The sequence below is a fragment of the Pseudochaenichthys georgianus genome, chromosome 3 (assembly GCF_902827115.2).
Source record: "Pseudochaenichthys georgianus chromosome 3, fPseGeo1.2, whole genome shotgun sequence".
In the NCBI taxonomy this organism is placed as follows: Eukaryota; Metazoa; Chordata; class Actinopteri; order Perciformes; family Channichthyidae; genus Pseudochaenichthys; species Pseudochaenichthys georgianus.
Window position 1 is genome coordinate 8,285,133 of NC_047505.1, and position 72,089 is coordinate 8,357,221.

The following is a 72,089-nucleotide window of genomic DNA, read 5'->3' on the forward strand; positions in this document are numbered from 1 at the left end:
GCAGGCAAGCAGCAGCGACGTAGAGTAGCTGCAGCAATAGCAGCAGCAAGCAATGCATGGAGAGAGATATGGCAGGTTAAATAGAGCGGCATATTAAGGAGACTGTTTGGTTGGTTGTAGAGTGGCAAGGGGCGTTATGTATGAATGCAGCATAAGTGCTTGAGTTGACTGCCTAAACTAGCTCGCAGGCTCCGCCCCATTCCTTTAGTATTACTATTTACCAACAAACTACGGTAGCAGACAGGGGCAAACGTGCTACAATAGCCATAAACACTTCCATTAGGAGAATCAAGTTGCACTTTTAAAAAACGATGTAAAAACACATATGTGCCAAAACACATGCCAATGAATAAACCAATCTTCACCAACTTGACAACAAATGCGCATCATTTAGAAAACATTCATCAACTTGACGAAACATGTGCAGCGATCACTAGAAGTGTTGCATAAATGAAACGCTGCAACAACAAAAAAGGTGGCAAGAAGCTCTAAACACAACAGAAATGGGGACACTAAAAAGTGACGCACACAGCTGAGATGTTTGATGCTCAGTGATTTTAAAGTTGGCCAGCTGTAACTGTTGGCATAGTTAGTCTGTTTCATAATTGTAAATAATTTTTTTATATATTTCTAATGACTAGATTAGCTATGTGAGCTAGCTAGAGCTGCAATAATATTGGAAGGAATCCTTACTGTATAAGCCAATACAACTTATATGTTAGTTAGATTTCCAACAACAGGGACAGTTGGCCAACTTCATAATTCCCGAACGTGAACAAGCTCTCCCTTCCCAGCTGTATGCATTTATTGTCCCTGTTTCCATTGTGTTTCTCAGCTGCAGCGGTTTTTTGTTCACAAAGTGTTGTGTTTGCAGCGTTTTGTTTATGCAGCTCTTTTAGTTAACACTGCACATGACTGCGTTGTCAAGTTGGTGAAGATAATTCTTCATTTGCATGTGTTTTGGCACATGTGTGCTTTTATATTTGCACTGTTTTTGAAAGTGTAGCACATTTCTCCGAATAGATGTGTTTTGGGCTGTAGCACGTTTGCACCTGTTGGCCACCGTAACAAACATTGTAAATAACGTCGGGTTACGTAGTGTAATCCTTGTAATATTAGCACAGGCGGAGCCTTCTACTGGACCCTATGGGTACTCTCTTACCCCGCAAGCATTCTCCCACTGAGACTTCTATAGACGTAGCCGGCCCTGGGCGGGCCTACCTGAATGCGCGTGCATCACACCGTATAAAAGGAGGCCCCGCCTCCTGACTATCATCCTACACCTCTCTTCAGCGAGCGGAATAGGACAGACAGTGCCCCAAGTAGAGGGCTCCGCCTGTGCTAATATGACAAGGGTTACACTACGTAACCCAACGTTATATCTCTCACAGGCTCCGCCCTCTACTGGACTCTATGGGTACAGTGGGTGGAGCCGCGATGTATACGCGCACTGTCGTCCAACAATATTCCACGCTACTGCCCCTAACCGGCTATTATGGTCAGCAGCTGCTGCCCCACCTTCTCCTTTAACCCGGTTGTAACCGAGGAGAAATCTGGGCTCTGGCTGACAGAGCACACCCTGCTGCGCTTACCTCGCACAAAGTGTGCTCAAAAAACAGTGCCGGGGGACCCCCCCACCCTGGATGGGGAGAGCCCCCTCGGCCCCGAAAGGGCTTACTACACGCCTGCCTCCCTGAATCCCTAAGGATAACAGGGAGAGCGCCAGAGCCCCTGCCCCACACTCAAACACTGACCCCGTGCCGAGTGTGTGGACTAAAGTGTGGAGGGCTCCCCCCCTCCTGCTCTCGGCAGGAGGAGAGCCCACTGGGCCCTCCTGTAAGGGCCCAGTGCGCCCCTCCCGGGACCATCAGGGGGCCCGAGAACAGCGAAGGCGCATTACGTCCGGGGAGGGGGTCAGATGCCAACTGACCCACAACCCCCCTCCCCCCTACCAGTCCTGTGTTGCCCCCGCAAGTACAGACGAGGAGAAAGAGTCTGACATGTCTAAGAGATAAAACCTTATGAAGGGGCCTGGCGTCGGCCTGGCGCCGCTGTGCATATATCCTCCACACTCACACCGTTGAATAAGGCTGTTGACACAACCACAGCCCATGTGGAGTGTGCACGAACCCCCGTGGGGCAGGCTCTCCCTGCCTGTCCGTAGGCATGTGCAATGCACTCGCAGAACCAGCCTGCCAGGCGTTTCTTGGACAGAGCTTTCCCGATCACCCCGCCCCCGAAGCACACAAACAGCTGTTCGGTGTGTATAAAGGCCCTGACACACCAACCCGATTTTGGGAGTCAGAGGCCGTCAGAGGCTGTCGGGCATTCGCGGCGCCGTAGTCAGGTTGGTGTGTCCCGCACCGTCGACCGTGACACGCCTTATTTGGACTGCCAGACCCGATGCATGGCCGATTCAACATGTTGAATCGGCCATGCATCGGGTCTGGCAGTCGGACCAAATAATCACTCTGATTGGCTGTTCAGCTAGCAAATCAGTGCATGAGAAGCGAAGCGGAAGTGAGGGACGTAAACAAACGATTTAAGAAGGCACACACAGACTGCTATTCATTTTCATCTCATCATGGCGATCTGGAATGATGCAAACGAAGACCTGCTCATCACCTTGATCCAGGAGAGGCCAGCTCTGTATGATATTACGGAGAAAAGATACTCTTCTTCTTCTCTGTCTTCCGGTTGTTGCCTCTTTTGAATGACGAATACACACTACCACCGCCTGCTGGTAAGGAGAGTTATTGCCACTCATGCACTGAAGTCGGTGCGGTGTGTTCCCGTGCGACACATGGCCAAAACGCAGGAGAACACGGCCAGGCAACAGCCGACTTCAGCGTCGGCTAGTCCTCTGGTGACTGCTTGGTGTGTCAGGGCCTTAAGGGCAGCCGTGCGCTCCACATAACATGCTAGCGGGGGCAAGGTAGAAGCCGAGAAGGGGGACTCGGGCGGACGGCCCGGGGGCAAGACAGAGTCCAAGGTGGGGGTTATGGAGGGGCGATGGCCACCGCGGCCGGGAAAGTCAGGGGGCCGGGCTCGAGGGCGAAGGCCGTGACTCTCAGGGGCCCGGGATCGAGGGTGAAGGCTGTGGCTCTCAGGGGGCCGGGATTGAGGGTGAAGACTCCGGCTCTCAGAGGGCCGGGCTCGAGGGCGAAGACCGGACAGCTCCGGAGGCCGGGCAGGAACCGGTGTCGACCGGACCGGATCCGGAGGCCGGGCAGGAAAGCGCTGATGGGACAGCTCCGGAGACCGGGCAGGACCCGGTGTCGGCCGGACAGAAACCGGAGCCGGTCGGACAGGCTTCGGCAGGATCCCCCACGGAAGTGGACCAGGAGTTGGCAGGAACCCCGGCGAGACAGGTGATGGACATGGGGCTGGCAGGGCCCCCGGTAGAACCTCCAACGGCACGGGATATAGGGTTGGCAGGACCCCCGGCAGAAGAGTATTCTGCGGGACCTCCAACGGCACAGGACACAGGGCTGGCAGGACCCCCGGCAGGGGAGCAGACGGCGGGACCTCCAACGAGACCGGACCTAGGGTTGGCAGGACCCCCGGAAGGGGAGCGGACGGCGGGACCTCCAACGAGAAAGGAGAAGGAGCTGGCAGGCCCCCCGGGGACATGGAGCTGGCAGGACCCCCGGCAGGAGAGTAGATGGCAGGACCCCCGGCAGGAGAGTAGACGGCGGGACCTCCAACGGGACAGGACAAAGGGTTGGCATGACCCCCGGCAGGAGAGTAGTCGGCGGGGCCTCCAACGGGACAGACATACGATTGGCAGGACCTCCGGCAGAGGAGTATTCGACGGAGCCCCCAACGGGACAGGACCCGGAGTAGGGACCCGAGAGGAGACTCGAGAGGGGAACCAAGGGGGAACTCGAGAGGGGACTCGAGAGGGGACTCGAGAGGGGACTCGAGAGGAGACTCGAGTGGGGGACCAAGGGGGAACTCGAGAGGGGACTCGAGAGGAGACTCGAGAGGGGAACTAGAGAGGGGACTAGAGGAGGGACTAGAGGAGGGACTAGAGAAGGGAACTTGAGAGGGGACTCGCGAGGGGAACTAGAGGAGGGACGAGAAGAGGGACGAGAGGAGGGACTAAAGGAGGGACTAGAGCAGGGACTAAAGGAGGGACTAGAGGAGGGACTAGAGGAGGGAACTCGAGAGGGGACTTGAGGGGGGACTCGAGAAGTGACTAGAGGAGGGACTAGAGATGGGACTAGAGAAGGGAACTCGAGAGGGGACTCGCGAGGGGACCAAGAGGAGGGACGAGAGCAGGGACTAGAGCAGGGACTAGAGGAGGGACTAAAGGAGGGACTAGAGGAGGGAACTCGAGAGGGGACTGGAGAGGGGACTCGAGAGGGGACTGGAGAGGGAACTCGAGAGGGGACTCCAGAGGGAACTCCAGAGGGGACTCCAGAGGGGACACCAGAGGGAACTGGAGAGGGGACTCGAGAGGAAACTTGAGATGGGACTGTGGCAGCTGGAACCGGAAACCTGGCTGTAAGGTCCGGAGCGGAAGCCCGGACCCTGGCTGTGTAAGCCAGGTAATCCAGTATGGACGCAAAGCTGCGTGGGCCGGTACTGGAGCATGGAGGCATGGCTGCTAGCTTGGCTTTGCGCCTCCTTCTCTTAGCAGCCGCCTGTGGCATCAAAAAAGCTGAATCCGCTGGGTCCATCTTTGGTCGGTTCGTAATGTTACGGTGTATGTTGGAAGCAGGACCCAAATGCAGATATAAACTGAAAAAACTCCTTTATTTCAAGGCTAGGGCTAGGGATATAAACAAAGACAAAACAGAACACTCACCGACGAACTAGTCATGACACAAGGAGTGACAGGTGAAAACAATCAGGAAATTAGACACACCAGGGAAACTAACGACAGGAGGAAAAACACAGGGAAAAGGACCAGACAATATACCAAGAGGAAAACATGACGGGGAGAACAGCAAAACACCCAAACCAAGACATAGAAAACGTGACATAACACAATAATCGTAACAGTAGTAACCCTAACGGGACCATCATGAGAGCAGCCGCCATGAGACTCAGCGTCTGCATGACAGTAAAAGCTGTCACTGTTGCCCCCTGTCGCAGTCTGCGTACCCCCTGAAGAAGGGACGCACGTCTGCTCTCTGACAGGGTGGCGCGCAACGTGCCTGCATCGAGCACCACACCCAAATACAACGCCCATTGGTGAGGTATGGGGGTGCTCTTTTTCCAATTGATCGCAAAGCCTAATCTGGTTAGGTGTGTGATCAATTGTGCTGTGCAAAACATTGCCTGTTCCCGTGACCCAGCCATGACTATGAGGTCGTCTATGTAAAAGAAAACTCTCATGCCGTGTGCGCGCAGCGGTTGAAGCGCTGTGGCCACACATTTGCTGAATGTGCGTGGGGATAGGGAATAGCCGAACGGCAGCCTGTTGTACTCGTAGGCTATTCCCTGGAAGGCAAAACGCAGATACTTTCTGTGCTTCGGAGCAATTTCTACATGAAAGTACGCGTCTTTCAGGTCGATGGTGGTGAACCAATCGCCTGGCTGCACCAGCCCCAGTAACTGTTTCATAGTTAGCATGCAGAATTTCCTGCGGGAAATGTGGCGATTCAGGCCGCGGAGATCTAGAATAGGTCTGAATTCCCCTGTCTTCTTGGGAACCAGGAAGTATATGGAATAAAGACCCTCTTCCCTGCGCTGAGGGTGCACAACAGACACATCCTGTTTCTGCACCAGAGCCTGAATCTCTGCTGAGAGGAAACTCATCCCCTCTCGAGAGGATAACTTCACCTCTCGCATGCCCATAAAAGGGGGTGGGACGCTGCAGAACTGGAGTGAATAGCCCCGTTTCAGCATCCTGTCCATCCACTTTGATAGTACACAGCTGAGTTTCCATTCCCCATAACACTGTGTTAAAGGGCATGCCCTCAGCTGTGGGGCCGCAGCTATAAAGCTGTGGTACTCTCTGGCGACCCGTCCCGCCGCAACACTCCCCGTGAAGGGAAGATTCGCCCATGGAGGGTCGACACAGAAAGGGCCGATTATTTACTGAGGACCCTGAACGCACCGCCGCACGCTCATGTGTGAGCGCTCGCTCCCTCAAAATGCCGTTTTCACCCTTACGGTGAACATCATTAATCGGAGTCCTCATAGGAGTAGTGCGGTCTACTAAGGTCCCTGAACGCACCGCCACGCGCTCACCTATGAGTGCGGGCGCTGCCATAATGCAACTCTGGTAACCTGCATTAATTGGAGTCTTAACCCCAGGCTTAGTGTGTTCCCCAACAGCAATATGCCGGCCATAATGCCTCTGTACCCGTATAACATTACGATAGCTTTGGTTACGTTTCATCACTCTCCTCTGGGCACTCCCACTAGCCCAGACCCGGCGTCATGGGCGGGCCCCATGGGGCCGGGCCCGCCCATCCAGGATTTGGGCCCGGCTATCCAGGATTTGGGCCCGCTGTTTTAATCAGGGCTGAATAAAACATTTTAATTGTTATGTTCAGTGGCGGCGCCAGGGTATCCAATAAATGGCTTAGCCCCACCATGAAAAATGATTTTAAAGTAAGCTAAATAAAGTCCGCCAACTCGCGCGGAGTAAATTGCACAGACAGCAGTTAGTAAGATTGATTTCAGCAGTCACTTGTCTGGAAATACCGAAGACTAGAAACGGTTTGAAAACTTTTGTCACGTAGTGATCATCTTCTCAATAGAACATATTTGATAATGTCTTCTGGCCAATCAGAATCAAGATAACGACGTGGTGTTGTTGCAGGAAGTCCCGACGGAGAATATTTTTGCTGTAGTTACAGTACATCTCTATATACATCGATACAACATTACGTGTTGATAGAAATCAACACGTAATGAAATAAGACCCCACGGTTTGATGATTGATAGGTGTGTGGGCTGTCTTTCATTTTGACACACAGAACAATGGGGGCAATCCACCCTTATCCACAATGTAAAGTAATTCACAGCCTCTTCCCTCTTCTCTCTGTGAGGAGCAGCAGGTTCAGCTTTCAGAACAAAGTAACAAAAAACTGAAATGGCATTCATTTTTTTTTAAATATGTTGTGTATTAATAGATTTATTTATTTTTCTTCTCAAGAGAGGACCAGAATGTGTATTTTATGTTAGTATTTCAAAAAATCTCCTGGGGGAGAATCTCCCCAGACCCCCTGCAGGCGTTGGGTTTTCAGCATGTCAGCTCTTTCACACTTCGGTTTTCCCGGGAAATGTAAGTTTCGGGGTGGGCCCGCCCTGGTACATCAAATGCCCGCCCAGAGACGTATGTCTGCCGCCGGGTCTGCACTAGCCTCCTCCCTTAAGGCCCTGACACACCAAGCAGTCACCAGAGGACTAGCCGACGCTGAAGTCGGCTGTTGCCTGGCCGTGTTCTCCTGCGTTTTGGCCATGTGTCGCACGGGAACACACCGCACCGACTTCAGTGCGTGAGTGGCAATAACTCTCCTTACCAGCAGGCGGCGGTAGTGTGTATTCGTCATTCAAAAGAGGCAACAACCGGAAGACAGAGAAGAAGAAGAGTATATTTTCTCCGTAATATCATACAGAGCTGGCCTCTCCTGGATCAAGGTGATGAGCAGGTCTTCGTTTGCATCATTCCAGATCGCCATGATGAGATGAAAATGAATAGCAGTCTGTGTGTGCCTTCTTAAATAGTTTGTTTACATCCCTCACTTCCGCTTCGCTTCTCATGCACTGATTTGCTAGCTGAACAGCCAATCAGAGTGATTATTTGGTCCGACTGCCAGACCCGATGCATGGCCGATTCAACATGTTGAATCGGCCATGCATCGGGTCTGGCAGTCCAAATAAGGCGTGTCACGGTCGACGGTGCGGGACACACCAACCTGACTACGGCGCCGCGAATGCCCGACAGCCTCTGACGGCCTCTGACTCCCAAAATCGGGTTGGTGTGTCAGGGCCTTTACAGGAGCTATAATGGCTGGGGCGGCGAGTGGGGAATCTGTACAGACATCATGTGTAAGTGTAGCATTGTGGAAACAAAGGACACTTAGACTTGGATACAGATCAACTTTTTCTTTATTTTTAAAATTTTTCAAAGGAATCTGTGCATCGAATAGGGAGGAGGCGGGATTCACCCTCGCGTCCCGGGCGAAGAGATTTCCTCCCCCCGCCGAGACAGTAGGCTTGTTTGAGACACATTGCGGCTCGCCTCGAAAGTAGACGAGAGTAGCCGATCGCAGCCGGGGGAGGTCTCAAAAAGCTCGCCTGAAGTCGGACAGCTCGGAGACGGCTTCTTCATCTTCTTCTTCTTCTCTCGGTTTTTTGGCGGATTGCAAACAACTTTAAGGTGCATACCGCCACCTCCGGAGTCGGCTTGACTCGGTTTGCATTTATAAAGAATGCACAAATGTGTTTAATCGTTAATGTCAGATATGTCCTTAGGGCAGCAGAGCGGAAATGGTGGAAATCCAAACACCGTGACGACCTCCTAATCAGGCTCTCCTCTCCTCTTTCTCTGCTTCCATCTCTCAGACAAAAAGCACTTTCTTTCAAGATAAGATCCAATCTTCCTATTCCAATCCTAAAAAACTATTTTCCATCTTCTCCACCCTCTTGGACCCCCCCAAAGCCCCTTCCCCCTCCTCCCTTCTGTCAAGCGACTTTGTTAACCACTTTGAAAAAAAGGTTTACGACATTCGCTCTTCTTTTTCTGACTCACCCCTACTCACCGCCGGATCACCTGAGCCACCTTCAACCAGCACACTAACCTCCTTTTCCCCTCTCTCTCCAAGTGAGGTTCTTACCCTCATTACCTCTGCCCGCCCTACCACCTGTCCTCTGGACCCTATCCCTTCAAACCTCCTTCAGACTATCGCTCCTGATATTCTACCGTTTCTCACCCATTTCATCAACACTTCTCTAACTTCTGGTCACTTTCCACACACTCTCAAGGAGGCGAGAGTAAACCCTCTCCTGAAGAAACCCACTCTCAACCCGTCTGATGTTATAAACTACAGGCCTGTCTCTCTGCTCCCGTTCCTGTCTAAAACACTTGAACGCGCTGTCTTTAAACAACTCTCCTGCTATCTCCATCAGAACAACCTTCTGGATCCGCACCAGTCTGGTTTCAAGGCAGGTCACTCCACAGAAACTGCTCTCATTGCTGTCACTGAGGAACTACACACTGCTAAAGCAGCCTCCCTCTCCTCTGTCCTCATCCTGTTGGACCTGTCTGCTGCATTCGACACGGTGAATCATCAGATCCTCCTTCGCACTCTCCAAGAACTTGGAGTTTCAGGCTCTGCACTTTCCCTCCTCACCTCATACCTCAAAGACCGCACCTACAGGGTTACTTGGAGAGGGTCTGAGTCCGACCCTTGTCAATTAACTACAGGGGTCCCTCAGGGCTCTGTTCTTGGTCCTCTCCTCTTCTCCCTGTACACAAACTCGCTCGGATCTGTCATTAGCCCGCATGGTTTTTCATACCACTGCTACGCTAACGACACCCAATTAATTCTGTCCTTTCCCCGCTCAGAGACCCAGGTCGTCGCACGCATCTCTACTTGTCTAGCTGACATCTCTCAGTGGATGTCCGCTCATCATCTCAAGCTCAACCTTGACAAAACTGAAGTGCTTTTCCTTCCGGGAAAAGATTGTCCCTCTCTTGACCTAACTATCAACATCGGCCCCTCTGTTGTTTCCCCGACTCAGACTGCAAGGAATCTGGGTGTTATCCTAGATAACAACCTGTCGTTTACTGCAAACATCGCTGCTACAACCCGCTGCTGCAGATACACGCTTTTCAACATCAGGAAGATACGCCCACAGCTGACCCAGTAATCGCCGCAGGTTCTGGTCCAGGCTCTCGTCACCTCACGCCTAGACTACTGCAACTCCCTCCTGGCTGGTCTACCTGCATGTGCCATCCGACCTCTGCAGCTCATCCAGAATGCAGCGGCTCGTCTGGTCTTCAACCTTCCAAAATGTTCCCACACCACGCCGCTCCTCCGCTCCCTCCACTGGCTTCCGGTAACTGCTAGAATCCACTTCAAGACACTGGTACTTGCGTACCATGCTGCGAATGGATCTGGCCCTTCCTACATCCAGGACATGGTTAAACCGTACACCCCAGCACGTGCACTTCGCTCTGCATCAGCCAAACGACTCGCTGCACCCTCGCTGCGAGGGGGACCCAAGTTCCCATCAGCAAAAACACGTGGGTTTGCTATCCTGGCTCCAAAATAGTGGAATGAGCTCCCCATTGAAATCAGGACCGCAGAAAGCTTACACACCTTCCGGCGCAGACTGAAAACTCATCTCTTTCGACTCCACTTCGAGCGATAGAATGACTAACAAAGAACTGCTAACAGAGCACTTATATACTAATAAAGGACTGGCTTATCTAAAGCCAGTTGAGCAGCACTTGAAACGATTGGCTCTTTGAAACCTGATGTTCTTATATGATTCTGTTTTCTTCAAGGTTGTGTCTTCCTGGTCGAATGTACTTATTGTAAGTCGCTTTGGATAAAAGCGTCAGCTAAATGCAATGTAATGTAATGTAATGTAATATGTACTAAGTAAATACATTTGTTCCTGCTCAAGATTAGATTAAACTTTATTGTTATTGCACATATTACAGGTACTGAGAGAACGAAATGCAGTTTAGCTTCTAACCAGGTGCAACAAGCAGTGAAGTGGAAAGTAATGTACACAATCTACAGAATAACATATAGAATGAATTGAATGATGAATAAACAGTGGGGTATGAATACACTAGATATCAGCCTGTGAGCAGTATGAACAGTGTGTATGAATACACTAGATATCAGCCTGTGAGCAGTATGAACAGTGTGTATGAATATGCTAAGATATATAAAGTATGAAAACGGTAAGCACTATAGTATAAAATATATAGATATTAATTTCATGATGATAAACATTGTGGAACAATGATGAAAAATGGGAATGGATGTGGCGACGTAAAACTGACACAAAACAACAACAAACTTTTGCCAGCCAATTGGAGAGTTTCATCAGCAGCACGTGGTAAACACCACCAATGAGCGCTCAGCTCGAGATACCAGCGAGCCGTTTCCCATCAAGCATTTCGCTTCCGCAGCTCGTGGAGAGCAACTGCGCCAACTCGCCTCGCCTCGCCTCGCCTCGCCTCGCTCTCAAGGCTGCGGCGTCTTTGTCCCGCGAGATTTCAAAGTCTCATGTGGGCGAGCCTCCAGAGCAAGTCGGACAAAATGACTAACCATCATGCAACGCACTAGCAAGACGTTGATCGCAACTGCGCAGGTCTGCGCAGGTCTGCGCAGGTCTTGCTTGTCTCAAACAAGTCTGCTACCTCCCCCCGCCAGTCAGCTTCAGGCAGACGGCGCACCCCACCCGGCCGCTCTCTGCTGCTGATGAGCCTGCCGAGGTCGGGCAGCTCTTCCCCGTGGCTGCCGATATGCCGGTACCACGTGATGGGCCGTAGAGGTGGAGGGCGCCGCAGCTACGGGACCCCCGTGCCGGCGCCTCTCCCTCCGCTTCACTGTCGCACTGCGCTCCCTCGCCTGCATGGAAACGCGTGGAGGAGCGCGTAGCGGGGCCGGAGGCGGAGCCAGCGGTAGCATCCTGCTAAGCTGGACCCCGCCCTCCTCCAGCCGGCTGAAGCGCTGAGTGACCGAGGAGATTGACCCAAAGAGCCCCTCCGTGGACACGGGGGCTCCGAGGAGATCTTCTCGGTCTTTTCTAGATAGGGCAGTGAGTCCCAACCACACGTGACGAGACGCCACTGTGGCCAAGGAAATCACCCGCCCTGCTGCAGCGGCCACGCCATGAATCAGATTATTCATCTGACCTATAGCGCGGTCCGGATAATCGCTCCCATCTTGTGACAGGAGGGCGGGGGCGGCTGCCTGAGGGGTGATCAGGGAGACGCCCAACACGCCAAGATTATTTGCTGCAGCTGCCATCTGCGTACCGAGCTTGAACATCTTGTCCAGATATTCCAGAGTGTCTCGGTCCCGGGGCAGCGGGGGCAGGGGTCGCTTACCCTCCGCCCAACCAGCCGCCCGCGGAAGCAGATGGGCCTCCAGGCTCTCATCAAGGGGGGGGCCCCCCCCGCTGTGTCCGAGCGGCCCTCCACCTTGATGATGCCTGCCATAGCGGCTACTGGGTAGACCCTCCAGAAAAACGCGGGCAAAAATCCTTGATAATGCGATCAAACATGCAGGGTTTTATGTGATTTTATGCGGTGAAATTGCGGGGAGTTGCGAAATGTGCGGAAAGTTGCGAAATATGCGGAAAAAATAAATATTGGGCTGTCTTATTTATTTATTCTCTCTCACACACAACCTGCCACTAACGTTAAACCCCTTTACTATTCAATTAAACACATTCAATGTGTATTTATTGTAAAAGCAATTGGGCTATTTTAATCACACTCTCTCTCTCACACACACACACACACACACACACACACACACACACACACACACACACACACACACACACACACACACACACACACACACTTCTCTGCCTCATTCTGTTTTCATTTACTCGTTCGTTATCTGACCAGCTTCAATCTTGTAGGCTTCTCACCTCGTTTCTTGTAGCCCTGGAAAGGGTTTTGGAGGGTGATGCCTCGGTGGACGTGAGTTGTTTGGCTTTCTTGTCCGCAGCAGCAGAAAGCATTTTCGAATGTTTGAATGAATCAAAGTGGTTCGTCACCGTGGATTTTCTCTTATGCTCCAACACAGTTGCACGGGGTGCAGAATAGTTTCCCCCCACTTTCGTGCAAGACATCGGGGTACTGCTTTGCCCGGTCTTTAGCAGAAATGTTCGTCGGTAAATGAGATGAATTCGATTTTTTCATCTTGGTGTTTTCTCTCTCGTGTGAGCTCCACACTTTCACTCTACAGTGTTATTTACCTTCTGTGATGCGCGAGCTGATGACGTCGCGTCAACATCATCATCACTTCACGTCAAGAGTTAACTTTTTTTTCCCTCAACTTTGTGTGGAAAAATGCGGGGATTATGCGGCCTTTTGATAAATATGCAGACTTTTAAAAATCTGCGCCATTTTGCTGATTATGCGGTAAATTCTGCGATCGCAGAATCGCGTTTTTCTGGAGGGTCTAACTGGGGCCTTCGTCTTGAATGGCTGCTGCCATGTTGCCTCCACACACCGCCATATATCAGGCAGTTGGGGCGAAACGAAGGTCGGTTGCGCTGGATGCACCGGGCCGTAAAACCCCTGTCTCAGGCGGCTTATAGGCCTCGGTGGCAGCGGTGGTGGGAGCGGTAGGCCTACGCGCTGCGCTGCCAGGGTCATCACCACTGGGAAATCCAAACGTGCAGACCTGAGAGTCGTACCTCCCGACACCGAGGCGTCCTCGTCCTCCTCCTCCGGAATCGGGGTTGTCTGGCCCCACGGAAGGGAGAATCAGAACGGCACGTCCTCCTCTCCTGACTCGCCCATCTCGACGACGTCGAGATCCGAATCCTCCACCTCCTCCTGCGGAGTCTCTGCTGACAGGAAATGCTGCCCACGATGCTCACGCGTGAGCCGAGGAAGCATCTGGCAGGCTGAGCATGCCGGCGTCGGGCCCATACCTCTCACAGCGTGGTTAGGCCCCATACACAAAAAACAGCAGGGGTGTGGATCTGCTCCCGCGATCAGGTTTGGACACTTCGGGCAGGTCCTGTGGTCAAGAACTGACTCCATTACTCTTAATTGTTCGTCTTTCTAAGCTCCGTGAAAACACTTCCGCTCGCTGAAGAGAAAAGGATGATAGTCAGGAGGCGAGGCCTCCTTTTATACGGTGTGATGCGCGCGCATTCAGGTAGGCCCACCCAGGGCCGGCTACGTCTATAGAAGTCTCAGTGGGAGAATGCTTGCGGGGTAAGAGAGTACCCATAGAGTCCAGTAGAGGGCAGAGCCTGTGAGAGATATAACATCAGTTAAAGAAAGAGTGCTTCCCTCAAAATGGCCATCTTCACAGCCAAAGTAAAAATGGTTCTTAAAATGTCTTGAAGCAACAAATCATCTACAAAATAATAGTCTTTATTGTTCACAGCTAGTCCATGGAAACCAGATTTTTCACATAATTGTTCACTACACATTAATCCCAAGGAAGTGAAACAGTCTTACACACACATGTTCAAAGATCACGTCCTTCCACAATGCAGGTGTTGAACACAGGACACCTTTTGCTAAGGTCTGTGCTTTTCCAAATACCAAGGGGATTAATTAAAAGTAAATTAGTTGGCGAAAGACAATTTAGTGAGATTATGGGTTTCTCTCTAAAATTCAAACCCAGCCACATCACATAATATCCCATGCCCTGTGGGGTGGTAAGTGGACCTCTGTTTTTGTACTCATATTTGTACCAGTTATATGTTGTCACTTATGCAAATGTAATGAGCATTTTAGTTGCATCTTTTTTTATGTGCACACCACACCCTTATGCATATTTAAAGATCGTACAAATAATGGAACATGTTTATTTCGATGGGTTTTACCAATATAGTCAAATTAAAGAGAAAATAAATAAAGCAGAGTAATTGATCAAATGGACAGAGGGGTGCTCAATACGCTATGCAAAATATGTTCATATAAAAAATACTGTATATCCAAAGCTAATCTTGATTGTATGACTATAATTTGGTGTCGGGTATTGTTTGATGATAACAAATCTTCTACACCCACGGGTGGAGAAAATGTAGTTTTTATCCCAAATGTTTGGTTTGGATCCCGCTTTGTTTTGTTGAGATGTTTCAAATTCCTTATTTTATGGCAGATGTGTCTATTATTATAGCTGAAGCTTGGGGTAGTAATACAAAAACTACAATTTCTCAAAACATTTAAAATTAGAATGGCATGATATCCAAAACATGTTTTTTGAGGAATAGCTGGAATATGAAATGATAAAAAAATGTAATTACAAAGATACTTCAAGAAAACCACCTCACCGGGTCAAAAAAGACCCACTTATGCATCTAAGGGTTGTCGTGATTGATGCATGAGAGTGAAGAAGTGGTGGGAGAGGTTAAAGAGGCCCTTTTATGCTTTTGGGGGTTTCCCTTTCCTGTAGTGTGTTATATAGGTTTTTGTGCATGTAAATGGTCTGCAAAGGCTAAAATGCCAAAGTTCACTCTGGCGGGAGTTTCTCTCCCACACTCTCCAAAAATACTTGGAGGAAGTGCATAGAAGTGCCATAAATCAGTATTCACTCTATCAGTGGTATATCTAGTATAGGCCAGCGTATACAAATATGGCAGGAGACACTCGGACTGCATCTGAAGTCCATGTATGTCCCGTGCATGTGTGTTTGTGTGTGACATTTTGAAGCAGTGCTGTAGCTAATCTCATCCTGATAGCTGTGTCGGCGTCAGCTGAGACGGACAGCTTATTGTCATCGTCCTCTGGCCCTGACACATGCCCTCCTCTCTCTCTCCCTCTCTGTGTGATTGTCTCATCACTCCTCGCTGCTGTGACTCCTACCTGACGCCCAGACAGGCCTCACCCCCCCGCAGGCTGGTTAATCAACATCCTGTCAGTATACTGTCAATATCAGCGGACATGGACCAACTAATGCACACATGACCACACACACACAGTCACACACAGTCACACACATTTCCACGACCCGGTTCTTCGTGTCAACCAGAGAAAACTGTTTACAGCATGTGATGCTAGCTGTTAAGTAGAATCTGTCCATTCCCACCATGTGTGTCCCCAAGGACTTTACAGACTCTGACAATGAGTTACAATGCTGTTAAATACAACAGCTGGGGTGGCTTGGTAGCCAAATGTTTAGCGTGACTCCTATTTATACAACCTCTGTCAAATTAAACTTAAAATGTGAGATGTTCATAAAGCTATTTCAAAAGTTCATTTTGATATAGAAAATTGTGTCTCAATTATTGGATATGGACCGGGACTCATGGTGTCAAATGAACCCACTGCACTAATTAAACTAATTAAATATACTCAAGTACACATTTGAGAGACTTGTGCTCTACTTCAGTATTCAATTTGGTTGCTTCTGTGTACTTCTACTTCACTACAAGTCAGAGGTAACTCGTGTACTTTACTCCTTTTACCATAAATTACTTTTACTTTGCAGATTTAGATGAATGATGTAAAATATAATCAAGTCTTAAAACAGACTTCAGTTCCACCTGGAGTAAATTCACAAGCTACCCTGCAGTCTACAAAGTCATTCAAACTAGCTGCACCTTTACCAGCTTTGAGAACACTTTGATGTTCAATAATTATAATCAAAACATGTGATACAGTATATATCATTCAGAAAAGGGCCAATCAGCACAATTAATACTTTTACTTGTACTTTAAGTATATTTTGATTGCATTACTTTTACTTGTAACAATATTCATACATTTTGGTACTTTACTTAAGTACAATACCTGAGTCAATCAATCAATCAATCAATCAATCAATCAATGTGTATTTATACAGCCCAATATCACAAATGTTACATTTGTCTCAGTGGTCTTCACAGTGTGTACAGAATATCAGTATGACAATACGACACCCTCTGTCCTTAGTCCTCTGTCCTTAGACCCTCACATCGTACAAGGAAAAACTTCCGGAGAAAACCCACAGTTTAAAGGGAACATGGGAGAAACCTTAGGGAGAGCAGCAGTGGAGGGATCCCTCTCCCAGGACGGACAGACGTGCAATAGATGCCGTGTGTAAATTGAAAAGATAATACATTTGCAACATAGGTAGTCCAAATGTTTGGAAATGCATGTGTGTATAATAGGAAGATTAATCCACGAGGATATCCATCCAGGACCTATGATCCAGGACCACAGCCACGACTCAAGATCCAGGGCTCGTGATCCAGGACACAGGACCGCAGGATCAACCATGACTCCGGATCCCGGCGTATATAGACACCAAAAAGAAAGACATTTGGGGAAGCTGGTTTAATCGGAACATGAGAGTACACAGGTACAGACAGAGAGAAGGAAGAAGTAAGATGTCCCCTGACAAACTAAGCCTATATCAGCAAAACTAGGGGCTGAATCTAATCAGCCCTAACTATAAGCTTTATCAAAAAGGAAGGTCTTAAGCGCACTCTTAAAAACGGATAGGGTGTCTGCCGCCCGAACACAAACTGGAAGCTGATTCCACAAATGTGGAGCTTGATAAGAAAAGGCTCTGGCTCCCATTGTACTTTTAGAGACTCTAGGAACAACCAACAACCCTGCATTCTTGGAACGCAATGCCCTAGTAGGACAGTAGGGTATAATGAGTTCTTTATGAGTACTTCTCCCACCTCTGCCCATGGGCGCGGGAAGGGGGGTGCTGAGGGCGCTGCAGCACCTCCTAGCGGCAGGCAGGGGGTGCAGAGCTCCCCTGTCTGAATTATTATTTGACTGTTATTGCTGCTCCCGCTGTGCATAATCTGTGTAATATGTAGCCAATACATTCCGCATTGTTGGTAAAATAATATTTTGGCCTGCCCCGAATGTTTTTTCTGTGGTACCGGAGACTTCTACCTCAATAATATAATACATTAACCGTGTTTTATGTGAACCTCATCAAGACACTCGAGAGGACGGCAGGACTGTAATTTCCCGTGTTCAGTGAATGCAACAGAGCCAAGACACCGTGTGTGTGTGTGTGTGTGTGTGTGTGTGTGTGTGTGTGTGTGTGTGTGTGTGTGTGTGTGTGTGTGTGTGTGTGTGTGTGTGTGTGTGTGTGTGTGTGTGTGTGTGTGTGTGTGTGTGTGTGTGTGTGCGGACATAGCGCATTTAGTGTGTGTGAGAGAGGGAGAGAGGGGGAGAGAGAGAGAGGGACCGGTGCCAGCAGCAGGGACCGTGTTGTTAGCATCTGGTTAGCTAGCTGCACTAACGGACATACGGAGCTGTTGTTGGTTCCACAACAAGCTGGAGGAGGGTCCTCTCCTGTCAGACTGAGAGACTCAGGTGAGCTAAAGGACTCTCTGAGTGTTTAAAATAGTTAACTTTAGTCTAAGTTATCTCAGTGGGTCTCAAACGGTTTGGTCACAAATTATTCAAAAGATTATTTCCCCGGCATACCTTCATATGATCATTATAGTTATAAAACAAATAAGAGAATAAAGGAAAAACAGTTATGAAATGCTATATGGCAGTAAAACAAGAATAGTTTGAAAGGGGAGTGATTTGTAAAATATCCATAAAGAAAAAGAACATCTGCTTACAGTTGTTTTTCATCTGGGTGTTGAGAGATGTATCCATAGATCTCTTAATGTTGCTCTCAAAGTGCACCAGATTGATGCTTTTAACTTCAATATTTAAAAAAAATATCTTCCCGGGGGAGCATGCCCCCGGACCCCCCTAGAGAAGGTGAGGTCCGCTCCCCACTCGTAAAAAATAGCACTCTACCCCTGCCTATATGCCGTGAGCTGATTATCGAGCCTTCATTGTAACAGTCGCAGGTGTACTGTGTGTTTGCGTGTGGGGATTGCTTTTGTGCATGCTCTATAGTGCCCGTAATAGGGTTCACTGGAGTCCAGCACCTCAGCACCCCCACTCAAAATACCTTCCCGCGCCTCTGCCTCTACATTTTTGTTGTTGTCCAGTTGATTGTTGACATAAATTGTTATGTCTTAACAATTATGTAAACTGAGGCTCATGATGTCTAAAGAATCCACTGCATACTTGTTAATTTCCAGTAAATGTACATAAGGTAGCGTGCCGATGTTCCCTAAGCCCTATGTTCCCTAAAATCAGTATCCACCCCCTGAACCCTGTGTTCGATCCTGGCTTTGGGACTTTTGTAGCATGTTGGGGAACGCCAGTTCGAAACCCGCTCCCGCCCCACTGCGTCAGGCCGTTGTGTCCTTGGGCAAGACACTTCACCCGAATTTGCTCCTGTGGGTATTGTCCACAGTAGATGACCATTACATGTATGATCTGTATATGTAATGTGTATTTGTAAAGCGCTTTGAGAGTCTTTGATAAAAGCGCTATAATAAATATAAGGATTATTATTATTATTATTATTATGTCATACTCCTCTTTCTCTCTCTCCCTTTTTTGACACTGTCCACTGTTTAAAAAAGTTATAATGCCACACCAAAAGTATATCATCCATATACGATAAGTTCAAATTTAAAATGCTCAAAAAGCTATCATACAGGTCCATGAATTTCATGTTCCAACAACTGTTGAATGTGGATATGTTCCCTAAGATCAGTAAACTGCAAATGGAGGAAATTAGCCTTCAGGGATTTCTGCCAAACAAGGGCATAATTTACCCAAATATTGATGTGTTTCTTAGCCTAACTATGATACAATACAGATACAGTAAGTCAATGCAATACTAGGTGTATCACTGTGTGTACATTACTTGCACACTTTAACAAACTTTGCCAGTCATAGAAAGTGAATGCAAGTGATTCTGGACATGGTGCCAAAAAGCCACACTTTTTTACAGTGAGTGTGGAGTTATAACTGATGGCAATCCAGCCATTCCATGAAGTAATAGCTTCCCTGGTGTGCAGTAAAGTTAGGGAGTGTGGAGGAGGGATCGTAAAATCGCATTGCCTCAGGAAGCACCCTGCACTAGAGCACCCAGCTGGGTGATGTGATGATCTCATCCAAACAAGAGCAAGCAATCACAGAAAGTTACAGACCTTCCTTTAAGAAATGGATGTGCAATACAGGGGCGAATTTACCACTCAGATGTACTCTGGCTAAGTCGTAAAAATTGACCAAGTAGTGAAGACGAAAAAAAAAAAGAAGAAAGAGCCTTGTTGAACTCAGCAATCCTGAGTGGTTGGCAGGCCTTACTTTTTTGGTTGATCTCATTTGATGTTGTGACACATTGAACAATAGCTTTTACGGGAAAGATGGACTAATTTGTTGTGAAGCTTTTTGTGAATTTAATCAGTGACGGCAACTAAAATCATCCGTACAACACAGAATATGTACTTGTTAAGACTCTCTTGAAGGAGCCCTATTCTGCAAATGTTCAGGTTCATATCAGTATTGTGTGTCTCTACTGGGACATGTCTCCATGCTTTAATGTTCAGAAAGCTCTTTATTGTTCTCATACCGCCTGTGCTGCAGCACCTCTTTTCACCCTCTGTCTGAAACCAGAGCCCAGCCTGATCTGATTGGTTAGCTGGCAGGCTCTGTTTTGATTGGTCAACTGCTTAATGATTTCCCTCTTAGCCGATCACGCACAATGTGTTGGAACGCTATCCGATTGAAGCAGTGTTACATAGTGATGTCAATATGTTACAAAAGGAAACAAAGGAGTCCAAAGGAGGCGTTTCAGGCAGAGGAGGTGTGAGGGAGAGGGACTCCCTCTGGAGGAAACCTTGTGATAGTAGCTTCTCAGAACATTGATATGCACCAAAACCTTTGTAACACTCTACAGGAAAGATACAACCACAACAATCATTAAAAAATCCTGCCTAGATGGCTGAAGTGATGAACAGGTATAATCCATGACCATAATAATCCACATGTACAGGTGCAACAGGAAGTGCATTTTAATCAGAGAGGACAACAACATGTGTTTTTTTTACCTTGGTATCAATGTTAGCTGCTAGATGTTCCTCTGGTTTCCCTAGCTAGCAGATCACTTTGCTGTCTGGTTCTGGGGAGGTTTGCTAGAGTTTATCTGCTAAAAGCAGCGTCCTGAAAAGCTGTACAACTGAACCACAACAGTACAGTTGTGGGACATGAGGCCAAATGTTGAGCAACAAGATGCTACAATGCTCTGTGGTGTTGGGAAAATGCTATTTAATGGTTTTTAATTATGGTTGTCGCTCACATAAGTCATTTGATCCATTTTCAGTATTGATAACAGTGAATTGAGATACCTTAGTGAGACACTGCACAGTACATCAAAGCCCCATCCTTTACACTATTTTAGTTTCTCTCTTATTCTCTAAAATAGTTGCAGTGTTTTTCCATAGCTGGCGGGAAGCAGAGCATATGGATGTTAATCTAATGGAAGATTACACCGAGCTCGTTGTTATTACTCTTACCTAGAAACAATCACACTTGATAGAAATCATGATGATGTGTGTGCAGATGGAATCCAAACAACATTCACAGGACGATTGAAGCTGACAGCTATATCAAATGAACTAATTGACAACATTTATATGGCTTTTTTTCACACATTAGCGCTGTGTTGATTGGTGATTTTCATCAAACCAGCTTTTCTCATTTTACAATCAAGGGAGAATTATAAATGTAATATATGACAACATAAACTGGATGACTGTAACACAGATACCCCCCAACAAATGCAGCACAAGCAAGACAAGCACACAGCAGGAGAGACATGGGCTGCAGGATCCCTGCAAGGGTCTACAACCATCAATATACAGTTAGTAGTTACGCTACTTTTCATGCTAAGCATACAACAACTCACCGGTGCCAGCGGAGAAAGCACGTAAGCGGAACCCGGAAGTGGCCTTCGTGCCAAAGAGAAAGAGAGAGCAAGAGCGAAACGGACCCCTCTTTATAAAGGTTACCCCGTGTGGCGATAGGGCTGAACAGTTTATCCTGCTACACATGGTAAGTGAAACACAAGTTGGGAAGGCATTCATAATATTAGACATGTACAACCATGTCAAATCAAAGATGGAACATGATTTCTACTTTATATTGTCATTGTAGGTTTAGCATCTTTTTACATATTCGATACACATATACGATATACATCATCTCCTGTCTGGCCTTGAGAATCCTATTAGCAAAGTTTGTCATCATAGTGGTGTTCTGACATTCCTCCTCCTGAAGGGGAACATGTATGTATACTTCCCGTAATCTGAGATGTAAACGTACGCCTGGTTAGCTTGATGCACTTTGTAACAAATGTGACTTAGTCAACGCTGTCCAATTCGCACATGCAGATACCTATCGACACACAATCTATCTTTGACACAACATCGACAAGGAAACTAGAAACTTTTGGCCGATACATACGGAAAGTTTTCATTAGCGTGGTTAAAGTTCTGACAGCAAACATGGTATACTGGGCAGTTTGTGGATCTAAACCTGACCCTGGTGCTCCCACTATTGAAAAATATGTCATTGCATGTTTTACAACGATTAATACTCTACTGTCACCCACAGCGGTTTTAAAGCCTTCTGGTTTTTGCAAACAGAAGGGGTGGAGAACAACCAAACGCTGGACAAGAGAACATGTGACCACGAGAAGTAACTTTGGATAAGTCTCATTACCGACAATTGCACAGCAAACTTTTCATCCGAGTTAAAAATGTAGAGCTGAATCCCTGCAATGTTTACCGGACAACATACACACCAACATGACGCACACAGCTCTCCCTATTGTGGGAAGCGCAATGCACAATGCAAGGTCTTTTCAGAGCATTTCATGTTTTATCTTGTTTTAATGGGGGTAAATGCATGTTAGCAAAATATAGCAGCATATTGTTGTTATACTTTACACATGGCCTGAGGCAAACGTGATATTCTGCACATGCTATGTCTGTGTGTGCCTACAGTATGTTTGTATGTGGATGTTTCTGTCTGAGCTGTAATGCAGAGGTTAGCAGCTCCAGCTTCTGTGCTCTCTTTGAATGGTCCCCTGAGTGTTGTGAACTGAACCGGAGTTCATGGTGTCCGCCTCTTCCACTGATCCAGCTATGACAGCATCCACCCCCACAGCCCTCCAAGTCTGAAGCCATCCTGGAGCTCCCCTGGCGCCTGGCCGCAGCCGTGCCCCAGGAGCAGCAGCCCCACACGGGTGGCCCCCTGGCGCACCATCCTCAACATCCAGCTGCCATCCTGGGGGCACAAGTGTTGCCACTTCTGGCAGTGATCTCCATATGTTTCTCCCATGTTGACACTCAAATTGTGTTTTGATGCTGCCCTTGTAAGACTGGCACTAACACACATGCCTTCACTACCACCATGGGAGGCAGAGACAGAATATGACAGCTCTATATCCAAAGTTTAAACAGCCAGCCACTGTCTGATTCCACAGAGAACCACCAAGTGACCTCAAGAAACTCCAGTCTAGACAAAATAGGTCAGTGCCATTGTTGGGTTACTTTGCAGTTCACAGTTTGAAAACTCTATGATTGATACTCACTTTTCTGTTTGGATGTATTCTGTCAGTGAGGTTAGAGTGCAACGACGGCTGAAAAGCATTCAAGCTATTAGGAGCTACGACAAGCTAACGTTTAAACTAGCAGCACGATCGATGGAAGCTAAAGCTGGTTTGAAAAAATGATAACCATGGTAGCAACAAAGGGAAGCTGTGTATTTACTTCAAGCGTATCCTAAACTAACTGCCATGGGTAGCAAGTATGCGCAGGGGTAACCAGGAATCCAGGAAATCTGTAAGGAATCGAAAATCCTGTTAGATTGATCAATTATCTTAAGCACATTTTATGTGATGCCTTTAAGGTAATATTAAAGGTTAATATTTAAGGTAACTTATCCAATCTATACAACACATCTGTAAATTCAAAAAAGTTATGGGTAGGATCTTTGCATAATTAATTTACTACAAAACTGTCATCATTGACCGTCAATATTGTGTGTGATTAATTTACACCTGAAGCTAACTATTATCGTTTCATTGCCCATTACTTCGATTAATTATATTGCTTTAAACTACGTAGCTGTAGTAAAACTGAAGGGATTACATGGTAAATGGACTGTTAGAACTTTTCAGCATTCCAGCATTCACAGACATTCATACAGAGCAGAGGTTGCCACCTGCTCAGGGAGATTCACATTCACACACATTCACACAGAGTCACCATTGGGAATAATGTGGGGTTAGGTATCTTTCCCAAGCGCACTTCAACTTCAGAACTGTGGAGCTGATGCAATTGGTGGACGACCAAGCCACAGCTGCCCCTAATTACGAACACCAGGAAATCCTTGTAAATGTGCTTTCTGGAGAGTAAACGAATGATTGATAGTTTATAATAGAGGTATACAGATTTGAAATGTGTGGAATACATTTAATTCAATAATACTTATAGAGCCATCTAGGATATTTTATAGCTACTATTTACTTTGTAATCATAACCCCATTGATGAAGTCCTCATCTCAACTCTATAATTAAACAAATATCTTAACAAACCTCACTGAAATTCTTAAATTACCATTTTCTTTACGTGAAATATGGCGACTTTGAATTGCGTTTGACATCAACAAAGGCAGACGTGTATAAATGTGCTACAGAGTTCTTTAGAAGAAGAGAAAAGCTAATTAGATTGTGCTTACATGGGGAGAAAATGAGAATAGATAAAATGGTGAAAGAGGAATAGCAGAAGGGAAGAAGAAGTACGGATGTGGACAGATGGACAGAGAGTGTTTCGTTTAAACATCATCAGCATCCTCATCATCCATGTCAAGTCTGTCCGCCGGGGACCCTCCGCTCACTGGGAAGATGATTTCTCCTCTCCGCAGAGAGATGGCCATCAGGGACTCAACTCTCTGCTGCACTTCTTTTCCCAACACAGACATAAACACCGTCCTTCCCTCCCTATGCATAGCATTACTCCAACGATCAACAGCACACTTTAAACGAAGCCCATCCCCGGCTTCTCTTTATCAAGCGATTTTAGTTCCTTGGGGCTTGGTGATGCATCCCAGCTCAATTATCTCAAAATATTATGTATATGCATGTTTATTCTCTGTGTTCAGAATGATAGACTGTTAGCGCAGTGTTTTTAATATGCAAACCACCCTTGTCAACCAAGCTGGGATTGAGAGGCTACCAATTATTCGGCATCAGACAGTGAGAGATGATTATCTAGGTGAGGGACTTGGTTCATCCTCAGCAGCAAAGGAAGTGGCATATTGATTGGCCATCAGGGAGCTAATAACACAAGGTTATCTACATGTAGCATGAGACAGTCTACCTACTTAATACAGCAGCACTATCTAGATTTAATGTGTCCTTATAGCAATGAGCCGGGGAGGAGCGAAGGGTCGTGCATCTTCTAGAACCTACCAAAGGTCACGCTGTTGTGAAACCATCTACGGAGGGAGGGTTCAATGCAGTGCCGTCACTGCACTTTTTAACAGATTATATGGACGCCTCCCACTGTTTGTATCGATCACTGAGGCGGTGGTTTTTGAACATTTACAGGATTTGTTCAAGTGACATATCAATAACAACAGTGTCAATGTCACCAGAGGTAAAGCAGAATACTTTACCATGAAATGTATAGCCTTAGATTGTCCTAGGAGGCTGACAGGTCTTTACGAGGTGGTACAGTATGTGTGAATGTATATGCTAACATGCTAACGTGGTTTCAGCTACTGCAAATTCTCTCTTGTCTTTCATCCAGCTTGGACTGTAGGGTCTTTTTAGAGAATGTGTAAACACAGTTTACCAGTAGCCTAACGGTCTGCAGGAACTGTTGGCAAACAGCGAGTTTCATGACGGACAAACACAGTATTGAGTCCGGTCAGGTACTGCAGCAGGTGAAATGCAGACTCACTATTGGTGAGCTTGATAACCCACTCCCACTCCACACTTGTTGGTTTATTACAGCACTTAATGTGGTGGACCCTCTGTGAATGCGCAAATAGAATGGTAGTGTGTAGGGGTAGGGTATAGGAGGTGGTTTGGAATTAGGCCATTGTTACTGGCCTACTGTGAAGGGATATGGTCCTTCTTACAACCAGGACATCACTCGACATTGACCTATCAACATGCTACTCCCTCACTGCGAGTAGGACCCAGGTACCCTTCAACTTCAACACACCTGTTAGCTATCCCAAAATGATGGAGCAAGCTCCCCATTGATATCATCTTGCAGAAAGTCTGAACAGCTTACATCGCAGATAGAAAATCCACCTTGTTTCATTGCACCTTAGCTACTAAACTTTTAAAAATCGAGTACGTACAAGATTAAGTTCAATTGAGACCAACAACGGTTTGGCCCATTTGAAGCAAATGTCCTTGCAAGGCTTCTTACTGTTTTCAGTTGCTTTCGATAAAAACGACCACTCAATGGAATGGATGGTTATATAATGTCATAAAATTCAATAATGAATGTCTTCTGTGATGATGTTTCAATTTGTCTTTGTCTTTAGTATCTGTAAAAATCACACAATGTCTTTGGTTGAATGTGTCGACCAATCAAAGGCTCTCTTCCTGTCAATTAGTCAGTGTGTTTTTACAACTTTGTGGCAGCTTGATACACATTGCACAATGACATATATCCCATGTTCTATCCCCGATCTATAGAGGGGCAGCATCTGAAATAATGAGTAGGATATCCTGACTGTAATATTGTGTAGATTCTCTTTTGCACATTTGTATAATATTGCAATGCAGACCACAGTGGCAGTCAGAGGTATAAGGTCTCATACATCGTGTGTGTTTTATTTTAGTGCCTTCCAGACATCAGAAATCATCAAAAATACATTTAGGAAAATATGTTCAAAGCTTTAGGCCCTATCGCATGTACGTGATTTTGTATTGTATTTAGGCTGGTCTGGACTTCCGATACACTGTGAATTTAGTGCACACGAAAAACAGCAGTTTTATGCGACAAAAGAAAATACAGTTTTTCTTGTTTAAGATAAGGCGCATATATATTTAAATTGTGTCACTCACTGTCACAGAAAGCCCCGGCCGTACATGTGCACAGTGTCATAATGTGTGAGACGCTGTGACACAGTGATCTGTTGTCTAAACATAAATCACAGTGGCAGCGGAGAGAGACCATGTTTCCCTGTTACTGTAAACCTTTAGAGAGCCGTTCTCCTGAGAAATCAACATGACCTCAAACGCGATGGTCCCCAGCCACTTTCCAGGTCATGGTGGAGACTCGTGCAATTCTCTCTTTTTTTCTTTTCTCTCTCTCTCTCTCTCTCTCTCTCTCTCTCTCTCTCTCTCTCTCTCTCTCTGGAAACAGTCAAGGGAAAGGCTTGTAATTACGAAGGCTGCTGGTGTGTTACATGTGTTAACATATTCCACCATAGACAACATTTGTTCCATTAACACACAGTACAAATACACACACGCATTGGAATACAGGTATCCATTTTTTACATAGCAAAGCATTGGGGGTTCGGTGCCTAGCTCAAGAAAATAAAATAAGTACACATCTATGGAACAAAAATAAGAAGCAGCATTATAAAATAGTGTGTAAAAAAAAAAGTAATAAAAGCATCTGAGGGTGCGTTCACACCTGCCTTGTATAGTCCGGTTGAATCGAACCCTGGTGCGGTTCATTTGGGTCGGTGTGAACACAATCCGAGACCTCTTAAGTGAACTAAACAACCGGACTCTGGTCCGCTAAAATAAGTGGTCTCGGAACGCTTGCTTGCGAACTCTGGAGCGGTTCATCGCTGGTGTGAACGCAGTCCGCACCAAAACATAGGAAGCGTAGTATTTACATGTCACAAGAACGCGGATATCTTCAAAATATTCAGCGAAAGAGTCTTTCAAGACATCCACGGTTGTTTGGTTAAAGAGTGAAGCAGAATGAAGTGAACAGTGTTGTGTAAAGTAAAAATTCTCCGTCAGCTAGGCTACATAAAAGTAAGAACACCTGCCGTCGGTGAAACGCCCCTCCTCTGCAGAACGTCTCTCATTATGTTATAATGTTTTTTAACAGACGTTGTCCGATTATATAATCATATGCGCGGGCCGCTAGTGTCTGTTGATCTCCAGACTAAAAGCATGTTGGGAGATGTGTTGGGTATGTTGGGAGAGCCAGACCGCAGTTATTTCCCATATGTCAAAAAATGGAGGAGAAAATGATCGTGGCGGTAGGGAATCACCCGGTACTCGATGACCAGTCCCTCTTTACCTACAGGGATACAAACCGGAGGAGCCAGGCATGGGGGGAGGTGGCAGAGACAGTGGGGGAAACTGGTAGGTTTTCGCCTGTTTGGGGAGTTTATATCCAGTTTACTTCGTTTGAATGGACAGCTAGCAAGCATAGACAGTATATTTAGCCAGCATGGATGTAGCATGAGCTTTGCTTTGTATGTCCGGGGCGGGACATTCATGTGATTGGTTGTTGGTCGCGTTGCTTGCGTTGACTCCCCAAGCTCAAGACACGGCCACCGCCAAGCGGCAACGCACGTCGCCGTGTGTAGGCTCCGTTAGGTGTGAATGCACCCTCATAGAGTAGTGAAAATGTGTAAGTTTGGAGTGACAGCCAGTCATAACAAAAAATAAAACAGTGTACTTACTGTGAATTATATATTTCACAGAAGTAATAACTTAGAATAAATATAATGTAAAACAGTATATAAAAATAGCATGAACCTTGCACATTCCCTGTATATGTTGTAAATCTCTGCCCAATGCTACCTCGTTAAAACTGCACAGCTTTTTTTACTTAAAGGGGACCTATCATGCAAAATGCACTTTTTGATGTCTTTTATACATACAAATGTGTCAGGGAACTGACGCAGCGTCAGAAAATAAAACCCTCTCTCTTTTCCTCCGTACCCAAATCTCTAAAAACGGGGGAACAACGGAGCTGATCCATAATTGCGTCCGATATGACTTAATATCGGAAATGTGGACCCATGGCACTGTCAGAAAGTTGCTATCAGAAACAATACCCGACTGTTTTGGACGTAATATGGTCGGTGTTTACATTAGCATCGCTAACACTCCGAGCTAACCTGTACTGGAGAGCAGGTGTATGAAGAAGCAGGAAATAAAAAGGAACTCACCTTGTGGTTTAACCGGCAAGAGAGAAAGCCAAAGTTTGAGCTCCATACTGTTTCAGAGATAATCCTTGATAATCCATGATATGGCATTTCATCACAGCAGTATTTAGTTTAGATTATGCTGCCGGGTCCCACATGAGCTCAGCCCCCTCCTTTTATTTATTTTGTATCCTTTTTATTTTATTTTTTTAAGTTTTATACCCAAAATCAGTGAAATAGAGGGATATGAGGCATGGCTAGAATGGGTGATCTGTTTGGTATTTTGAGCAAAACACTTCATAGACATGTTTTTTATATATCTGAGACCTATGCTATTGCCTAATAGTAATAGCATTACATTATGATGTACTGCACATATATTGTTTTTCAAAAAACAGAGGCCTGTACTACGAAGCAGGATTTTCGCTTAGCGAGCTAACTTCAGGGAAAACTCGGGGTTTCCGGTCCTACGACGCTGGTTCTCTTTTTAGCGGGCTAGATCTCCATGGTAACTTATGCTGAGCGGCTAACCTGCTCCGGAGCAGGTTGCAGGCTAACGGTACGTCCACACAGCAGCTTTTCAAAAATCTTGAAAATCTTGGAGCTGGGCGTGTCTGAAAGCTTGGGAATTTTTTGCGAGCAACGCGACCAACAACCAATCACATGAATCTCCCGCCCCCGACATACTAAGCAAAAAACCCTGGGGATTTTATGCGAGCAATATATATATATATATATATAAACTCCCCAAACAGGCAAAAACCTACCAGTTTCACCCACCACCTCCCTCCATGCCTGGTTCCTCCGGTTTGTATCCCATTAATAGTTCTGGTCGTAAAGAACCGGGTGATTTGCTACCGTAATTTCTCGTTTGGAATATGAGGAAATCTCCCTGCTTACACGCGGTTTGATTGGCTAGCACTTCTACTGTCAGATTTGCATAAACGTGTTTGATTGGCTGACGCTTCCAGCTCAGCTTCAAAAGTTGAACATTGCACAACTTTTGAATCCTGGAAATCCTGGAAATCTTCGCTTCGCTCCCCCACAATGCAGTTCGGCGAAAAGCGAGGCAAAGTGACGTCATCCCCATTCAAAGTCAATGGGCAGAGAAGCGGTGGAAGATTCGTCTAAAGCTGCTGTGTGGACGTACCGTTAGAGATCAACTCAGTGAAAGCACCGCCTGCTGACCAATCAGAGCTCTGTGTACGGAGTTTGAAGCTATCAAGTCATATTACAGGAGAAAGGAAATACAGAAAAACTGCTGTTGCAGGAAAGACGGCCGGCAAAAATCAACTGACTGTGTGAATGTGAAAATGAATAGAATATCACCTCCCATCTTCAGAGCAATCTGACTATTATAACATTATTCCTTATCTGAGTCAGCTGAGCCGTATCTGGCCGTGCAACACTCAGCGTCACATACTGTATGCAGAAGTATTATTTTAAGCAACACATTAAGTTGACGAAACACTCGTGTCTTAGACGGGGCAGCAGTGATATCATAAACCTGTTAATGTACGCATTCAAACACCTTTTCTTTTACCAACTGTATTCACCTTGCAGGTGCAGCTATGTGGCTTTGATCCTGGATAAAGTGTTTAAGTCATGGATGTTTAAAGTTTAACTTTTTCATATGTCTAGGAAGTATGACGCTGCGCTGTCAGTGCGCTTCTCCATGTTTGTGATTGGTCGAATGCTCCAGATACCACCCCTTTCATGTGAACGCGCACCTAACTAGATAGGACACGGCTGGTTTGAGCGATCCACTTGATAACCCGCGTCGTAGGACAGTTTAGCGAGAGCGCGTATGTTTTGGATTAGGCCAACCGGCTAACTCAAACATATCCAGGTTAGGTTGAACCGGCTTCGTAGTACAGGCCTCTGTATTTACTTGTTTTTATATTTATATATCTTGTAAACTTTTCTGTCGGTTTAATAAAAAAAAGTCTTTAACATTGTTTTACTCTATTATTATCTTCTATGTTATTGTTTTATGTTTATTTTGTTTTTGATTTAATTTATTTTTAATACATTTGCTATGTTTATATAATCCCTCTATGTTTTTGTATTTACCATTATATACCAAACCAAATTCCTTCCATGTGAAAACCTATACACTATACCAGATTCTGGTGTAATCTCATGGCCATGATATTAGTCAATTTGTTTTGGAGTGCTCAATTTTTTTCTCAGGGCTAAAAAACCCCGGGTCTTCAGAATAAAAGATTTCCTGAGCAGAGTTCAAGGTTTTGGTGGGGAAATACTCTGGGGAGGCAGAACGCACTGTGAGCCCCACAGATTACATTTCAGTCCTGGCTCGCAGTCAGAAGCTCGCCAGACGGAACAGGAAATTGTGTCGCTGTCAGTGAAAACGCGCAGAGAGAAATGTAAATGCCCCCTCCCAGTAACGGGCGCCTTATATGCAACCCTGGTTGTGTCCCCTGGGCTCTGCCTGTCCACAACGTCCATCTTGTGTCAAATAGCTGGTTTTAATACCAGATAGAGATGGGGGGGGTAGGATATTTGTGTGTATTGATGTGTGCAGGAAGATGGGAAACTATGCGCTGATGTCCATTATAGAATGCATGCCATGCTTATTTCTAAGAAATATCGTATTTGAAACAAAAACACCATTGAAATCTTTTATAATAAATGAAATTAGAGGAGAGAGACTCACAATCAACATTGCAGTCAAGTTAGAAAGCTCACATTGTTGAACATGCTGACAGTTCCATTTCAGCAATGCTGTCAGAGACAAAACAACCATCTAAAGGGAACACATTACAGCCACTGAGATTTCCTTCAGTCGCACTATGAACCAAAGCCTAGGAAAGCTATCAGTCATTAATGAGAATACATTGACACAAACATGACAAATGGGAGTGAGATCTGGAATTAACAGCATGGTTCAAGTACAACATCAAAAATAATTCAAGATTTGAAGACCAGTGCAAATCTACTGGAAATATCCAAAATACTCGGATCAGTCATTAAGCCCGCATCAGTCATTAGCCCGCATGGTTTTTCATACCACTGCTACGCTGATGACACCCAACTAATCCTGTCCTTTCCCCGCTCAGAGACCCAGGTCGTCGCACGCATCTCTGCTTGTCTAGCTGACATCTCTCAGTGGATGTCCGCTCATCACCTCAAGCTCAACCTTGACAAGACTGAACTGCTTTTCCTTCCGGGAAAAGATTGTCCCACTCTTGACCTGACTATCAACATCGGCACCTCTGTTGTTTCCCCGACTCAGACTTCAAGGAATCTGGGTGTGACCCTAGATAACAACCTGTCCTTCACTGCAAACATCGCTGCTACAACCCGTTGCTGCAGATACACGCTTTACAACATCAGGAGGATTCGTCCCCAGCTGACCCAGAAAGCGACGCAGGTTCTGGTCCAGGCTCTCGTCAGCTCACGCCTAGACTACTGCAACTCCCTCCTGGCTGGTCTACCTGCATGTGCCATCCAACCTCTGCAGCTCATCCAGAATGCAGCGGCTCGTCTGGTCTTCAACCTTCCTAAATGTTCCCACACCACTCCGCTCCTCCGCTCCCTTCACTGGCTTCCGGTAACTGCTAGAATCCACTTCAAGACACTGGTACTTGCGTACCATGCTGCGAATGGATCTGGCCCTTCCTACATCCAGGACATGGTTAAACTGTACACCCCAGCACAATATAATTACTAACAAAGAATTGCTAACAAAGCACTTATATACTGATAAAGGACTGGCTTATCTAAAGCCAGTTGAGTAGCACTTGAAATGCTTGGCTCTATGAAACCTGATGTACTTATATGATTCTGTTTTCTTCAAGGTTGTATCTTCCTGGTCGAATGTACTTATTGTAAGTCGCTTTGGATAAAAGCGTCAGCTAAATGTAATGTAATGTAAAATACACCTCCCATATGACGAAGATATCATCAATCACAGGTCCAAGGGCATTTTCTTGATTTGTATAGCTTGCTAAATTCACCTTTCAGAGTTACTTATATATACACATTCAAATGCTGTTTGTTTTCTGGTGCATTGCTGTCAGACAAATGATACAATATATCTCTGCTGTATTCTCCCTACTGCTTATTTAACCCTTCAGCTGTAAAATGGATCTGATATTCTGCCTTCACTCTGGTCTTCTTCTTTTGCTGATGTTGGCAGAAACACGAAATATGTTGCCTATAGTTATTTTGGGGTTAGGGATGCTTCTATTTCTCTGGAATTCAACACATTTTCCCTGAGCGTTTTAGTCCCAATATGTTTAGTTTTTAAGCTTTGGAATTCAAGTCAACTTTTAGGAGAGTAAGTGTTAAAGGTCTCCTATTATGCAATTTGTAGGCATATATTATGGGTCTCAGATATATACAAATTAGGGCTGTCAGTCGATTAAAATATTTAATCGCGATTAATAGCATGATTGCCCATAGTTAATTGCGATTAATCACACATTTTTTGTCTGTTCCAAATGTACCTTAGAGGGATATTTTTCAAGTTTGTATTACTCTTATTAACATATGAGTGGACAAATATGCTTTATGCAAATGTTTGTTTATTATAATTTGAACAATGACAAATATTCGTGTGTGTGTGTGTGTGTGTGTGTGTGTGTGTGTGTGTGTGTGTGTGTGTGTGTGTGTGTGTGTGTGTGTGTGTGTGTGTGTGTGTGTGTGTGTGTGTGTGTGGAGAGACACTGGGCCCTTCTCACTTTTCTTATTTTTCATTTCCTCGCTCCTCGGTCTCGGTATCACCGGAAGTTGATTTGTCTGCGCCATCTTGAGTAGCGTCCCAATGGCCTTATTTCTGCCAGAGGAGCGAGGAACGAGGAGCGATAATGGAGGAGCTATAATCGAGGAACCACCAGACCATCCTTCGATGAAATCCTCAGACACTCGCCCCGCCACCTTACTGTGTATCGCTCACTGATTGGACGATGCAGCGCATGCACTGATCTGATGCTTCTTGACATGAGAGCAGTTTCCCAGCGGAGTGAAGAAAACACATGAACCTCACGGGACTCACTCCTCAGTTTATACCGTGTTTTGTTTCAATTCATGTTTCATTTAGTTACACATATTTGATATATCTTAACAACAAAGTGGGCAACAATCATTTTATTCATTTTTGGGAAACATTTTCATGATCGCTTTTTTCGTTTTACATTTTCATTTATTGTCATTTCCATTCAGTCAATCATTAAGTGCTATTTAAAATGTTAATGTGCTACATATCCAAACAAACAAACAAAGTGTGCAATCCAATGAATGTTAATCTAAATGGGTTTTGATAGATATCTCTTTTTCTTCTCTCAATTATTTTATTTCTTTTGTGCACTCTAATCAATATTAATCAAACTATTGTTCGTTTATACATTTTAAGAATGGCGTTTATTTTTTTGGGAATGAGTTGTTTGAGAATGTTTGTGTCAGTAAATGTGTACTAACAGAGGCGGGGGTGTTTGTGAACACAACGGGGACAGCGCTGCTGTCAGACGATCAGCTGTGCGGCATCATCACAAACGGACATCACTTCACGTGCCGCTCCGGAGGAAAGGACGTCCCATTGCTCTTAAAACTCATTTCTCTGCCTCTCGTGGTTTCCTTGCATCCCTCCATGCTTCCCTGGTGGTTGGGACTAGTCGCAGGGAAACGACGTAAGTGAGGGACGCAAGGAATCCATTTAACCGAAGTGAGAAGGACCCACTGTGATGGATCGTTGGAGCTATGTGCTACTCAAGGCATATGCTCGAATGGGAGCTGCCTGGACGCTGCAATCATGGTGCGCACTATCCGTGCTGAGTGTGCTGACTTTTCGTACAATGTCCCACTGTCTGGCTTCCTGCATAAAGTCAAGTGCTCGGCGCAGTTGTCGGTGAAATGTCGCTCCTCTGTTTTCATTGAAACAGCTCCTTATATCCGTTAGCGCAGCTAGCTAGCTAGCACCAGATGCTAACAACAACAATACACGTAAGGTGTGCGCGTTCTCTCTCTCTCTCTCGCGCCACACATACACACACCCTCCCGGTCCTCCCGATGGCCAGTCCGGGCCTGCCGGTGAGCGTGGAAGCGTTATTAACGCGTTAACTTGACAGCCCTAATATAAATATATAAAAACATGTCTTAGATGTGTTTTGCTCAAAATACTAAACAGATTATGCATTTTAGACATCCCTCATAACCCTCTGTTCCAGCCCTGTTAGAGAAATGCTGATGTTGGGTCCTTAGCTTGAAAACAAACAAAAGAGGAGGGGGAGCTAATGCCTGTTCAGAATTACCCAGCAGATTCAGTTAAATTCTGCCGTGATTAAACGCCATCATGTTCCAAACCACATCAAGGATTATTATTTCTGAAACAGTATGGAGCTCAAATGCTTTTTCAATCGCCGGTTTACCACGAGGTGAGTTCCTTTTTTTATTTCCTGTTTTTTTAAACGTGCTCTCTGTCACGGATGAGTGAAGGAAGCAGGACCCAAATGCAGATAACTCTTGAGAAACCCTTTATTCCAAGGATAAATGACAAATACAGAACAGACCACTCTCCGGTGAACTCCGTCACCAACAAACAATGACCCAACACTGAACACAGACAGAGACAAGACTAAATACAAGAAGGGGTAATCATGACAACGAGAAACAGCCGGGCAGGGGAGGAGAAACACAAGGACAACAGGTGAACACAATCGGGTAATCAGGGAGGGAAACAGACAGAAAGCAGACAGGCAGGAAATGGGGGTGAACACTTAACACAATAAGACAGGAAACCCAAAGACAAGAAAAACACCAACACAGACAAAACTACAAACGTGATCTAACATGTGAATTGTGACAGAACCCCCCCCCTCAAGGGACGGATTCCAGACGTCCCTAAAAAAAAAAAAAAAAAAGTCCAAAACCCCAAGCAGGGTGGGCGGAGGGGGTCCGGAGGACGGGTCTTGGGCTGACAGCCCAGGAACACAGCGGAGGACCAGGAAGGGGTCTCGGGGGGACGGCCCGGGGGGCAAGGTACAGTCCAAAAAGGGGGATTCGGGCGGACTGCCCGGGGACAAGGCAGAGAACCAGGAAGGGGTCTCGGGCGGACGGCCCGGGGTCAAAACAGAGTCCAAGGTGGGGACCATGAGGACCAAAGGCAGCGGCAGGAAGAGTCAGGGACCCGGGTCCGAGGGCGAAGGCAACGGCAGGAAGAGTCAGGGGGTCGGGCCCGAGGGCGAAGACCGCAGCTCTCAGGGGGCCGGCCCCGAGGGCGAAGACCGCGGCTCTCAGGGGTCCGGGCTCTCAGGGGGCCGGGCTCGAGGGCGAAGACCGCGGCTCTCAGGGGGCCGGGCTCTCAGGGGGCCGGGCTCGAGGGCGAAGACCGCGGCTCTCAGGGGGCCGGGCTCGAGCCGGTGTCGACCGGACAGGATCAGGAGGCCGGGCAGGAAAGCGCTGATGGGCCAGTTACGGAGATCGGGCAGGACCCGGTGTCGGCCGGACAGAAACCGGAGCCGGTCGGACAGGCTTCGGCAGGATCCCCCACGGAAAAGGAGTTGGTAGGAACCCCGGCGAGACCGGTGATGGACATGGGGCTGGCAGGGCCCCCGGTAGAACCTCCAACGGCACGGGATATAGGGTTGGCAGGACCCCCGGCAGAAGAGTCTTCTGCGGGACCTCCAACGGGACAGGAGAAAAGGTTGACAGGACCCCCGGCAGGGGCGTAGACGGCGGGACCTCCAACGACACCGGACACAGGGTTGGCAGGACCCCCGGCAGGGGCGTAGACGGCGGGACCTCCAACGGCACAGGACACAGGGTTGGCAGGACCCCCGGCAGGGGAGTAGACGGCGGGACCTCAAACGGCACAGGACACAGAGCTGGCAGGACCCCCGGCAGGGGAGTATTCTGCGGGACCTCCAACGACACAGGGTTGGCAGGACCCCCGGCAGGGGAGTAGACGGCGGGACCTCCAACGGCACAGGACACAGGGTTGGCAGGACCCCCGGCAGGGGAGTATTCTGCGGGACCTCCAACGGCACAGGACACAGGGTTGGCAGGACCCCCGGCAGGGGAGTAGACGGCGGGACCTCCAACGGCACAGGACACAGAGCTGGCAGGACCCCCGGCAGGGGAGTAGACGGCGGGACCTCCAACAGGACAGGAGAAAGGGTTGGCAGGACCCCCGGCAGAAGAGTATTCTGCGGGACCTCCAACGGGACAGGAGAAAGGGTTGGCAGGACCCCCGGCAGGGGAGTAGACGGCGGGACCTCCAACGACACAGGACACAGGGCTGGCAGGACCCCCGGCAGGGGAGTAGACGGCGGGACCTCCAACGGCACAGGACACAGGGTTGGCAGGACCCCCGGCAGGGGAGTAGACGGCGGGACCTCCAACGGCACAGGACACAGGGTTGGCAGGACCCCCGGCAGGGGAGTAGACGGCGGGACCTCCAACGGCACAGGACACAGAGCTGGCAGGACCCCCGGCAGGGGAGCAGACGGCGGGACCTCCAACGACACAGGACACAGGGTTGGCAGGACCCCCGGCAGAAGAGTATTCTGCGGGACCTCCAACAGCACAGGACACAGGGTTGGCAGGACCCCCGGCAGGGGAGTAGACGGCGGGACCTCCAACGACACTTGCGTAGGGGCTTGAATAGGGAATGGAGAGGGAACTCGAGCGGAGACTTGAGAGGGGACTCGAGAGGAGACTGGAGAGGGGACTCCAGAGGGGACTAGAGAAGGGAACACGAGAGGGGATTTGAGAGGGGGACTCGAGGAGGGACCAGAGGAGGGACCAGAGGAGGGAACTCGAGAGGGAACTCGAGAGGGGACTCGAGAGGGGACTCGAGGGGGAACTGGAGAGGGGACTCGAGATGGAAACAGAGAGGGAACTCGAGAAGGGACTACAGAGGGGACTAGAGGAGTAACTAGGGAAGGGAACTCGAGAGGGGAACTAGAGAGGGGACTCGAGGAGGGACTAGAGGGCCTAAAGGAGGGACTAAAGGAGGGAACTCGAGAGGGGACTCGAGGGGGAACTGGAGAGGGAACTTGAGATGGAAACAGAGAGGGGACTCGAACAGAGACTAAAGAGGGGACTAGAGGAGAGACTAGAGGAGGGACTAGATGAGTAACTAGAGAAGGGAACTCGAGAGGGAAACTAGAGAGGGGACTCGAGGAGGGACTAGAGGAGGGACTAAAGGAGGGAACTCGAGAGGGAACTGGAGATGGAAACAGAGAGGAGACTCGAGAAGGGACTACAGAGGGGACTAGAGGAGAAACTAGAGGAGGGACTAGAGAAGGGAACTCGAGAGGGGAACTAGAGAGGGGACTCGAGGAGGGACTAGAGGAGGGCCTAAAGGAGGGACTAAAGGAGGCAACTCGAGAGGGGACTCGAGGGGGAACTGGAGAGGGAACTTGAGATGGAAACAGAGAGGGGACTCGAACAGAGACTAAAGAGGGGACTAGAGGAGAGACTAGAGGAGGGACTAGAAGAGTAACTAGAGAAGGGAACTCGAGAGGGAACTCGAGAGGGAAACTAAAGAGGGGACTCGAGGAGGAACCAGAGGAGGGAACCCGAGATGGGACCGTGGCAGCCGGGACCAGATCCGGGTCTGGAACCAAGGCAGCTGGGGTCGGGACCATGGCTGCTGGGACCAGAACTGGGGCCGAAACCCTGGCTGCAGGGACCGGAATAGCAGCCAGAAACCTGGCTGCTGAAGCCAGAATCCTGTCTATAAGCTCCAGCTTCGACGCCGGAAACACGGCCGTATAGGGCGCTCCCGGAGCCGGGACCATAGCCGCTGGGGCCGGCCCTGGAGCCGGAAACATGGCTGCGGGAGCCTGCACTGGGGCAGGAACCATGGCTGCTGGGGCCGGGACTGGAACCGTGGCTGCTGGGGCCGAAACCGTGGCTGCTGGGGCCGAAACCGTCGCTGCAGGGGCCGGAACCGTGGCTGCTGGGACCAGGACTGAGGCTGGAACCATGGCTGCCGGGGCCGGAACCATGACCCTTGGGGCTCGGGCTGCTAGTCTGGACTTGCGACTCCCTCTCTTAGGAGCCTTTTGGAGGCTCCGTGGGCCTCCAAAAGCCAGAGTTCCAGAGAACGGCTCCTGGACAGGAGCAGGAACTGGGGAAGAAGCAGAGGTTGACTCCAGACGGAACAGGCCGAGACGTATGGTGTCAGGTTGGGAATTGGGGGGCAGGGGACTAGCATGCCTGGAGCTAGCAGGCCGGGAAAGAGGTTTGACCTCAAAGCTGCCCAAAAAGTCCTCCACCCACTCGGGGAGCAACTGCCTCAACCAGGGCCTTGAGGTTACCTCCTGGCGTGCCGCAGAAATAACTGACTGCCTCTCTTCAGTACTGGAGGCATATCGAAAGTCATTCCTCAAGCATGTTAACTTGTACTTCACCTCGTACAAACTGTCTGCTGGGTCCATTCCTGGTTGGGTCATTCTGTCACGGATGAGTGAAGGAAGCAGGACCCAAATGCAGATAACTCTTGAGAAACCCTTTATTCCAAGGATAAATGACAAATACAGAACAGAACACTCTCCGGTGAACTCCGTCACCAACAAACAATGACCCAACACTGAACACAGACAGAGACAAGACTAAATGCAAGAAGGGGTAATCATGACAACGAGAAACAGCCGGGCAGGGGAGGAGAAACACAAGGACAACAGGTGAACACAATCGGGTAATCAGGGAGGGAAACAGACAGAAAGCAGACAGGCAGGAAATGGGGGTGAACACTTAACACAATAAGACAGGAAACCCAAAGACAAGAAAAACACCAACACAGACAAAACTACAAACGTGACCTAACATGTGAATTGTGACACTCTCTCCTGTACAGGGTGTTAGCGATGCTTGCTAATGTAAACAAAGACCATATTAGGTCCAAAACAGTCAGGCATTGTTTCTGTAGCAACTTTCTGATAGTGCCATCAGAAAGCGGATTGGAGGAGGGGCTTAAAGAAGAGACAAGTGCACATGTCCCTGGACGATACGGATATCATCAGATGTTTCTACTACCGTGATGTGTTAGCCTCTAACGTGTTTTATTTCTTGTACTCCAGGACACATCCTCGCCACTCCAGCTGGATCCTACTCCACGCACCTCGTCTACTAATAAACTCTTTTGTTAAAACACTGCCGTGTCCTGCGTTTGGGTCCTCTCAGATATCGTAACACTGATAAAGTAATCATGTTTCCTTTGGCTAGAGAGGACATTGCAATGCCATGCATGACTCACTCTGAAAAGGGCACTTCGTCTGAGTTCACAATATCCGATAAAATATTTTATAAACCACTATCATTGACCACAGAACAGGTAATCAGTATATATTCACAGCTTTTAATGCAAGCAGAGTGTGCCTGTATGGGGCGAAAACAGGGAGGGGCCTTCAAAAGGAGTGCTGTAGGTCATGTTGCAAATCAGGCCTGCAGGCTTTATTGTGAATCAGGTGATACTAGCAGCACTCTATCCAAAACCCAGAGAGGGAAGAACAGAGAAGAAAGAGAGGGGAGCGATTTATCAATGCAAAGTTAATAACATCCATTTGAATCTAACTAAAAATCAATATTTCATTACCAAATTGTTAGCGGGAATGAAGAAGGATTGGGGAAGTTGCGGTGGCTGTGGTGGGAAGGAGGCGTCGGAGAGTTCGATGGGGAAGACGGGATGATTCATGGGGCCATCAGGCCGAGGGACGGAGAGAGGGAGGGAGGGGTGGAAGGAGGACGAAAGAGGAACATGCTGGAAAAACTTGGAAAGGGGTTTGCTCACCAATGACCTTGGCGACAATATATAGAAGAAAATTAAAGCAACTGTCCTGAGCCCACCAGTCATGATCAGCTTATAAATCACACTACATATTGTGTGTGTGTGTGTGTGTGTGTGTGTGTGTGTGTGTGTGTGTGTGTGTGTGTGTGTGTGTGTGTGTGTGTGTGTGTGTGTGTGTGTGTGTGTGTGTGTGTGTGTGTGTGTGTGTGTGTGTGTGTGTGTGTGTGTGTGTGTGTGTGTTTATGGACTAGCATGACTATACTTGTGGGGACCTAAATATGTTTACATAGTCATGTGTGGGGACTCGCCTCCCGTATGGGGACAAATTGGAGGTCCCCATAAGAGGGTTAGGGTTAGGCATGTGTTGGTTATGGTTAAGGTTAGGATAAGTCTCTAGGAAATGCATGTAAGTCAATGTCCCCTGAAGTGATGTATACATGGTATGTGTGTGTGTGTGTGTGTGTGTGTGTGTGTGTGTGTGTGTGTGTGTGTGTGTGTGTGTGTGTGTGTGTGTGTGTGTGTGTGTGTGTGTGTGTGTGTGTGTGTGTGTGTGTGTGTGTGTGTGTGTGTGTGTGTGCTGATTGGTGAAGGGGAATGGAACTTTACACACAGTTTACAGTAAAGTAAGGTTGAGACATGAAAAAATAACTATTTAAAAAAACAGTTTCTAGGTTTTATTCATTTCAGACTATTTCAGTAAGGTTCAAAAATGATTTTTAAAGTAATAATGAGCTGCAGGCAAAATACCACACAATAATTTATACATTTAAAGGATTTCATTGTTCTAGAAAATTAAGCTGAATTCACACTTTATGAGACACCAAAGAAGAAGACAATGAAAACGGTACTTCAGGTACAACTGGTGAATGTACAGCTGTACTTAAACAAGATAAAGATATAAATATGTTTTATATGCAGTTTTATGACAAAAAGGGCCATTATCACAAAAGTAATTTGTACCCCTCAAAAAATGTTTATTAAAATGTTTTACTGTGATAAAACACACAGACGATTTACCTTATAAATGGGAATAATGTTGACCACTGACATTTTGAGGGGTCATATTTGTGCTAAAATCCTGAATGTGTTTTATATGCAGTTTCATGACAAGAAAGGGCATTACTCTACCCATGATCACAAAAGTCATTGTTGCCAAGAAATCATTTTTTGAAGCTTTAACAAAATTGTACAGTAACTCGTAATAAAACACATAAATAATGTACCTTTATAAGAGCAGTAATTTGTTAAAGCACAGAGCACATACATAATAAACTTCGGATTAATAATAAAGGGATTAATAAAAGTCCTTCCTTTACCTTAGCATGTTTTATGCAAGAGATAATGTGTTATCTCTTAATGACTGCTTAGCTGCACATGTTCCCACTCATTACACAGCTAACTACTAAATAAACCACAAATTAATTATTGATTTAAAAATGATTGTATTGCTTCCGCTAAGAAAAAAATTGCCAGTTCCATTGCGTACCAACAGCTGGAACTGCGGAGAGAGCAACATTTTAAAATGACGGCAGCTTTGATCGAGCTCAACGCTTGCTTTTGCATTTTTTTTTTAAATAAAGGGCGGTGCCGGCCGTCAGTGAACTGGGCCGTTGACGTCCGTTCTGTAATTTTCCAGAACACACAGATGGCCAGCGGCCCACCAAAGGCAGCGGCCCACCGGTAAAAAGTCCGACTCTCCCGATGGCCAATCTGGGCCTCCCCTGACTGCACGTCGTGGAGTCCGGGCGATGCTGCTCCTCCAAGAAGAGACACGCGTTCACTAAGCCGAAAAAACTATATCCGGTCAGAGTGATCTGCTATTTTAAAGTAAAGTCAACACATATCGACCCTAAATATAGTCTATATTAAGAACGAGAAAAGTGTTAACATATATATCATTTTTTGTAAACATGGGACAAATGTGCAAGGCAAGGCAAGTTTATTTATATAGCACTTTTCAACGCAAGGCAATTCAAAGTGCTTTACAAAAAATGAAAGACATTAAGCATTAAAAAAGAAAAGCTAATAAAATAAACATTAAAAGGAAAAATACATGGATAAAAGTTACAGTGCAGTCTAAAATATGAATAGTTCAATTAAACATTAAAAGAAAAAGTACATGGATAAAAGTTACAGTGCAGTTTAAGATATGAATAGTTCAATTAAAAGCAGCGACAAAAAGAAAAGTCTTCAGCCTGGATTTAAAAGTAGTAAGAGTTGCAGCGGACCTGCAGGTTTCTGGGAGTCTGTTCCAGATATTTGGAGCATAATAACTGAACGCTGCTTCTCCATGTTTAGTTCTGACTCTGGGGATAGAAAGCTGGCCAGTCCCTGAAGACCTGAGAGATCTGGATGGTTCATCATTTAGCAGGAGGTCAGTAATGTATTTTGGGCCTAAACCATTCAGTGCTTATTAAACCAGCAGCAATATTTTGAAATCTATTCTTTGACACACAGGAAGCCAGTGTAAAGACTTCAGAACTGGAGTGATGTGGTCCACTTTCTTAGTGTTAGTGAGGACTCGAGCAGCGGCGTTCTGAATCAGCTGCAGCTTTCTAATATATTTTTTAGTGAGACCTGTGAAGACACCATTGCAGTAGTCGAGTCTACTGAAGATAAAGGCATGGACAAGTTTTTCCAAATCCTGCTGTGACATCAGCCTTTTAATCCTAGATATATTCTTTAGGTGATAGTAGGCTGATTTAGTAACTGTTTTAATGTGACTGTTGAAACTCATGTCAGAGTCCATGACTACACCTAGATCTCTGGCTTTATCTGTTGGTTTGAACATTGCACACTGAAGCTCAGCGCTAACTTTTAAACGTTCTGCCTTGACTCCAAAAACCATTACCTCAGTTTTATCTTTGTTTAATTGGAGAAAGTTCTGACACATCCAGTCATTGATTTGTTCAATGCACTTACTCAGTGTTTGAATTGGAGCATAGTCTCCTGGTGAAATTGTTACGTAAATGTGTGCGTCATCTGCATAGCTATGGTAACTTATTTTGTTGTTCTTCATTATCTGAGCCAGTGGTAGCATGTAGATGTTAAAGAGAAGAGGCCCCAAGATGGAGCCTTGAGAAACCCCACATGTCATATTTGTCAACTCAGATGTGTATTTACGTATAGAAACAAAGTTGTTTCTGTCCTTTAAGTAGGATTTAAACCAATTTAGAACTGTTTCCGAAAGTCCCACCCAGTTTTCCAGTCGGTCCAGTAATATGCTGTGGTCAACAGTGTCAAACGCAGCACTGAGATCTAATAATACTAACACTGAAGTTCTGCCACTGTCTGTGTTTAAGTGAATGTCATTAAAGACCTTTACAAGAGCAGTCTCAGTGCTGTGGTTTGGACGAAAGCCTGACTGGAACACATCGAAACAGTTATTTAAATGCAAGAAATTACTCAACTGTTGAAAAACTACTTTTTCAATGATTTTACCTAGAAATGGGAGGTTTGATATGGGCCTGTAATTGTTCATTACTGAAGCATCTAGATTATTCTTTTTTAAGAGCGGTTTAATGACTGCAGTTTTCAGGGCCTGTGGAAAAATACCTGAGTGAAGAGATTTGTTTACTATATGAAGTAGATCTGAGGCCATGCAAAGCAAAACATCTTTGAAAAATCCTGTTGGCATACTATCAAGGCAGCAGGAGGAGGACTTCAGAAGTTGTATAATGTCCCCTACGTTTTTATCATTAATCTGATGGAATTGTGTCATGATGTCTGAATTGATGTTAAGTGGACACAGAGACAACACATTTGCTGTTCCTGATGCAGAGGCACTGACTGCTTGTCTGATTTTCTGAATGTTGTCAGTGAAAAAGGAGACAAAATCATTGCACGCCCTGGTGGATAGAAATTCAGAGGCTACTGACACTGGGGGGTTAGTTAGTCTGTCGACGGTAGCAAACAAGGCACGTGCGTTGTTTTTGGTAATGATGTCAGAGAAGAACGATTGTCGTGCGTTTTTCAATTCCAAATTATAAAGGCCAAGTCTCTCTTTATAAATGTCAAAGTGAACCTGGAGATTTGTTTTTCGCCACCTGCGTTCAGCTTTTCGACATTCTCTTTTTTCTGTTTTAACGGTCATGGCCTTTCTCCATGGAGATATTTTCTTCCCAGTCACTTCCTTTACCTTAATTGGAGCAATGGCATCTATAACATTTTTAATTTTTGAATTAAAATGATCTACTAGCTCATTTACTGAGGTGTTAGCAGGGGCAAGTGTGGAAGAAAAATTCTGAGTAAACATTTCCCTAGTATTTTCAGTTAAATATCGCTTTGTGGTTACCTCTTTTTGAACATTTGTGTGAACAGAAATAGAGCTCTCAAAGAAAACACAGGAATGGTCAGAGTGCGCAACATCAGTCACCACAACCTTAGAGATATTCAGACCCTTTGAGATAATTAAGTCCAGAGTGTGCCCCTTATTGTGCGTTGGCTCCGTCACATGCTGAGTCAGTCCATAGCTATCAAGAACACAAAACAGTTCTTTAGCCCCTCTGTCCTGGGGGTTGTCAACATGGATGTTAAAATCACCAACAATGACTAGACAGTCAAAGTCAATACACACTATAGACAGCAGTTCAGTAAAGTCATCAAAAAAGCTTGCACAGTATTTGGGTGGCCTATAGGTATTTAGGAACAGAGCTCGAGAGGAGCATTTCAGCTGAAGGGCCACATATTCAAAAGAATCAAAGTTTCCATACGATGTCTTCCTGCATTGAAGGGAATCATTGAACAGAATAGCAACTCCACCCCCTTTCTTATGCATTCTTTCCTGAATCATAAAGCTAAAGTTGGGAGGGGTTGATTCGATAAGAACAGCTGCACTGTTATTTTGTTCAATCCAAGTTTCTGTTAAAAACATAAAATCAAGATTGTGCTCAGTGTTAAAATCATTGATTAAAAATGTTTTTCCTGCCAAAGACCTGACATTTAATAAAGCTAGTTTAAGTTTGTTAAACACACTATCAGTCATGTTTTTTGTAACAAGCTGTGGCTGACATGGAATCACTGCTAAATTAGATAAACTCACACAAACGTTTGGGCGCTTCCTGTTTCTAAGATGATTCACCGCTCTTAATCTATTACCTATCAACACAGATATCGGCAAAGCTACTGGCAGGCAGGGCCCCGGCATGTCCTGGAAAGAGTTGAGAGTGCCATACGCCCTTGAGCCTGGACCCCACACATATCAGTGAGAGTTTGTTGTGTTTTGTACACACACATCCTTATCAGGCTTCGGAGACTGCTTTCTTGAAGGGAGGGGAGGTGGTTGACGTAGACACGGTGATGGAGACGAGGGTGATGACATCATAGCATCGTCCTATGTGCCAGGGCTTAGACTGGACAGCCCCTGCCCAATTTAACCCCTGCTTACAGTATGTAAGAACATATAGTACGTTTGTTGTCCACACCTGACGCTAAATGTATCGGACTTCTTCTTGCAGTTTGATATGACCGCACATAGTCCCTTTATCCTCCTTTAAGCGGCCTTTCATTTAGGGAAAATAAACAACCTCTGTAATCTCAAAATCAAAAAGTATTTCCTTTATGTAAAAGTATGTGAATTGAATGTAGTGAGGGTTGTGCCAGTTAACCAGCCAGGTGTGATAATCTTAGAAAAGTAGAAGTGGTTTCTCTCTTAACAATGACTGACTGTTCTGATTTGGTCAAATGCAAAACACTCAGGTACGTTTAAGGCAGCACGCCTCAAACGTACCTGATGGGAGGCAGACCATATGGATGTCTACTTCATGATTTATATTATGATTACATTGAGCTTTGTGTAATTAGGGAAACCATCACACTTGACAGACATCACAATGAAGTGAAAAGTGAAATGGGAAACAACAGCCAAAGAGTGATTCAAACTGACAGCTATTCCAGCTCTCCACTAATTGCCAATCTTTTTATGACAGATTTTATGGGCTAAAATTTGTACAGTAGTGATTTCTTCTTGTGTTGCTTAATTAGGCTCTGAGTTAAGATGTATGTGTGTGGATGCAGGTATTTGTGTGAGCGTGAGGTGGGTAGATGCCATGAATAGCATGGCCCTGTTATGTGGTGGCACATATATACACATATACATTTCAAAGTCTTCACTTACAGATCATTGACATACACATAGACTTGGGGAGTAAAAGATAACACTTAACGTGATTACAGGACACCAAAAAAGGTAACTGCATTTCCTTACAATTACATAAAAAAAAGGATGAGATTGTATCTGTTTTTTGTAAGCTGTACTGTTCTGTAGGCTAGTACTTTAAGTGTGTGTGAATATATACTTCTCCTGCCTTAATTTGCTTTGTGGTTTAACATTTCTTTGGTTCATTTTTTAAACTGTAGTCTGTGCTCATGTGTTTCATTGTTGGTGAGGATTCTGCCTAAATATGATTCATGAAAGGCAGGTTCTCCTATAAATAAAATCTCTGAGCAAAGGACACATTTTGATACTAAATATCTTCTTCTTTTCTAAGGTCACTTTGTTCTGTTGTCCTCCATAATACACTTTAGTAAAACACTTCTTATTGATATCTATTTTCTCTTGTTCTTATTCGCATTGCATTTGATAGTGAGGTAATCAAAAAGTACTTGAAAGTAATCAGGTTACATTACTTTAAAATGTGTCCAATCCACCTCACTGTGGGTTTTATGGGATCTTCTCATCCTCCAACAGGAAGTGACTTTTTATTTGTCTGCGTCCAGATTGCATGCACATCAGGTAACAATTAACACATAACAACACAAATTGTCTGCTGTCACATCCAGTTATCTTCATTCTCTGACACCTTTACCTCCTATACAAAAAAGAGAAACTCAGAAAAAAAAGGCTTCTGCATTAGCTCAGCCCAAACCCTGACAGTGTGTAGTGCATTGAATTAACACCATCTCTCCATACACCTCCACATCCACCTGTAATGAGCAATTACAGTTCGCTGGGCACCATCTGTAAAAGCTTTTTCTCCGTTGCTTTTTCCCGCAGCTTTTCCAAGATCCTGCTGCCACTTCCTGCACCCCACTTACCATGGCGCATTTCAAACGGTCCAAATATGGCACGTGCGTGCTAAATAATTCAGCGGCTGCTAACATTAAACAACTGTTAACACGCTCAAATAATTAGTTATGCTTGCTTGACATGTTTGCATCTTTAATAATTAATGCATTTGTCTTAATTAACAACAACAGTATTTTTTCGTCGTGTCGCTTCTTTCTCAAGAAAATAAAGGAGAAAACAGGCAATTACACTATAAATATGAATTAGACACCCTTATTAAAAAACCCAGATAATGGGCCATGGGGGGGGGGATTGATATTCTAAAGGGAAGTGATGAGATATATAAATCTTAGGTTTCACTCTTTTATTGTGAAGAGGTATTTTAGTAGCAATGCCTCTTTTTCATTTGACTTAAAAATATAAAAAAGACATCCTAGTTGATTTTATGGACTTAAACATGAATGCTGTGAATAGAGTCTGCTGATTGATGTAATGAATATACTTCTTATTTAGCTGAATACGGAATGCAATCACATTCATTAAGAAACTATGCAGATATAAAAACACAAATGAACATTTTCAGTATTTTGGCAAAACATGGGCAACATTGATAAAACATTCACCAACTTGATGATACTCACATAACCTTTACTAAAGACGCATGATGCTCAAAACACAACAGAAACAGGGACACTAAAAAGTGACGCACACAACTGGGACCAGGGCTTGTTGACGTTCGGGATTATCAAATTGTCCATCGGTCGATGATGGCAGAGTTAGTCTGTTTCATAGTTGAAGGTGTTTGGTCAGTATATTTGAAATGACTTGGTTAGCTATGCTAGTTTACAGCATATCTGCAATAAAATCAGAAGGAATCATGTGATCACGTTGTTAAAATAAGACAATAAAACTTACATTTTAGGTAAGTTTCCAGAGACAGTTGGCTGACTTTACAACTTTATCACAGATGTGTGCATCACTTTTTAGTGTCCCCGTTTCCGTATTTTTTTTTTTATTTCATCAGCGTTTAATATTTGAGCATTTCGTTTATGCATAGTTTTTTTGTAAACTCTGCTCATGTGTTTTCAAGTTGGTAAAGATGTTTCTTCATTTTATGTTTTGGTACATTTGTGTTTTTTTATTTGCAATGTTTTTGAAACTGCTGCGCTTTTCTTAGTATGTACGTGTTTTGGGACATTGTAGCTCGTTTGCACGGGTCGGCCACCGTACATTTCCCTCACGTGGAAGATTTTCAAATGATACATTTGAGAAGTGTTTTTGCCCACCAATTGGTATACACACACAATGGCGCCACTTAACATTTCAGGATCTGGCATATTCATTTATCCCTGTCAGCAGTCTGTAACGCTTGAAAAATGTTATTCCGAATGCAACCAATTTGAGTGAAATGTGTTGAAAAATGTAGCATCTTCTTAATTCGTCCCTTTCAGAAAAGAAGGCCGGGTGAGCGTCGAGATGGTGTTGTATTTAAATTTTCATGGCTGGCGTCCTTGTTTTGGCTGAAAGAGAGGCTAGTCGTGAAAGCGCTCAGCCACTCGGAGTCGAGCCAAAAATGCAGCTGTCAATGAGCGGAGAGACAGGCGACAGGCATGACGCCCTACGTGCCGGATGACTTTGGGAAGACTTTGACAGCCACCCAGGAAGGGAAGTTATTTTCCCTCCTTTTTTCTCAAGCTGCCGCATGATTAAAAGCCAAATGAGTGACACTGCTCGACACCCCAAATCAGCCCACTGCATTAATATTTCACACAGATGGCAGCTGTGTATCAAAACAACATGCTGCTAAGGACAAGAGGAGGAGAGGAGTGTTGGAGCAGGGTAAAAAACTCCTTTAGCTGGATGCCTATATTTCCCTGATTGGACATGATTATACGGACAAAGCCAGGAAAGTGAATGGAAATTACAAACGTGTACAAAATGTATTAAAGGAATGGTTCCACATTTTGGAAGTTAGCTTATTGTTCTCTCGTGGACCAACCCAGTCTCACGGCATTTCGTGTTATAGTCACAACATTTTCCCCTTTTTTTCGTGTCACACAGAACGATTTTAAAAGCAATGTATTTCTATTGGTAGTGTGTGTCGTGCCTACACCACGTATTTTTGTCCGGTCGGCTCTTGGAAGACCGAAAGCTGTGTGGTTCCTAAAAACATTTTCTTACTCAATATCAAGCCACAATTATTGTTTTTATTTTAAATCGTATAATGTCTGACTTTTTTTGCCGTCCGCGAGGAAAATAAATGGGGCTCAGAGCCTCAAAATACTGAAATCTGTATTTTTTAAATCTTTTTTCCTTCTAATTTGTTATTCTTTTCTAAATAACACACTGTTATTTACTCAAAAATAACACACAATTATCCTTGTTTTTATTTATTTGTTTAACCTTTTAAGCCCGGTACTGGGGCCCTCCCGCAACATCTTGGAGGAAACAGTGTCTGAGGGCATGTTCATTTAATAAATTAGGAATGTTTTATATCCATGTAACGGGAAGAAACTTATCTAAGTGATAATTTAAAACAATTTAAAAAAAAAAAAACACAATGCTAACGCTGAGCCTCTGAATTAGCAACGAGCGAAAAAAAAAACAGATGACTGCACCGAAATTCACTCACAAAACCTTTGCTGCACATCCAACCCATTGTTTCACATTGTGAGATGACACAGCACATGGGTGCAGACATTATCACTCAATGATACGAACTCGCGGAGATAATAACAAGAACAGACATCAAAACATGTGGCGCTAGGTAGATAAAAACGCTAACAGGGCTCACCTGTGTCGTAGTCTGGTTAAAAGTGGTCTTCAATGGCATTAAAATGATAAAAACGCTGCTAAAGTGAATCCATAGGTTAATGTGTCTGTGTCCCTTTGAAATGATTTCTGATAATAATATTTTCAAAACTGCGTGTGCGAAGCCCCCACCTTTTTGTTTTAGCTTGTGTGTGAGTGGGGAGATCCCCTTCGATTATATTGGCTCTATCGGTCAGAAAGAGATGACATTCACCAAAATCAACCAATGGGTTCCAGAGAAACCGTAAAACCCCCATTTCCACCCAAATCACCTCAGAGGTGGAGTTTTTTTTGCTAAACCTCTCTAAAAAGATCAAATATCACTTGTTTTGCATCAATCTTGAAACAGGGTACGTATTATATGTTGTACTTTGGATTCCTAAAGCTTTTAGTCTACCTTCCCAGCTAGCGGGGAACGTTCTCACAACTTTGGCTAACGTTACCTATTGGTTCTAATAAGGTTTTAAAGAAACGTTTTAATCTGATGTTCAAATAACCTTTTTAGGATGTTTCTATAATAATGTTCCTATAAGGTTTAAGGTTAACTAAGAAATAACGCTTTAACTGCAACATTCAGAGGATGTTTTGAGGATGTTATTGAGGCCTGAGATGACAGAACGTTTTTTTATAAAACGTTCCTTTAATGTGATATGTTAACAAAGGTGGAACGTTTTGCCTGCAACATCCTAAGTTTTGGACATTGTTGGGTAACACATGATAACAAATGAAGAACATTTTCAAAGCAACATTCTGAAAATGTTTTCAGGATGTTATTCTTTTTTTATAAAACTTTCCTGTTATGGCAAATATTAACACGGTCATGGTCAATGTCAGATTTATTTCTAGAGCGCTTTAAAAAACAAACGTGTTGCATTTGTTTTAAAAGGATGTTTTAAAAAAAAAAAACATGCACGTAATTCATGATAAGCTGTAAGCAGATATTGCATGTTTGCGGTGGCATGTGTGAGTTCCCAGCTAGAAATGTTTGTTACCATTCGTTGTTCTAGGAATGTTTTCGGCGGGACGTTTTATTTTGGTTCCCAGAATGTTCTTCTGAAAGGTAGGATAGCGTTCTTTAAAAGCTTTCTGGAAATGTTTGGTGATAACCTTCTTAAGATGTATGAGCGCATTGAGACAATGAATAGGACGTATACAAACGAATTTATGCATGCCAATATTCACTCACATGCACTTATAATCACACTAAGGTATGTAGGCCCACAGTGTTCATAATATCATATGTGTAAAATATCCGAAAATAATCACACTTTTTTCTGACTATAAAGGTTGTGTCTCGTATGTAGGTTCTAACTGTTGGATAAGCTATCTGGCCGTGTGTGGTTTGTGAGGGCTGCGTATAAACAGTGTCCGCTGTTTATGCATAGTGGATGAAAATCGTTATCGCACCCTTTAGATTTGAGACCGACAGACATATAGAGGAACGGTCCGGACCGACTGTCACTGCCCGTCCCTGAAACCCCTGTTAGTGTTTGTATGTGTTTGTTTCTACTGTGTGTCTCTCTCTCTGCCTGCTGGTCTGCTCTACACGGCTGGGAGCAATCTCCAATCAACCACACCTGCAACCTGCTCACCAGCCACACTATGAAAGCCTGCAGCCTGCACTCATTCCCTGCCGGATTGTTGCTGTGAATGGTTTGTTGCGTGCCGCTCTAGCTTTGTACCAGCATATTATTTGACAACTTTGCCTGCTTTTGCCTCAAACTCATTTCGATGTCTCTCCCAGGAGGAATCCAAGGCCTTCCACACTCCCAAGACCAGCCAGGCCTCTCCACCCTGGAACAACTGTTTCCCACTGCTGCCATAACCAACCTCCACTCCCAGCTCCCCTTTTCTAATAAACAAATGTTACTTTCACCAGCTGATTCTGATTTATCCTTTTACATGTGTTAATAGAAAATTCCAATAGTTAAGTAAACTATCAAAATCATCCTAATGACCACGGTGGTCAGTCCACTTAACCAGGCATTTTGAGTTGAACAATTACAGGAATATTATGTCTTTATGCTCTAATAATGTAAAACTATTTTTAGTAAATTGTTACCACAGAACATTTGCATAATGTTTTAAACATAAAGCATGTTATCCTTCTCTAAAATAATAACATTCTGGCAAAATAAACAAATCTAACTTGCAGTTGAAAACATTTTAAGAACAGTAGGGCATAGGGATGCTCCGATCGATCGGTCACCGATCGAGATCGGCCGATACTCACTCTCTGCCGATCGATCGGTGCTCTCCAAACATGCCGATCGCAAGACGTAAAATACATGACAATTTTCTCTGTGCACGGCAAAACAAGCTCGCCAAAATGGCTTCACCGGTCTGGCAGTATTTTAAGGTGTCCGAAAAAGACAGTAAAATAGCGGAATGCAATGTGTGTGAAGCAGAAATCCTGCAGCTCCTCCCGCTGTGACGGACCGGTGAGCGGAGCAAAACACACAAGAGTTAGACCTACTTAGCTATTTTATCTACCTCTGGAACAAGCTAAACAAGTTATAATAAATATATTTATTCTTCACTGTCGGGTCACTCATTACTGGATCAGTGAGCTGCATGAGATACTGACGGACTGTCGAGAGAGGGGGAGAGAGGAAAAGAGAGCGCTTCTGCTCATTTCTCCCGTGTTATTATCCAAAGTGAATGTAAACTTGAATAATGTACTTCATTTGAATGTAATAATTATGTTGATTGTTGTTTGTGGAAGCTCCAGTGAGCCCCATTAACTGAGTTTTAAACATCACTTTAAATGGAAGATTTAAAGTGATGTTTAAATCTTCCACTTGATCGGATCGGCGATCGGTATCGGCCGATACTGATTCCGGCGATCGGTGCATCCCTAGAAGGGCATAATGTTCTAACAATGTTATCAAAAACATTTCAAGAATGTTTTTAGAGAATATTATCCTACCTTTCAGAAGAACATTCTGGGAACCAAATAAAAGCTTCAGCTGAAAACATTTTAAGAACAGTAGGGCATAATGTTCTAACAATGTTATCAAAAACATTTTAAGAACGTTTTTAGAGAACATTATCCTACCTTTCAGAAGAACGTTCTGGGAACCAAAAGAAAACTTCCCGCTGAAAACATCCCTAGAACAATGAATGTAACATTCTCAGAATGTTTTTAGAACCAAACATTTCTAGCTGGGTTACCATCATCCAAGGGTAGTTTTCACTATAAGTAAAACAAATGTTTTGGACGGACACTATAATTTACAGTTTTTTACTATGTTCAATCTGAATTTTCTTTAAAATAAAAAACATCTATATTGATTGACTTTTCTACATCCAACTCACAGGTTTATCATTACTTTGAGAAAAAAGATTATTAATTTAACCCTTTTAGAAGTGAAGTTATGGTCATTTGTTCTGGGAATGTCATTTTTGAGCCTGAGACCTGAAAAACAGGCTCGGGGCTAAACAGGTTAATTCTATAATATCGGGCTTTTTTGCCGTCCGTCAGGAACTGAATTTCAAAATAACCGTAAACAGACGTAGGCGATACAGATACACACCAACTGAACTGATTACCCAATATCCTCAGTTATAGTTGAAGCTTGGTGATTTGATGTTTTAGCCGCAATGCACGTTGGGATATGGTGTTTATGCGATATGTAATCCGAAAACATAAAAAAATAATACTTTATTCCGAGTGTACTTGCTTTTATCTTTGAAAGTCATCACATAACGGCATTGTAATACACGGTTCAGTTGCATTAAATATTACACATCTGCCTTAGTTCTTTATTTATAGAGCCCTGATGAGAAGACTTCTAGACAAACTGGAAGAACTGCCACCGAAACTGAATACGTGACGTGGATCATAAATATATCAGCAATTAAACAACATCTTCAATTTCTCTTCACACAATACGTCTCCTTGCAGTATCAATAGTAATTCAGCTGACTTTTATATTTGATCCAATTGGTAGATAGGTATCAGTGCACAGCTGATAGACAGGGACTTGTAGTTTTTAAAATATATTAATTTTCTTTGAATTAAAGAATGTAAACACTGAGTTGAGAGAATAGTCAGGGGTTTTGGGTGATGGGAGACACATGGCATCATAATTGCAATAGCTTACTATTACATTACGGATATACCTCGGATATTAATGTGTAGAACTACAATATGTGAAATAATTAGGGCTGTCAAACGATTACAATTTTTAATCCGATTAATCACAGCTTAACAATTAATTAATTATGATTAATCACCATTTGAACTATGTCCAAAATATGCCATTTATTTATGTATATTGTTGTGGGAATGGAAAGATAAATGAAAGAAGGTGGATATATCCATTTAACATACATATGTTTATTATAACATTTGTCTGCATGTCAAAATGAAAGACAGCCCACACACCTATCAATCCTCAAACCGTGGGGTCTTAATTCATTACGTGTTGATTTCTATCAACGGGGGAGTACTTCAGGAAAGTCGACAGGGGGGGGGCTAGTGGAGTACTTCGTGACCACAGAGTGTGAACGTTGTGATCAGCTGTTTTAGGGCAGTTCTCCAGTGAAGGGAGGAGTCTCCCTCCGCAGCCGGTTGGCGTAGTTTTGGCAGAATTCCGTTGTACAGACCGACGTTAACAGCAGCCCTGTCTGTGCACACGGAGACCGACTATGTCGTCCGGTGATCTAACCGCCTTCTGGAAAAGCTTCACAAGTACGTCGGTACGCATTTCAGATTACGCACATAACCTGCGTACCAGTTATGTGCACCCCTGTACTACAGCAAAAGTATTCTCCTTCGGGACTTCCTGCAACAACACCACGCCGTTATCTTGATTCTGATTGGCCAGAAGACATTATCAAAGATGTTCTATTGAGAAGACGATCACTACGTGACAAAAGTTTTCAAAGCCGTTTCTGGTCTTCGGTATTTCCAGACAAGTGGCTACTGAAATCAATCTTACTAACTGCCAGAGGTGTGGACTCGAGTCACATGACTTGGACTCGAGTCAGACTCAAGTCACAAATTTGATGACTTGAGACTCGACTTGACAACATCACAAAACACTTGCGACTCGACTTGGACTTGAACACCAATGACTCGGGACTTGACTTGGACTTGAGCCTTCTGACTTGAGGTGACTTGATACTTTAATTCAGAGGTCTCCAACAAGCCGATCGCGAGCTGCCGTTAGAAGAGCAGACTCCCGTCGGGGAGAGCAGAATCTTCAGCCACTCCTACTCTTGCTGAGAATCGTTGCAGGCAGGGGCGGGTCTTTATTTAGTTGGGCCACCATGCGGCCAATCATATGCGAGGACACACTAAGATCATACCATTATGTGAAAGAAGGGTGGGGGGCACAGCATGTGTAGTGGTACAAGCCAGCTGCACAGAGCCGGATTTAAATGCAAGCGCGTCGGAAAAAGTCAAGAAATTAGCGAAAAGTGAAAAAAGAAGCAGCATCTGGCTGCTTTTCAATGATATTGGAGAAAGCAAAGCTGAGTGCAGGATTTGTAAAATGAAAATAACCTTCATAGCCGGGTTTTTTTGTTGTTAACCACTCAGGATTTATTGTCAGAGGTGGGAGAAGTTCAGACAATTAAAAAAAAAAGTTACAATCAGGGTTCTCGCGGGGTCTTAACAAGTCTTAAAAAGTCTTACATTTGTTAATCTGAATTGAAGGCCTTAAAAATGTCTTAAATATGATTTAGAAGGTCTTAAAGATTATCGGATTTGAAAGGTACTTCTGTGTTGTGACAGCGTCTAAATGTGTTTTGGGGGAAATGTCCGGGCTGCAAAGTAACCAGTACGGTAATAGCCTTTCAGTTCCCCCCAACAATTTGTATTGAATTAAATCAACATGGAACCAGTAATCACTAACTTTGTTTCCCCCGGCCCCTTATTGGAGAACACCCAGCTAGTAACCTAGCAACCAAGCTTCAGCTCATGTAGCCTATATACATCCATGGCCTATCTTCGAATCTACTTACAAATAAATATGGGGAAGTGTAAGTTCAACCGTATTTGGTTGGAAAACATCTAATTTAGTGCTTGGTTGAAACCATTGGAGGGAACGTGTTTGAAGCCCGCTGCACCTTTTGCAAAATAAATTAGCGTTTGTTTTGCTAATGTAGCATTAGCTAGTGCAGCAGCTAGTGCAGCAGCTCCCGCAACAACACCGGGGGACCTCCGGGCGATGTTTGGGTCTACGTCAACCCTAAAAGCGGAGGTGCTGTAGACGCTAAATACCGTAGCTAAACACCAATCATACAACAGCAACGATGAAATTGTGTAGCCAAGGCAGCAGAGCTCTGAATATAGCTCTTGTCACACACACACACACACACACACACACACACACACACACACACTAGGGCTGCTCGGTTATGTCAATAATTAATATTATGATTATTAAATACGATTATTCATTGACTTTGAAAACATCCATTTATTGAACTTTAAAACAAATACTAATTTGAACAGTATCTTTTTCACTGTTGATTACCCTGAACGTATAATTCAACTGAAAAACCAATACAAAAATGAATTAAATGAATGATACACTACTAACAAATTAATTAGATCAAATATGTTGTAGTGCACTGTCACAACCTAGCAAAGCAAAATAATCGTTTTTTTCGATTATGTTGTTTTCGTAATTGTGGCAGGCCAAAATCGTAATTGCGATTAAAATATGATTAATTGCACAGCCCTAACACACACACACTTTTTGTCTAATACGCTAACACAGTTCTGTACTGTTATGCTGTTATGTTCAGTCACTGTTCTTATGTTGAACATGAATACATTTACTTTGTAAGTGATTATGGGACGTATTTCTTCTTTCATATACATTTTCCTTCATACTTTATTGCCGTGAAATAGGTTTTAAATTCTATTCAAAGTGGTCTTAAAAAGGTGTTAAAAAGTCTTAAATTTGAGTTGGCGAAACCTGCAGGAACCCTGTACAATAAAAAGTTCTGCATTCAAAATGTTACAAGTAAAAGTAGAAAAGTATTAGCATCAAAACATAGCTGCACATTATACCTTGCATAAAGATAGATTCTGGGTCCCTTATAACATGTTGTACACAGTGGAAATAAACATTCTGGTTACCTCAACATCAGGGATCTTATACATTAAACTCCTTCTGAATCAAACCGTCATGGTAGCCTTACCTTACTGATCCTTCTTAAATTAGAAAAACACGTTTCTTTACCAGCAGAGAGAAAATGGATTATTAAATTATTAATGTGACTAATAAAGAGCAGTTTGATAATTTAGTATTATTCTGTTGATCAATGCCATTACATTTGATGAAAAGCACATAATGACTTGTTTAAGACTCGTTTTGTCAAAGTTTAGGACTTGGACTTGCTCATCCTGACTTGAGACTTGACTTGGACTTGAGCGCAGAGACATGACTCGGACTTGAGCGCAAAGATTTGAGACTTGATTCGGACTTGCAAAACAATGACTTGGTCCCACCTCTGCTAACTGCTGTCTGTGCAATTTACTCCACGAGTTGGCAGACTTTATTTTGCTTACTTTAACATCATTTTTCATGGTCGGGCTAAGCCATTTCTTGGTATGGGTGTAGCCTACCCCAGGCTGCCACTGGTGGGATGTATGGGGCGGGCCATTCTGCACATGCGTTAAACGCGTTAAATATTTTAACGCAATTAATTAAACAAATTAATTACCGCCGTTAACGCGATAATTTTGACAGCATTATAAATAATATAGCAATATGCTGTAAAATTATGTGAAAACATGAATAAAACTACACATATTCAGATGTTCAGAAGTGTCCTACACTAATAATAAAATGTATAATTTGTTGTGTTAACACTTTAAACTTGACAGTTTGTTTAACCTGCACCGCCTAGTGGTTAAAGCACGTTATTGAATTTTTTTGTTGAATGTTATATTTGATGAAAATAATATTAAGAGTACGTACAAAATAGGGGGAAAGTAGAAGGTCAATGATAGAAATAGGAGGATGTGCAAAACAGAAAAATGAATGAACCTTTATTTAAACATTAAAGAATACTTTAGGTTAAGGTCGTCTTTTAAATAGAAAAAAGCTTTGGGGGTATCTACAGATAAACATTAAGTCTGACATAGTACTAAACGTCTAATATATTTCTTTCCTGCAATGTTAAAGGGGACCTATCATGCAAAATGCACTTTTTGATGTCTTTTATACATAAATATGTGTCAGGGAACTCACGCAGCGTCAGAAAATAAAACCCTTTTTTTTCCTCCATACCCAAATCTCTAAAAACGGGGAACAACGGAGCTGATCCAGATGTGCATCCAATATGACGTAATATTGGAAATGTAGACTGGCTTTACACCCACAGCCCTATCAGAAACGTTGCTATCAGAAACAATGCCCGACTGTTTTGGACGTAATATGGTCGGTGCATGTTTACATTAGCATTGCTAACACTCAGAGATAACCTGTACTGGAGAGCATGTGTGTGAAGAAGCAGGAAATAAAAAGGAACTCACCTTGTGGTATAACCGGCAAGAGAGAAAGCCTTTGAGCTCCATACTTTTTCAGAAAGAATCCTTGATAATCCATGATATGGCATTTCATCACAGCAGAATTTCCCGCATGAGCTCAGCCCCCTCCTTTTCTTTTATCAATTTAGACCTATGCTATTGGGTAATCAGTTCAGTGGGTGTGTATCGCCTACGTCTGTTACCGGTGACTTTATTTTGAAATTCAGTTCCTGACGGACGGCAAAAAAGCCAGATATTATAGAATTAAACAAATAGATAAAAACAAGGATAATTGTGTGTTACTGTTGAGTAAATAACAGTATGTTATTTAGAAAAGAATAACAAATAAGAAGGAAAAAAAGATTTAAAAAAGATTTCAGTATTCTGAGCCCCATTTCTTTTCCTCAGGGACGGCAAAAAAGTCCGACATTATACGATTTAAAATAAAAACAATACTCGTGGCTTGATATTGAGTAAGAACATGTTTTTATCAACCACACAGCTTCCGGTCTTCCAAGACCCGACCGGAAAAAAAAGACGTGGTGCAGGCACGAAACATACTACCAATAGAAATACATCGCTTTTAAAATCGTTCTGTGTGACACGATAAAAATGGGGAAATGGTGTTGATGAACACGAATCAATAGATTAAATGTTGTGACTATAACACGAAATGCCGTGAGACTGGGTTACGTGGACAGTTAGTAGAGAAGAGCGGTGCAACTCACATGTCTGTAGGCTACTGTAAATATGAAGCTAAAGCTAGCAACCAGTTAGCTCATGTTAACAATCAATTATATAGATATTAAGAAAAACCTGACCTTACTCTACAATATCTGCCTACCAGCACCTCTAAAGCTCACTAATTAAGACATGCCATATTGACAGTTGCTAGCAACAAGCTAAGACTCCAGAAAGTAAACTGAAGTACATCTGGACATGAAAGACCTACCCTGTGAAAGCCAATAGTGTGTTTTATTTTAAAGATCAGCCCTTGAAAAAATTGAAGAAATAATCACAAGGTGGTTGGGGGTCCTTAACTGGCCTCCTTACTAAAATTGGGGTATGGGGCCATGACTCATACTGCCTCAAGACAATTAGCTTTGCTAACCATTGAGAATAAGGGATGAGAACAAATGGTTAGCCTGGTTAATTTGTGAACGTTATCTTTTATCTTTATGTATTCAGTTGTTATACTAAACTAAAAGCTATTACTTATAGGAGATTAAGTAAGGGATAATGTGCAGCGACGCGGTCATAGAGTGGCGAAGTCACGCCCATCTACATCCGGTCCATGGGACCTTATTTGGGAGAGAAAAAATGTATTGAAGTCAATGGAGAGAGAAAACGTATCTTTCGATCCCGTTTGAATTGTGCCATGGATTACACACATGATGTTTGTCAATCTTAGAAAATAATTTCCATGTCAAAAAAGTCAGTTTGTCGTAAAACTGTTGAAATATAAGACTATGAAAACAGTAAGAGTAGTAGTCATATTTCGTGAACCCTTTGAAGACTACTGTCACCGGTGTGACCATTCTATAATACACAATTTAAGCCCGGGGGAGAAATGCTAACGCTAGCATAGGCGATCGCCGATCTTTTCTACTTCATGCTATCTGCACAAATGGTTGACATTAAACATTAAAAAGACCAGGCAGTTCAGAGAGAATCAAAGGAAGGCAGACAGGCAGCTTTGCATGACATTCTTCTAGACGTGTTTCATTGTGGTGATAGTGAGGGTAGACAATCGTTTTGTTGACAAGACAGTAGTGACGGCCATCTTGGTGACGTGTGTTGTTCTGCGAGACCAGAGATGTAGTTCATTGAGCGTTTCACACAAACAAGTGTTACTTCACAGTTTTACGACAATCATTTTTTTTTTTTACTTGCAAAATTATCTTTTAAATTGACAAACATCATACTGTATGTGTAATTCGTGGCACAATTCAAACGGGATCGAAAGATAATCTTTCTCTCTCCATTGACTTCAATACATAATTTTTTCGAAATAAGGTCCCATGGAGGTCCACCGGAAGGGGAGGGACTTCGCCACTCTATTATGGGGAAAATAATGATTTTCCCCATAATGACCAAGTCGCTGCACATTATCCCGCTTATTACATGGCCACATTCTCAACAAAGTAACGGTATGACTCCCAATAGTAATTGAAATGCTTTTGTGGATTTAGAAAATGATTTTATTGATTTAAATTGACATGTATCCGCTAAGAAAAATAGTCCGTTGTTACCGTTTGAACTAACGTAGCAACGGCAGGAACTGCTTCGATAATATTTCTGAGGAGAATTTTGATTACAGATTTGAAAACATCGCTGCTTGCTTTAAAAGTAGCACAATTCATGATGTCAAACCTTGAAAAAGAATCTAGATATCCCTGCCCTAATGCCAAAGTAACTGGCAACTGAATATGTGTCGCCGTTTGATGTCTATGTCTGGACCGCTGCGTAAAAAGGAGGGTTTCTGCCCGTTACTTCTCCGCTGTTTTCTTGTCGCTCTTGCCTTGTCAGTTAGAAAAGCATCTTTTCAGCCCAACTGTATAGAGTTCAATCAAACGGACTTCTTTGTGCAGATGTGAGCGTCCTTAACAACGGTCAATAAATCCTTGACAGCGGTCTGTCTGTTCTGGATTAACAACGTGTCACGTGTTCTGAATTGACCAATCAGAATCGAGTATTCAACTAAGCCATGTAATAAAGAGTGGTATAAACTTTTGTCAAAAACTGAGCAAGAACGAGAATAAGTGTAAAATGTTAAACTATGTTATTAATCGACCGCTTATTATCTTTTGTAAATTATACTCTATGTTCATTCATGTGGCCCATTTGAAACGCATTGCAGTGGTACAAGGCCACTTTGTATTGTAACCACCACTGATAGGCAGCAAACGACAGAAGGTTGAAACGAGTCAATCGAGAGGTCAGGAATTAACTTCATCGCTCTTATCTGGACATTGCTGCAGTGATGGCAGGGGGGGGGGGGGGGGGTGATGGGGGGGGGGGGGGAATAACAACCATGAAACACACAAGCCATCAGCAGCTGAGGGACAGCCTCAATTGGAAATGTCCGTATTAGGCAATATGCAAATGCTGTTGATGGTGTTGTAAATTTGGTGGAGGTGACAGCAAACAACATCTCAGCGGCGATGATTAAAGTGTGAATGCTCAAAAGAAGAGGGAGGGGGAGGGCAAGGCAGAGGGTGGGGGGGGGGTATATTGAGGGGTGCAAGGAGATAACCATCGACTAGAGCCCGGGCCTCAGTCAATGGCAAAACAAGCACCATTCTTCCACTGTTGGGGGTGCGAGCTGTGGCTTCCTCTCCTCACCGCTGTCGATAGCTGTCAGTCCTTAACTGCCTGTCTGTTGCTTTATTAGTATACTCTCACCGCAGCAAATCCAACGACCATCATCCACTGACCTTCCCACTGGTGACGGTCCTCCCAGCCGGCCTCCTCACCACACAACCAGATATCATTATGAAGACCTCAAAACATGGGCGGATATTGCACTGAAAAGGTTACAGGCATTCAGCAGCTGAGGAAGCAAGGGCCTGAAATAAATAAATATACTATATTAATAATGAATGAATGGCATTTGGGGCACAAAGCAATGGGTGCTTGTGTGATTGCATGGGTGGTTTCTGTTATAAAACCCCGGCTTACTTCGCACACAGTGCGCTGCGGTTTCTTGAAAATGTCACAAAACCTGATTTATAGTCTGTCTTCTAAGTGTATTATTTGAGTTTGACAATCTTAATCATTCACACTTCCACATACTACCCTGCCTGGCTTTCTTTTCCCCCTTCATTTCTGGGCCGTCATGGATTATTGAAATATAAGAATAAGTGGTAGAAGGGGCCCCCGAAGCGGTATCAAAATGTCAGGTTTGTACTTACAGCCGGGTGCTGCTAGACAGGGTCAAGGGCTTCAATTATTTGTGTACGTACAGTCTGCCGCTACATGAAAGGTTATGTCACCCACCGGCTGTTTACTCCTGAACACTAGAAGGTAACCAATGCACTGCTTCAATACAAACGGCACTGATAGAGTAGAAAGGCAAGTTCATATCCAAGTCCAATGAGTGAAAAGGCCAACAAAAGGTACTGGGCACATCATGTCTTGTAATTCAGACTTTGAAGCCATAAAAGCTGTACGGTATTCCAAGATCTGACTCCTCATACTTTATTTATTGACAAAAAAAAGCTCTAGTGCCACACCAAGAGACTGGACAAAGAAATCTGTGATGACTAATAGATCATTCTGAACACAATCAGAATGATGTATTGCCCTTTATACCATCCTGAGTTTTAAAATGATGACATGGAAACCAAGTGACATTAATGACGGCTCCCTCCGTCTGTCTGTCTCCCCTCTTTCCCTCCCTTGCCAACACCACACAAGTCTTCAGTGCCAATAGAAGAGTTCCTGTAAAAAAGCTTCAGAGTTATTGGTAGTGATATGAAATTTTCTAAATGTCATTAATTGACACCTTTTTCTGTAGGAGCTGTCAGTGGGGAGACAGAAAGGTCACAGCTCTGGGGGTGAGATATATATATATGAACCTCCCCTCCTGCCAGCCCGGTGAGTTATGGCTGTCGTTAACGCAGGGGAATGGATGGAGGAGCCACTTCAGAAAGCCTGTATCGATCCCCATCCTGCTCCAGAGGAATCAAAGGGCCTAAATGTGGCGCAGGGTTTCCTGGGCAGACACAAGGGGGCTGGTGTGCAAGTTACCCTGAACAAGGGAATTTCATTACCTAGAGCAGTGGTTCCCAACTTTTTGTGCCCAAGGCACACCAAAGGACAAGTAAAAAATCTCAAGGCACACCTATTGTGCAAAATAGCCCTTATAACACGTGTTATCACTCATATCATGTAAAATATCTGTATTATGTGCATAATTATTTACTAATGCCAAATAAAATGTGACAGACAACTATATTACTCATGAAATATTTATTAACGAAATATTTCAGAAATTATTTGAACGTTATCAAAATTAGGCTTCATCAAAGCAGCAACACACTCATTTAAACCAGACAGGTCACAACATTAAACATGAGACAAAGGAAATTCAGCACAGAGAACTGTCAATGAAAGGAAGCTGCATTGTCCATGGTCCCTGAACTACAAATTATAAATTGTAACATTTCAGCAGAGATGGGGTCGTTACTTAAAAAAAGTAATATATTACACTACTTCGTTACTCTCTACATAAAGTAACTCGTTACTTTACTCGTTACTTTACTCGCAGGGCCGCCCGCCCTCCCTGCAGGCAGATCACGCAGACTGCTAAAAGTTCAAATGTTCTCTTAGTTCAGTTTCCATTGTCGCATAAGACTGATCCAGATCCTGAATGTTTTCCTATCTGACTATGGCTGTTCTCTGTCTCCTACTATCTGTATATTTTGCGCAGTCTATCTCTGCTCACGCTATTGCGTCGCCGTGTTCTCCTGCGTGTTGGCCATGTGTTGCACTGGAACCAGTCACCGCAAACTTCAGCCGAGCACGTACAATAACTCTCCTTACCAGCAGGCGGCGGGAGTGTGTATTCGTCATTCAAAACAGGCAACAACCGGAAGACAGAGAAGAAGAACAGACTGTGATATAAACAAACAACAAATAGCGTGTGCGGTAGCTCCACCTTAGCATGTGTTCTTTGCAGGTGCTTGTTGAGGTTTGACGTGGTGTTTACAGCAGTGGATAACAGCTTCTGGCCTGGACACAGTTTACACCTCACCGTCGCATTCCTGTCTATTCTTCGGATGAACTCAAAATAATGGGCATACCTCCACCCCTCGAGAGTTATCGCTGACTCAGCCATGTTTATGCAGCACTGCACGCGGAGATGTGGACGCGCAAGTCGCGCAGATTACGTACATATACCCTACAAAGTACTGATATAGTAAATTAAAAAATAATTATTTTTGTTGTTGTATATTGCAATAATAACGTATGGTTGTCACAAAATCCCACGGCACACCCGGACTTGCCTCACGGCACACCAGTGTGCCGCGGCACACCGTTTGGGAACCACTGACCTAGAGTACAACAACCCTATTTTAGACAGAAAAAGGGTAAAACTTTTGCTTTTTTTTACGTACGTCATAACTCCAGCTTTTTTTTTGCTGGTTTCACACCAGGATTTAAGAAGCAGTTTCCTGTGTTAAAATCCTTTATATGTTGGACCCATTCATCACAGTGTTTTCCTTATGTGGACTTTGTCGGGTAAGTAATTGCTCAGAAGGTCTAATAGACTCAGATAAGTTAGCATTGTAGTTATTGAAAGCCCAGAGTCTGCAGATGCTAAAGGGGGCCTTGTGCATTGGTATCTTACCTCGACGGCTGTGTCAAAACAGCTGGACTTGATGCCTGGAAGAGGTCGGAAGACAACAAATTCAAAGTCCATCCGCCATCTGTGCATCCCTGTAGATTGACTGTGTAACATTTAATAGGACGTATACAAACGAATTTTGCATGCCAATATTCACTCACATGCACTTATAATCACACTAAGGTATGTAGGCCCACAGTGTTCATAATATCATATGTGTAAAATATCCGAAAATAATCACACTTTTTTCTGACTATAAAGGTTGTGTCTCGTATGTAGGTTCTAACTGTTGGATAAGCTATCTGGCCGTGTGTGGTTTGTGAGGGCTGCGTATAAACAGTGTCCGCTGTTTATGCATAGTGGATGAAAATCGTTATCGCACCCTTTAGATTTGAGACCGACAGACATATAGAGGAACGGTCCGGACCGACTGTCACTGCCCGTCCCTGAAACCCTGTTAGTGTTGTATGTGTTTGTTTCTACTGTGTGTCTTCTCTCTGCCTGCTGGTCTGCTCTACACGGCTGGGAGCAATCTCCAATCAACCACACCTGCAACCTGCTCACCAGCCACACTATGAAAGCCTGCAGCCTGCACTCATTCCCTGCCGGATTGTTGCTGTGAATGGTTTGTTGCGTGCCGCTCTAGCTTTGTACCAGCTTATTTGACAACTTTGCCTGCTTTTGCCTCAAACTCATTTCGATGTCTCTCCCAGGAGGAATCCAAGGCCTTCCACACTCCCAAGACCAGCCAGGCCTCTCCACCCTGGAACAACTGTTTCCCACTGCTGCCATAACCAACCTCCACTCCCAGCTCCCCTTTTCTAATAAACAAATGTTACTTTCACCAGCTTTCTGATTTATCCTTTTACATGTGTTAATAGAAAATTCCAATAGTTAAGTAAACTATCAAAATCATCCTAATGACCACGGTGGTCAGTCCACTTAACCAGGCATTTTGAGTTGAACAATTACAGGAATATTATGTCTTTATGCTCTAATAATGTAAAACTATTTTAGTAAATTGTTACCACAGAACATTTGCATAATGTTTTAAACATAAAGCATGTTATCCTTCTCTAAAATAATAACATTCTGGCAAAATAAACAAATCTAACTTGCAGTTGAAAACATTTTAAGAACAGTAGGGCATAGGGATGCTCCGATCGATCGGTCACCGATCGAGATCGGCCGATACTCACTCTCTGCCGATCGATCGGTGCTCTCCAAACATGCCGATCGCAAGACGTAAAATACATGACAATTTTCTCTGTGCACGGCAAAACAAGCTCGCCAAAATGGCTTCACCGGTCTGGCAGTATTTTAAGGTGTCCGAAAAAGACAGTAAAATAGCGGAATGCAATGTGTGTGAAGCAGAAATCCTGCAGCTCCTCCCGCTGTGACGGACCGGTGAGCGGAGCAAAACACACAAGAGTTAGACCTACTTAGCTATTTTATCTACCTCTGGAACAAGCTAAACAAGTTATAATAAATATATTTATTCTTCACTGTCGGGTCACTCATTACTGGATCAGTGAGCTGCATGAGATACTGACGGACTGTCGAGAGAGGGGGAGAGAGGAAAAGAGAGCGCTTCTGCTCATTTCTCCCGTGTTATTATCCAAAGTGAATGTAAACTTGAATAATGTACTTCATTTGAATGTAATAATTATGTTGATTGTTGTTTGTGGAAGCTCCAGTGAGCCCCATTAACTGAGTTTTAAACATCACTTTAAATGGAAGATTTAAAGTGATGTTTAAATCTTCCACTTGATCGGATCGGCGATCGGTATCGGCCGATACTGATTCCGGCGATCGGTGCATCCCTAGAAGGGCATAATGTTCTAACAATGTTATCAAAAACATTTCAAGAATGTTTTTAGAGAATATTATCCTACCTTTCAGAAGAACATTCTGGGAACCAAATAAAAGCTTCAGCTGAAAACATTTAAGAACAGTAGGGCATAATGTTCTAACAATGTTATCAAAAACATTTTAAGAACGTTTTAGAGAACATTATCCTACCTTTCAGAAGAACGTTCTGGGAACCAAAAGAAAACTTCCCGCTGAAAACATCCCTAGAACAATGAATGTAACATTCTCAGAATTTTTAGAACCAAACATTTCTAGCTGGGTTACCATCATCCAAGGGTAGTTTTCACTATAAGTAAAACAAATGTTTTGGACGGACACTATAATTTACAGTTTTTTACTATGTTCAATCTGAATTTTCTTTAAAATAAAAAACTCTATATTGATTGACTTTTCTACATCCAACTCACAGGTTTATCATTACTTTGAGAAAAAAGATTATTAATTTAACCCTTTTAGAAGTGAAGTTATGGTCATTTGTTCTGGGAATGTCATTTTTGAGCCTGAGACCTGAAAAACAGGCTCGGGGCTAAACAGGTTAATTCTATAATATCGGGCTTTTTTGCCGTCCGTCAGGAACTGAATTTCAAAATAACCGTAAACAGACGTAGGCGATACAGATACACACCAACTGAACTGATTACCCAATATCCTCAGTTATAGTTGAAGCTTGGTGATTTGATGTTTTAGCCGCAATGCACGTTGGGATATGGTGTTTATGCGATATGTAATCCGAAAACATAAAAAAATAATACTTTATTCCGAGTGTACTTGCTTTTATCTTTGAAAGTCATCACATAACGGCATTGTAATACACGGTTCAGTTGCATTAAATATTACACATCTGCCTTAGTTCTTTATTTATAGAGCCCTGATGAGAAGACTTCTAGACAAACTGGAAGAACTGCCACCGAAACTGAATACGTGACGTGGATCATAAATATATCAGCAATTAAACAACATCTTCAATTTCTCTTCACACAATACGTCTCCTTGCAGTATCAATAGTAATTCAGCTGACTTTTATATTTGATCCAATTGGTAGATAGGTATCAGTGCACAGCTGATAGACAGGGACTTGTAGTTTTTAAAATATATTAATTTTCTTTGAATTAAAGAATGTAAACACTGAGTTGGAGAATAGTCAGGGGTTTTGGGTGATGGGAGACACATGGCATCATAATTGCAATAGCTTACTATTACATTACGGATATACCTCGGATATTAATGTGTAGAACTACAATATGTGAAATAATTAGGGCTGTCAAACGATTACAATTTTAATCCGATTAATCACAGCTTAACAATTAATTAATTATGATTAATCACCATTTGAACTATGTCCAAAATATGCCATTTATTTATGTATATTGTTGTGGGAATGGAAAGATAAATGAAAGAAGGTGGATATATCCATTTAACATACATATGTTTATTATAACATTTGTCTGCATGTCAAAATGAAAGACAGCCCACACACCTATCAATCCTCAAACCGTGGGGTCTTAATTCATTACGTGTTGATTTCTATCAACGGGGGAGTACTTCAGGAAAGTCGACAGGGGGGGGGCTAGTGGAGTACTTCGTGACCACAGAGTGTGAACGTTGTGATCAGCTGTTTTAGGGCAGTTCTCCAGTGAAGGGAGGAGTCTCCCTCCGCAGCCGGTTGGCGTAGTTTTGGCAGAATTCCGTTGTACAGACCGACGTTAACAGCAGCCCTGTCTGTGCACACGGAGACCGACTATGTCGTCCGGTGATCTAACCGCCTTCTGGAAAAGCTTCACAAGTACGTCGGTACGCATTTCAGATTACGCACATAACCTGCGTACCAGTTATGTGCACCCCTGTACTACAGCAAAAGTATTCTCCTTCGGGACTTCCTGCAACAACACCACGCCGTTATCTTGATTCTGATTGGCCAGAAGACATTATCAAAGATGTTCTATTGAGAAGACGATCACTACGTGACAAAAGTTTTCAAAGCCGTTTCTGGTCTTCGGTATTTCCAGACAAGTGGCTACTGAAATCAATCTTACTAACTGCCAGAGGTGTGGACTCGAGTCACATGACTTGGACTCGAGTCAGACTCAAGTCACAAATTTGATGACTTGAGACTCGACTTGACAACATCACAAAACACTTGCGACTCGACTTGGACTTGAACACCAATGACTCGGGACTTGACTTGGACTTGAGCCTTCTGACTTGAGGTGACTTGATACTTTAATTCAGAGGTCTCCAACAAGCCGATCGCGAGCTGCCGTTAGAAGAGCAGACTCCCGTCGGGGAGAGCAGAATCTTCAGCCACTCCTACTCTTGCTGAGAATCGTTGCAGGCAGGGGCGGGTCTTTATTTAGTTGGGCCACCATGCGGCCAATCATATGCGAGGACACACTAAGATCATACCATTATGTGAAAGAAGGGTGGGGGGCACAGCATGTGTAGTGGTACAAGCCAGCTGCACAGAGCCGGATTTAAATGCAAGCGCGTCGGAAAAAGTCAAGAAATTAGCGAAAAGTGAAAAAAGAAGCAGCATCTGGCTGCTTTTCAATGATATTGGAGAAAGCAAAGCTGAGTGCAGGATTTGTAAAATGAAAATAACCTTCATAGCGGGTTTTTTTGTTGTAACCACTCAGGATTTATTGTCAGAGGTGGGAGAAGTTCAGACAATTAAAAAAAAAGTTACAATCAGGGTTCTCGCGGGGTCTTAACAAGTCTTAAAAAGTCTTACATTTGTTAATCTGAATTGAAGGCCTTAAAAATGTCTTAAATATGATTTAGAAGGTCTTAAAGATTATCGGATTTGAAAGGTACTTCTGTGTTGTGACAGCGTCTAAATGTGTTTTGGGGGAAATGTCCGGGCTGCAAAGTAACCAGTACGGTAATAGCCTTTCAGTTCCCCCCAACAATTTGTATTGAATTAAATCAACATGGAACCAGTAATCACTAACTTTGTTTCCCCCGGCCCCTTATTGGAGAACACCCAGCTAGTAACCTAGCAACCAAGCTTCAGCTCATGTAGCCTATATACATCCATGGCCTATCTTCGAATCTACTTACAAATAAATATGGGGAAGTGTAAGTTCAACCGTATTTGGTTGGAAAACATCTAATTTAGTGCTTGGTTGAAACCATTGGAGGGAACGTGTTTGAAGCCCGCTGCACCTTTTGCAAAATTAGCGTTTGTTTTGCTAATGTAGCATTAGCTAGTGCAGCAGCTAGTGCAGCAGCTCCCGCAACAACACCGGGGGACCTCCGGGCGATGTTTGGGTCTACGTCAACCCTAAAAGCGGAGGTGCTGTAGACGCTAAATACCGTAGCTAAACACCAATCATACAACAGCAACGATGAAATTGTGTAGCCAAGGCAGCAGAGCTCTGAATATAGCTCTTGTCACACACACACACACACACACACACACACACACACACACACTAGGGCTGCTCGGTTATGTCAATAATTAATATTATGATTATTAAATACGATTATTCATTGACTTTGAAAACATCCATTTATTGAACTTTAAAACAAATACTAATTTGAACAGTATCTTTTTCACTGTTGATTACCCTGAACGTATAATTCAACTGAAAAACCAATACAAAAATGAATTAAATGAATGATACACTACTAACAAATTAATTAGATCAAATATGTTGTAGTGCACTGTCACAACCTAGCAAAGCAAAATAATCGTTTTTTCGATTATGTTGTTTTCGTTGTGGCAGGCCAAAATCGTAATTGCGATTAAAATATGATTAATTGCACAGCCCTAACACACACACTTTTTGTCTAATACGCTAACACAGTTCTGTACTGTTATGCTGTTATGTTCAGTCACTGTTCTTATGTTGAACATGAATACATTTACTTTGTAAGTGATTATGGGACGTATTTCTTCTTTCATATACATTTTCCTTTCCATACTTTATTGCCCGTGAAATAGGTTTTAAAATTCTATTCAAAGTGGTCTTAAAAAGGTGTTAAAAAGTCTTAAATTTGAGTTGGCGAAACCTGCAGGAACCCTGTACAATAAAAAGTTCTGCAATTCAAAATGTTACAAGTAAAAGTAGAAAAGGTATTAGCATCAAAACATAGCTGCACATTATACCTTGCATAAAGATAGATTCTGGGTCCCTTATAACATGTTGTTACACAGTGGAAATAACATTCTGGTTACCTCAACATCAGGGATCTTATACATTAAACTCCTCTGAATCAAACCGTCATGGTAGCCTTACCTTACTGATCCTTCTTAAATTAGAAAAACACGTTTCTTTACCAGAGAGAGAAAATGGATTATTAAATTATTAATGTGACTAATAAAGAGCATGTTTGATAATTAGTATTATTCTGTTGATCAATGCCATTACATTGATGAAAAGCACATAATGACTTGTTTAAGACTCATTTTGTCAAAGTTTAGGACTTGGACTGCTCATCCTGACTTGAGACTTGACTTGGACTTGAGCGCAGAGACATGACTCGGACTTGAGCGCAAAGATTTGAGACTTGATTCGGACTTTGCAAAACAATGACTTGGTCCCACCTCTGCTAACTGCTGTCTGTGCAATTTACTCCACGAGTTGGCAGACTTTATTTGCTTACTTTAACATCATTTTTCATGGTCGGGCTAAGCCATTTCTTGGTATGGGTGTAGCCTACCCCAGGCTGCCACTGGTGGGATGTATGGGCGGGCCATTCTGCACATGCGTTAAACGCGAAATATTTTAACGCAATTAATTAAACAAATTAATTACCGCCGTTAACGCGATAATTTTGACAGCATTATAAATAATATAGCAATATGCTGTAAAATTATGTGAAAACATGAATAAAACTACACATATTCAGATGTTCAGAAGTGTCCTACACTAATAATAAAATGTATAATTTGTTGTGTTAACACTTTAAACTTGACAGTTTGTTTAACCTGCACCGCCTAGTGGTTAAAGCACGTTATTGAATTTTTTTGTTGAATGTTATATTTGATGAAAATAATATTAAGAGTACGTACAAAATAGGGGGAAAGTAGAAGGTCAATGATAGAAATAGGAGGATGTGCAAAACAGAAAAATGAATGAACCTTTATTTAAACATTAAAGAATACTTTAGGTTAAGGTCGTCTTTTAAATAGAAAAAGCTTTGGGGGT